A 72,089-nucleotide genomic window follows, 5' to 3' on the forward strand; every position below is an offset into this window, starting at 1 on the left:
ATCATTAGGCTCAATGGGTAGTGATCAACAGCTCAACATCTAGTTGGCAGCCAGTATGAAGAAGAGTGCCCTAGGAGTCGTCCTGGGGCCGGTTTTGCTCAACATATTAATTAATGATTTGGATGGGAATGGCAAACCATGGCCACTGGGAGCTGCATGGGTCCGTGCTGGCAGACGGATGGTCTGAATGCCGAAGTTTGCTGACCCCAATATGGATGATGGGATGGATTGCACCCTCAGCAAGTTAATGGGTGACACTAAGTTGGGGGAATAGGTAGATATGCTGGAGGGTAGGGAAAGGGTCCAGAGTGACCTAGACAAATTGGAGTGTTGGCCAAAAGAAATGTGATGAGGTTCAACAAGGATAAATGCAGAGTCTTGCCCTTAAGATGGAACAATCCCATGCACTGTTACAGGCTGGTGACCGACTGGCTAAGTGGCAGTTCTGCAGAAAAGGAACTGGGATTACAGGGGATGAGAAGCTGGATATGAGTCAACAGTGTGTCCTTGTTGCCAAGAAGGCTAACAGCATATTGGGCTGCATTAGAGGAACATTGCCAGCAGATTAAGGAAAGTGATTATTCCCCTCTATTTGGCACTGGTGAGGCCACATCTGGAGTACTGCATCCAGTTTTGGGCTCCCCGCTACAGAAGGGTTGTGGAGAAATTGGAGAGAGTCCAGCAGAGGGCAACGGAAATGATTAGAGGGCTGGGGCACATAACTTGTGAGGTGAGGCTGAGGGAACTGGACTTATTTAGTCTGCAGAAGAGAAGAGTGACGGGGGATTTGACAGCAGCCTTCAGCTATCTGAACAGATGTCCCATAGAGAATGGAGCTAGGCTGTTCTCAGTGGTGGCAGATGACAGAACAAGGAGCAAAGGTCTCAAGTTGCAGTGGGGGAGGTCTAGGTTGGATATTAAGAAAAAATATTTCACTAGGGTGATGAAGAACTAGAATGGCTTACCTAGGAAGGTGGTGGAATATCTATCCTTAGAGGTTTTTAAGGCCCGGCTTGACAAAACCCTGGCTGGGATGATTTAGTTGGGGTTGGTCCTGCTTTGAGCAGGGGGTTGGATTAGATGAGCTCCTGAGGTCTCTTCCAACCCTAATCTTCTCTGATACTCTGATTCTATGCCTGCACCGCTCCCCTATGGGGTCTGTACCCTTTGACCAGTGATTTAGTGGACAGTGTTCTTAAAACAAATATGTTTACGAGCAAACAGAACAAAGCATTAGAGAAATGTATTTAAAAGCAACAAACAGCCTAAATGCATATTTGGACTTATCTAATCCTACTCTATACTACAAGCTAATCAGATATGCTTCCCTCTTGATCTACAGGACAAACATAGACTGACTTACATTCTTTTAAGACAGCCTGGAGCTCTTATAACCCAGCCTTCTCAAAGTTTGCCTTTCAGAGATTGTTCCCCAGTGTGTTCCCCACTCTCAGGGAAACTCCCTTTCTCAAAGCCGCCAGGTCTTGTGCCAGCCCGCTGGCAGCTAGTCTTCACCGACTGAAAGATGCTAGAGCATCTCTCTGCACTCTCAAATATACTAGGCTAAACCTTTGATGTTCACCTGAAAGCAGAGTCCTCCCATCCCGCTTCGAGTTATCCCTCCCTGTTAGTTTCCTTCTGAAGTCTCCACAAGCTCTTCATTAGCATTTGACTCAATATGGTATTAGTCTTCTATTGTCAGACACACAATACACAATGGTCCAGGAAGGAGACAATGTTTCCCACTCCTGTCTGGAGAAGTTTGTCTCAAGACATTCTACCTTTGAGTAACCTTTTTCTCTGAGTGACTGTAGCGGGGTGGTCACCTGTTCCTGCCTTAAAAGGCTTAAAACAGCTTGGGGAGAGGGCTGTGGCAGGGAAGGAAAAGTGGGACTGGTTGGCCTCAGCTGGGGCCAAGCCCCGATCAGGCTGAGGCTGGCTTAATAAGAGTCCAGCTGTCCCTTATAAGAGGGCTGGGGTTAGAAGCCAGACACAAACTCTCTATAGCTTTTGAGAGGGAAAGACCTGGCTGCCTGGGAGCTGAGCAGGGTATCTGAGGTGGAGCAGTGCTGGGGAAGGGCAGAGGGATCTGGGAAGCCCCAGACTAGCAAAATGCCAGGCTGCAGGCCTTGTTAAGGGCCCACAAGGGGTTCTAGTGAGGTGCCTGAAGTGAAGCAGTGCTGGGGAAGGGCGGAGAGAGCTGAGGAGCTCCAGCCTACCAAAGTCCCAGCTGCAGGCTGAGTTAAGGGCCCACAAAAGTACTGGGGCTGCAGAGGGGCAGCCCAGATATAGGCAGAGATAGCTGGTCCAACCCCCTCTTGCCGATGATGAGTGGTTTACAGACTGCCTTCTGCTCCAGTGAGCAGGGGCTAGATGGTGACTGGCAATAGCCCTCGACTGAGGCAAGGTGGGGATAAGGGTTGGGAGTTTCCCTGGGTGGGGAGACTGTGAGACTGTGAGGGTATTGCCAGGGGGAAGCACCCCAAAGACTAGGGGCACCGTGTCCTGGGAGGGATACAGGGGCCAGTGGCAGCAGGAAATTGGCCTGCAGAGGGCGCTCCAGGGGCTGGAAACGCTAATTCCCTGAGACAACCAGCAGGAGGCACCGCAACAATGGGTCATGCACTGTGAAAGTGACCCTATGACTTTATGTTCTTTGAGTGACCTGAGAGAACAAACATTTCAGCACATATACATAAGTCCTCATATATTTTCTGTACTTACATCTCACAATGCTTATGATGACAATGTGACACAGGCTTCCATTAGAGACCTTATATGACATTCTTTTGGTCTGCCTAGGGAGTCTCTATATTCCTATGTATCCCCGTGCTCTCTGCCAGTTGGCACTGAAGTCTGGATCACAATGGGTAACTGCACACTTACCTTTGCCTTTCATGTGCAAATATCCATGTTATAGACACAAATACAGATTTTTACAAGTGCAACGGCTCATGTGCATTTTTGTGGAAGCAACTTTGTAGCTGAAAATGTAGTTTGCTATGTCACTTTTTTATTCATTTGCAAGAAAATTAAATGCTTAATTACAGAAGTAAGGGTAAGATGTTTCTGTGAGATAGTATGCTAGCTTTTTCATCTCCATTCTTACATTGGTTTAGGTCAGATTCTGAATTCATTGGTTTTATTCCATTCCCCATTTGGGCTTGTCATAAAATTGCAACCCAATTTTGTACTAAAGATTCAGAACAAGAATAGCAGAAGTATTTCTGGTCTGATCTAGGTTGTACTGTGCTGTGTGAAGGATTTATACAGTGCCATCCTACTCTATTCCTTGTCGAGGTTAATACTTTTAAAACTTCATTTTGTAAAGCCCTAAAATTCACTTCCAATTCTTTTAATGTTAAAACTTCAAAGAAATAAGGACATTTTCTCCCAGATTAAAATAACTCATTGATACTAGAGTTCTGAACTGCAACAGATTTGTATCTCTTTGCATATCCATTCAGAAGTGATATTGCCAAAGTCTCTCTGTGGATTTTCAGAGAGAACTCATTCAACTGGAGTCCAAATGAAACTTGAAGGGCACATTCATTCAGTTTGGATTGACAGAACTTTATGGACTCTTTTATTGTTTGCACACAAGTGCACTTATAGCACCTCGATGAAAAAGCTTTATTAGCGACAAAATTGAAGCAGAACATTGATCCTCTAATTCAAAAAAGAAGTACAAATGATTTTTTTCTACACTACTATTCATGGTATGCCAAATTTATAGCACTGCTGGTTTTCTTCTGTATAATGTTATTACTGAGTCTTTCAGATAATGTCCCTTTATATATATGAATGATTTATAACACATTTAGTTTGAGAAGACTGGCACAATTTGGTATTCCTCCCAATAAGGCCTAGGGCCTACTGTGCTAGGTGCTGTACATATAGGCAGTAAGACAACCAGCAGGAGGCTGCATCAAATAGATTCTATTGCATTTGATTTGATTTGATTCTATAGATGGTCTTGTACTGCACTCATCACTATAGTATCTGAGTATCTCCCAGGGTACATCTATGCTGCACCTGAGAGTGTTATTCCAGCTTAAGTAGATGGATCGGCACTTGGTCTGCTCAAGCTAGAACACTAAAAATAGCAATGTAGCAATGTAGCAAAGGTTAGCCACCTGATTACAAGCCCACTTGGACCACCGGGTACATACTTGTGAAGCTAGCTCGAGCCATCACCTGAGCTACCCCGGCTACACAACTATTTTTACTATGCTAGCTTGAGCAGACATAGTACCAGTTTGTCTCTTGAAATGGGAAACACACCATCAGCTGCTTCCATGTAGATATACACTAAGACAGATAAAAGATGGGAAAAATAATATTATTGTCCCCATTTTACAAACGGAAGGCTGTCATGGTACAATTCCCCACTCTGAACCTTAGCATCCAAAAGATGGGATACAAGCATGAATTCCCCTTAGCTTGATTACCAGCTTAGGACCTGTAGCGCTGCCACCAACCAGGAATTCCAGTGCCTGGTACACTCTGGTCCCCCCAAAACCTTGCCCGGGGAACCCCAAGACCCAGATCCTCTGGATCTTAACACAAGGAAAGAAAACCCTTTCCCCTACTATTGCCTCTTCCAGGCTTCCCCTCCCTGGGTTACCCTGGAAGATCACTGTGATTCAAAACTCCTTGAATCTTTAAACAGAGAGGACAATTCACCTTCCTCCCTCCTTCTCTTTCCCCCTCCCAGACTCTTCCTGAGAGAGAAAGTAATTCTGACACAGAGAGAAATTAGCCTCTCTCTCCCCCTTCCCTCCTTTCTCCCCACCAATTCCCTGGTGAATCCAGACCCAGTCCCCTGGGGTCTCACCAGAAATAAAAAACAATCAGGTTCTTAAACAAGAAACTCTTAATTCAAGAGAGAAAAACAGTAAAAATGATCTTGTAAATTTAAGATGAATGGAATAGGTACAGGGTCTTTCATCTATAGACACTGGGAACACCCTCCCAGCCTAAGTATACAAGTACAAATTAAAATCTTTTCAGCAAAATACCAATTTGAACTCCTTTCAGCAAAATACACATTTGAACTCCTTTCAGCCAAATGCACATTTGCAAATAAAGAAAACAACCATAAGCCTAACTCGCTTTATCTACCTAGTACTCACTAGTCTGAACTTATAAGAGCCTGTATTGGAGAGAGTGGAGAGAAACCTAGTTGCACGTCTGGTCCCTCTGAGCCTCCAGAGTGAACAACAACCATATTCTAACAGCACACACAGAAACTTCCCTCCCTCAAGATTTGAAAGTATCCTGTCCTCTGATTGGTCCTCTGGTCAGGTGACAGCCAGGCTTACTGAACTTGTTAACCCTTTATAGTCAAAGAGATATAAAGTACTTCTGTGCTATTAACTTTTCTTATCTTTTTATGACAAAGGCACAGAAGGATTAAGGGCCAAATGTGTGATGGCATTTACATGCATAATGATTCACCTAAGCAACTGTGGGATTTACAACTGCACCTCAGCAGATTAGGCACCTAAATCTCATTGACTTAAGGGAGTCACTGGCCAACGGCACATGGGAAGACTGTGGAACTGAATTCATATCTCCCAAGTCTCAGTCCAGTGCCTTAGTCACAAGACCATCCCTCTTTTTGGAGGGAACCTATCATTCTGTCCATAATACAGGACAGTGGTCTTGGAATCAGTGTCCTTCTAGTTGTTTCAGTCTAAGAACTCTCATTTAAAAAGTAACTTTATTCCCAAATGAAATAAAGATGCAAAATGATACTTGATATGTCGTGTCTTCAGTGTTAGCTATAAATTTGCAAATATGTCTTGTCTGCTGATATTTGAATAATTAAAATCAAATGACGTGTACCTGACTATAAAAACATTTGAATAAATTACTTCCCCAGTAGGAAAGAAATATGGTTGGGTGTGAAAGAGCTATGTGAGTGAGATATGGGGTTATCTGAAGACAGGATAATAGCAGCAGTAGAGTATAAGGAAGTAAAGAATCTCTTTGAAATCATTATTTGTATGTTATGCTGAACAGGATTGCACCTAAATTAAGTAAGACTGCAGCTCTCAGTGATTTGTCGCTCCTACACTGTTGTGATTTTTCTTGTTGAAAAGTTATAAAAAATAACAAAGAAAATAAAAGGAATAGTTGAAGCAGAGACCGTAGGATCTGGCGCATATAATACTCATAATCTGTAACAGCTGATTACTGGATTCTCAAATGGTATTGGTGGCAGTTCACATCCAGGCAGGGCAGGCTCCAGCTTTTTTGCCGCCCCAAGTGGCAAAGGAAAAAAAAGAAGGAAAACCCAATTGAACAGCCACCAAAGTGCCGAGGAAGTGGGAGTGAAGGACCCGCCACCGAAATGCCGCCGCAGACCTGGACGTGCTGCCCCAACAATATGGATGGACTGCCACCCCTTTCTATTGGCCACCCCAGGACCTGCTTCCTTCGCTGCTGGCTGGAGTTGGCCCTTCATCTAGGGAGGTAATGGCTACATCAGAGGCAGAGCTGACCAACCACAGAATAGAGCTCATGCTGTTCTGCATGAACTGGTGAAGCAGAGAATGTTCTCCTCATGTGCTTGGGAGTTCCATTATGAAGTTCCTTCTGGGGCTGGGAAAAACCATAGTTTTATGTCCTGATCCTGAAATTTGATCTGCTAGTGTAGACCTGTGTGGATCTATTGACTTTGATGGGATTCCACACAGACATAAGGACTCACCCTAGCAGATTTAATTGCAGCATCAAGGCCTTTACCATTACCAAATTAACCAGAAGATGGGAAAAAAGCACATTTTTCTATCTTTCAAAAGAAAAATCGTATTTATATTTGTTAATGGTGGCTCAGTTTTTGTTTTGATTTTTGCAAATCCCTACGTGTTTATTATTTAGCAATCTACCATTTAAACATACTGTAGAAACCTCAAAGGAAATGTCTGATCATAATATTTAGAGGGTCTCATGAATTTTTTTTTTCAAATTAGTCAGAAAAATAGTTAATAAAATTGTCAGCCACTAGAAAAACATAAACTGTTGATCAATAGTCAACATGGTTTCTGTAAAGGGAAATTGTGTCTTACTAATCTATTAGAGTTCTTTGAAGGGGTCAACAAACGTGGACAAGGGGCATCCAGTGGACGTAGTGTACTTAGATTTCCAGAAAGCCTTTGACAAGGTCCCTCACCAAAGGCTCCTATGTAAATTAAGCTGTCATGGGATAAAAGGGAAGGTCCTTTCATGGATTGAGAACTGGCTAAAAGACAGGGAACAAAGGGTAGGAATTAATGGTAAATTCTCAGAATGGAGAGGGGTAACTAGTGGTGTTCCCCAAGGGTCAGTCCTAGGACCAATCCTATTCAATTTATTCATAAATGATCTGGAGAAAGGGGTAAACAGTGAGGTGGCAAAGTTTGCAGATGATACTAAACTACTCAAGATGGTTAAGACCAAAGCAGATTGTGAAGAACTTCAAAAAGATCTCAGCAAACTAAGTGATTGGGCAACAAAATGGCAAATGAAATTTAATGTGGATAAATGTAAAGTAATGCACATTGGAAAAAATAACCCCAACTATACATACAATATGATGGGGGCTAATTTAGCTACAACAAGTCAGGAAAAAGATCTTGGCATCATAGTGGATAGTTCTCTGAAGATGTCCACGCAGTGTGCAGAGGCGGTTAAAAAAGCAAACAAGATGTTAGGAATCATTAAAAAGGGGATAGAGAATAAGACTGAGAATATATTATTGCCCTTATATAAATCCATGGTATGCCCACATCTCAAATACTGTGTACAGATGTGGTCTCCTCACCTCAAAAAAGATATTCTAGCACTAGAAAAGGTTCAGAAAAGGGCAACTAAAATGATTAGAGAGAGGGTCCCATACGAGGAAAGATTAAAGAGGCTAGGCCTCTTCAGCTTGGAAAAGAGGAGACTAAGGGGGGATATGATAGAGGTATATAAAATCATGAGTGATGTTGAGAAAGTGGATAAGGAAAAGTTATTTACTTACTCCCATAATACAAGAACTAGGGGTCACCAAATGAAATTAATAGGTAGCAGGTTTAAAACAAATAAAAGGAAGTTCTTCACACAGCACACAGTCAACGTATGGAACTCCTTACCTGAGGAGGTTGTGAAGGCTGGGACTATAACAATGTTTAAAAGGGAACTGGATAAATTCATGGTGGCTAAGTCCATAAATGGCTATTAGCCAGGAAGGGTAAAGAATGGTGTCCATAGCCTCTGTTCATCAGAGGATGGAGATGGATGGCAGGAGTGAGATCACTTGATCATTGCCCGTTAGGTTCACTCCCTCTGGGGCACTTGGCATTGGCCACTGTCAGTAGATAGATACTGGGCTACATGGACCTTTGGTCTGACCCGGTACGGCCGTTCTTATGTTCTTATGATAATGTAATGCACAAAGATTTGCCCTCAACTCCCAACATAATTAGGAATGTTCAGATCAGATCACTTGATTGCTTGAAGAATACTACTTCTCATCTCTGCTTATGGCCAGATCCAATACCCATTGAAGTCAATGGAAGGCTTTCCATCTATGAGATCAGACTTCCATTGATTTCTACAGGCATTGGCTCATACCCTAAGTGAGATATGCCCACATAGCTGGAGCTTCCAATGAACCATAAGATAGTTCCATTGCATTTCACATGTGTAGGAAGGGGGCTGGTAGTGGGGCTCTAAAATACATTGATATCCCTAGCCGGTCCCTTTCAACCTTTCAGTGATTACAAAATGTCCTGGTTTCTGTTTGAGAATAACTTAGCTGCTGTTTGCTGTAATTGTTGTTCCCAAACAGCTCATAAAAGCTATTCATAATATCAATAAAACAAAAACAAACACAAACCCTGGCAGAATGAGGAGTGTCTTTAAATGTGTCTTCACTAAAACTGGGCTTAAATGGTAACCAGGAATCTGACCCTTTGTGAATCCTGTGGACTGGTTTGGATTAGAATCCAATAAGCCAAACTTGCACGTGCAGTCAGATCAAAACTAGGAGGGGCCTATTTTCTAGTACTAGTTGTATGCATCTGAAATGCCATCAGAACAGCTGTTATAACTGTAAGCAGGGTCTGAATGAACTCTCCCCTTATGTGATAAATTGGAGGAAAAGACTTCAGGAGCAGACCATATTTCCATAGACATGACTACTCTGCCTAGGTGGTTTGGGGTTACAAATCATTCTAGTATTTGAATTCAGGGGTAATGAAATGTTCTTATCCTTGTACAAGGATACAAGTAAAGGACAGAAGAACTGTGCTTAGCATGCCCTGATTGAGGGGGTCACCCTAATCTGCACCTCACTTGCTAAGCAGGGGTAGGGATGCCAAATTGCAGTGAAGAGGAGAGCGGGTGGGTACAGACATTCCTATCTGGTGCTGCTGACTCTGCCTATTTGACTTGTCCCCTCCAGCATTTAATGACAGAGCTAATTGTACTCAATTGGGAGTCCTTGTTTCTGGTTAGTGATTCCTACAGCTGATGTCACAGGTGAGATGGTCTAGGAGCAAAGTATTGCATGGGGACAATGAAAGATGACCCGAAACTGTGTGGGCCATGAGGTTCCCCACTACCCGTGGAAATCACTGAGAGCTGCTTTAAGGGTGAAACCTCAGAATGTGATGTCATGGGAGCAGCAAGCAGTGGTGGCTAGTGGCAACAGAGAATCAGCGACAGTTTCAAGTTTGGGAGCTGATCCCTCCCTACTTCTCTTCTAGCTAATTACCTCTCTGGATGATCCATTTAGGTGATAAAAGAAACATGCTTTCATACTTAATGGTGCCTAAAATAAGAGAAATACATGTAACAGCCACTTAACAGTTTAGAGATCAGACACTATTTTCCCTTGTAGAGACTCTGCCATCCAATATGGAAGTGAGAAAAATCTATACGTTGTTCTTTACAGTTAATTAAGCATCTACAAGTTTTCTTTTTTCTCAAGGAAATCAATATTATTGCTCTATAAAAAGCTGCTCAATGGTGTAGGTTTATTTTTGAATCCCCATGAACAAAATATGACTATGGTATTTTATTGTTTATTCTGTTTTGTTTTCCATTGTCTGTTTTAAGTCCTCCAGGCTTCAGAATAGTTTTCTGAAGCAACAATTAACAGTCAATTTAAACACAAATATCAATTCTCTCTAGTCTCGGCTAGAATCATTGATTTAATTTCCTAATGACAGAAGAATTAAGTAATAGGCTCTGAGCAGGAATGCAGGCAACCATGTGAAGCCATGTGCCAAATTGATATTTCAGCAACTCTGATAACTTATTAGGCCAACGGCCATGGAACGTCATGGAGTTGAGTGATAAATCTCCAGTCAGTTGCCTTCATATTTCTTCTTTCAAATAATTTATGTCTCATAAAATTAATTGCCATTTTTGTTGTCTCGTCATCGCTCTTTTTAAAATGACAGTTAATTAAAAGGATCACAATGATATTAAATACCATGAAAAAGAAATCTTTTTTTTTAACAGCATGCAATAAATACACGTAGATATTCAAAACAGTAAAATACATGTCAGTACCGACAGACAGCCCAAGGCTTATGCATCATTCAGTTTACATATACACTTGAAGCTAGGGGTGTGACTTCCAGCTTATGTAAACATATGCATGCCATCTCTCATCAAGCTAGTATGCTAAAAACAGTAATGTAGCCATTTTAGCATGGGCAACAGCAAATGGGAGCATGGGCTAGCTTCCCTGAATATAGGGAGTTCTGGCATGTTTGTACTCAGGGCATCTAGACAGTGCCACTGCTCACCACTTCCCATGCTACTGCTTTTAGCACACTAGCTTGATGAGAACTAATACAAGTATGTCTACATGAGCTGGGAATCACACCCCTAACTCTAAGTCTAGATATAGCTTTAACTTCAATTCAGTTCCTGAAAGCACATCTTAAGTAGTGCATAGGTCTATGGACAGGGGTTGATTTCAGTCAAGAGAAGTAAATTGGGTATCTTTGGAATGTAGACCTAAAAGGACAAAATGTTAATAGGAGAGAATAGAGCTGTGTGAATATTTTTTTTTCTGTTGGCTGGCAATTCTGGGGGGAAATGGTGAGGGAGGAATCAAACAAAAATTAATGTTTTTCAGAAATTTTGGTGAATTGAAAAGTTGAAAAAATATATTTTGGCATCAAATGATATATTCTGTTTTGATTTTGACCATTTTTCATTTTTTTTAATTTGTAAAAAAATGGTAAAGGAAATTTAGAACCTTAAAAAGTTGTTTTCAACCATATAATCAAAATATTTTGTTTAAAAAATGTTTGAACAAAACATTTTGATTTCTTCAATTTTTTTAAATGAAGCAATTGAGCAAACCAGACACAGATTTGTGAAATATCTTGATATTGCCATATCTGCTTTTTTCTCTGAAAAAAAGTTTCTGTGAAAAATTCTGACAAATTCTAATTTGATGACTGAATATTGCCTCTATGCTAGGTTGCCTGGAATCTTTTGAAATATAAAATATTCATGAATCTTCAGTAAAATATACATATTAATATGTTCTTTAAAGTGTCAGACAGTTTTTAGCAAAAAATATATTAGTTGATGATTTATGTATGTTAAGGAAAGATTATTTTAACATATTCAGCTGATCAAAGTAACAACCATGTGTTAAATTTCTGGGATGAAATCCTGATCAATTAAAATCAATTGAAGTTTGCCATTGATTTCCATAGGACCAAGATTTCATCCCAGGATTCAGCATGATTTTTAAGTCTGAAACAATTTCATGATAAACTAGAAGTGGGCAAGTAATGGATTTTACTGCTTGCTAGCAATTAGGTGGGTGGGCGGGGGGGTGTTGTTTCACATTGACTCAAATGGAATTTTTTTCTAATTTTTTAGCAAATCAAAAATTAAAGAAAAAAATAGTTTTGGATTGAATGAAATTTTCATTCAAACTAGAAAGGACATGTTTTATTTAGATTTCAATCATTTTCTCACATTTTAGATTGTTTTGTTTGTTTAGTCAATTAAAGTTTGAAATGAAAAGTCGTCTTGAACTAAAAAAACAGAAACATTTCATTTAGAAAATGTTAATACAAAACAGTTCAAATTTTTCAGAACTTTTTTTTGTTTTTCTAACAGAAACAATTCAGAGAAATTAACATAAATTCACATTTTTTTCTATTGCCAAATTGCATTTTTCACTGAAAAAAATGTAGTGTAAAAATGTTATCAATAATAACATTTTGCTTCTTTCTGAAAATTTCACTGGTTGCATGCAGTTTGTCAGTCAATGTTAATGTATCTTACTTATCTCTGTATAATTCATGTAGATTCCTAAAAGTCCCATCACCACAGTATATAGGTACAGATGAAGGTTTAAGGATTGCAGCAAGGATTATTTCAAACCCTAGATACTTGTCCATCCTACCCTTGCTCTAGATCTAGAGTTTGATTGCAGTGTTCCAGAAAAATTCTTCTGTGATTTTTTTCCCTACTTTGTTATGTGGGTCCTGTGTTTCAGAAGTCATACGTTTTGCAGAGTGCTCTGAATGTCACAAGACTTGGTTTGTTTGTTTGTTTGTTCTTGGTCTTAGCTGATGGGGCATTCCATAAATAGGGCCCTCAGCTAATAAGGCTGTGCAATGAACTCCTCATTTTTTGGGCCTGGGCTCTAGCAGTAGTAGTTCACTAGTTGATCATCACATCTAAAACAGAAGGAAAATCATTTTCTGAGATAGTGAAGGCTTAGCTCATTTACGGCTTAAAGTCCAGGACCAGCACACTGAAATAGATTTATTAATGAAACAGGAAGCCCATGCAGTTTGCACAGAATCACTGTTGTCCAAAATATGTATTTATTTTATTTATTTAGAGTGGGATTTTCCAAAGAGCCCAAGGAGTAAAATGTGTAACTCCCATTTAAAATCAAAGTAAATTAGATGCCTGATTCCCTTAGATGGTTTGGAAAATCACACTCTGCGGTCCCCAGAATATGTTGGACACTGCATAAAATATAAACAAGACACATCCCTGCCCTGAAGAGTTTAAAATGTAAGTGTTCAATTGTAGCTTTGCCACAAGCTCTGGGCAATGGGAATCCACAGTTCCTGTGTTGTTCCAAGAACAGACCAATGGCCAGGTTGTGACTCAGAGAGTTTACATCTCACAAATGTATGAACGTAGCACAAAAAAAAAAAGAGCAAAAACTTAAGTTTTTCTTACATCATGATGAATCTGTATGAGATCAGGGTCCAATAAAAATTCATTTGCATAGTTAAGAAAAAGTTAACCTTGTAAAATAATTATAAGCTTCTATAATAACAAAAGAGAAGAAAGGGAAGGATAATATCTTACTGATTATGGCAAGCACATTTTATTGAACTTTCTTCAAAGAGAAAGGAATGCAATTAAAGCCGACGTTATCTGTATCAAATAAAATACAATTTCCCCCAGGTGCCTGTGGTTGAGACCCAGCTTGTCATTTCACCCAAAATAATTAAGGAAGTTTGTGACATTAATGACTTCCTCAAATATTTAAAATTGCTAGGCCAGGATGGTTTCCCATCTGAATATTATGAAACTTTACAATTTACTAAAGAAAGACCTTGTACCAACTGATCATATATAGCTTAAGAGTGAGGTGATTCTAAATAAAAAGAGAGAGATTAAAAAATGATCTAAAGAACTGGAAACTTAACCTCACCAAAGGTCAAATTCTACCCTCACGTACCTGCACTCTGCAAATATATTTATGGACAGATTTTAGGCCTTGATGTAGATTGTACAATTTTAGCAACAATATTATTAAAGCTGTAGCTTCTACAAAAACTCTGTTCAGCGAGTTCAAGGTCATGTACAAGTTTTATTATACTGCATGGAGAATAGGCCTTTGTGAAAGTTCTCAAGAGAATTTGAAGTAATTCCCTCTAAGAGGAAATAAGCTTCCTGCAAGAGAGTGGTAATTTAAGACTTCACTGAAGTAATATATTAACATATACCATCTTAGTTGCATTAATGAAGATCAGTTAAGAGTGTGATATTGTAGGGGGAGCTGGTAATGATCCAAGTTACCCAACACTTTTGCCATTACCACTCACCATTTCTTAGTTTTGCCAGGCTTAACAATTTCTTTTTCTGACTTCTTCAGAAAAAACTCTTCTGCAGGGACTTAAAATTAAGCAGGGGACAATGAGAGAGGCTCCTTTCTGAAAATCCCCATGAAAATCCAGCCACATTTGGCCATGTTTGAGATACAGGAAATCACCATTTTAACATAAACAGTGAACATATTAGAGGCTTGATCCCCAAAATTCTGAACATTCCATCTGCCCTGCATATGATCCTTGGGCTCACTGACCCTCCTTTATTCTGAACAAGCCACACAGAACAGACTCTCCAGATGAGAGAGAAAAAAATGAATCCTAATTTCTTTCTTGCTTCCCCCAATAAAAATAGCTTGTTGCCTAAGAAAAGGTGCACTTGGCTAGGAGCCAGAAAATCATGAATTCAAGTTTCACCTCTTCTAGTGACTGGTGTTAATAATTCTAGGCGCTTTGCAAAACTCATTCACCTACCTCAGGAAGTAGACGAATAAAAACCCCTCTCTCCCTTTCACTGAAGAAATAAATTACTATTTGTCTACATTGCTGCATAAGCCCAGGATCTGTGGAACTCCAGTCTACAGACCTGATGTTTCTAAGCCTGTGCTTTAGTATTCACACTGATTACACTGCTCTACAGCCAAAATGCTTCTGAAATAAATGTAGTCCAACTTTACTAATTCTGGGTCTGAGAATGAAAATGATGCTTAAAATTATTGATTGGCTCTAGTTTTTAGGATATGCTATTGGGTCAGTATATACGACCCTTGACTTGGGAATGATGGAGGATAAGTGAGTTATAAAGGGAAGGGATCTCCATTTAAACCAGAAATTACTAAAATACATCTTTGACTGGATCTATGAATAAATCTATGACTGGGTTTGGACAGTACTTGCTTTTTAGGTAAAACAATGAATGATCAATCTGAAGCTGGTATTGCGTCATATATGATATGAATTGCATCATGTTATTCCTAGAAGTCATGGATGATGCAATCACAAGGAAGCTTACATCACTCTGCTGAACAAATTGCCCTATATCAGCTCTAGAAATCATACAGTGTCGTGCTCTCTTATTTGTCAGTGTTTGATTCTGCAAAGGGACACATTTCTGTTTAGCCAAAGTGAGCAGAGATGCCTCGTACTTGTGTGAAGAGCACAGATAACTTCTGCTATGTTTGTGGTGAAGTGACTTTTGCATCACAAAAGCGCAGTATAACCACTATGGTTAAGAAAGCCTATCATCTTTATTTTGGCTGCAAAATTGGAGATCAGGACAAGAGGTGGGCCCCACACATATGATGCAACACTTGTGCAACAAATCTTGGCCAGTGGTTGAACAGGAAAAGGAAATCTATGCCTTTTGCAGTGCCAATGATTTGGAGAGAGCCAACAGATCATACCAGCAATTGTTAGTTCTGCATGGTGCCTCCAGTTGGGAAAGGTGTGTCAAAGAAGAAAAAGTGGACTGTGCATTATCCAAACATTCCATCAGCTATACGCCCAGTATCCCACAGAGAAGGTCTGCCGGTTCCTGATGCACCAGAATGATTCTCACTTGAGTCAGACGAGGAAGAGGAAGAGAATGAAACTTCTGGTCCTGAACCATCAATGTCACAGGACCCACATTTTCTCCCATCCTCCTCCTCTGAACCACACCTCATAACACAAGGTGAACTGAATGACCTTGTCAGGGATTTGGAACTACCCAAGAGTAAGGCAGAGCTGTTGGGCTCCAGACTACAGCAGTGGAATCTCCTGGCAGGCTATCAAGGCAAATGGAGCCCATCAATGCTTGTGGACTATTGCTGGACAGTGACAAGAGATGCTCCATTTAATGAATACAAGAGACAAGCCAAGAGGCAATGAGTAGACACTGAATAGAACTAAACTATGTACATAATAGTTTTTTGCCTTTTGTTTCATAATAAATTTTATTTATATAACCCTTTTGCTGATTTTTAAAGTGTTACATAAACAGGACAGGTGAAATATTATCATGTAACGCAACCATAAACACATTAAAAGACCTAGGTTTACAATTTATGATTAAAACTCTACTATCTACATAATATACATAGACATAAAATGTAAAAACTTAAATATCTTAGAAACAGTAGCCAATCAGTTGTTTTAATTGTCATATTTGAATTCAGCACATCAAAATACACATCAAAATACATAATAAATATCACATTTTATCTCTGAAGCAGACGACTTCTCAAAAATTGTAGACCAGTGTTAGTGACCCAGTGTTAGTGACCCTGCATTTACAGTTTGTGGACCTCTCCTAGGTTTCCTAGCATTCTGTCCACCTGTAGCCCCTTCGCACTTTGTGATGCACAGTGGGGAAAAAGTAACTGTCATACTGCACAACTTTACCAGAAGTTGTCTTACCTCACCAACACATCCTGCTGAGCCATCATTTGGGTCTGTATAGTCCCAGAAACCAGAGCCAGCAACATGGATGAGGCACCATTTGAAGAACTTGTCCTGCTTGTGCTTTCATTCTTGTTTCAGGAAACAAGCAGGGCATCCATGAGATGCTGGTAGACATTTCAGCAGCATTTTCTGACCTACCAATGGAACCTTTCAGCTGAGGAAGAGAACAATACAGACATGGCAGACTCCAACTGGCTGATGCTGCTTTTAACTCTCTGTGTAACTACTCATGCCCCCTATATGGGCCAGCTGTTCTGGAGCAGTGCCACAAGCACAGACTGGTGGGATCACATTTTCATATGGATCTGGGATGACCAGCTGTGTGCCCAGAACTTTGCCTGAAAAAAGCAATGTTCCTGGATCTTTGTGTGCAGCTTGCCCTGAACTCCAGTGTCAGGATATGCATGAGGGAGGCCATGCTGCTCCGAAAGTAGGTTGCTATAGCCATGTGGCAGCTGGCTTCTCCTGACTGCTATAGGTCTGCTGATAATCAGTTTGGTGTTGACAAGTCAACTGTGAGAGCAGGTATTTCTGAGGCAATCAGGAGTGTCATTTACCAAACAATGATGGGCTTACACAATGTCCCTGAAATAATTGCCAGTTTTGAGAGAATGCACTGAGGCTATTGATGGGCCTCATGCCCATAGTTTGCCCTCCTCAAGGAACACCAGAATACATAAAATGCAAAGGATACTACTCCTTGGTTATTCAGGCCATTCTCAGAGGCTGATTCATGGATGTCATTGTGGGCTGTATTGGAAAAAGTGCCTGATGCCAGTGTTTTCAGTTGATCGGGAGTTTAATGTCATGGATATGCTGGAACACTATTCCCACCAAATGATATTGTCATAAATGCAGTAACTGTCCCCACTGTTGTTTAAGGGACCCCACTTGCCCTCTTTTGCCTTGAGTTATGAAGCCATACCCTGATCTCAGAGGCCTTGGGAAAAGGTTTATTTATACTCTCAGTAGAGGTAAAATGGTGGCTGAGTGTGCATTTGCAGATTGAAACTTTGCTGGCGCTGTCTACAGAACCATTTGGATTGCAGTGTTATCTGCACTATTGTGGCTTGTTGTGCTCTCCACAGTGTTTGTAAAGCACAAGCTGAGCCATTTGATCCAGAGTAGACTCAAGACAGTCATGGATTCCTGGAGCGATACAGACAGAGAAAGTGTATCTGTCCCACTGGAACAGCATGCACACATGCAACAGAAATCAGGAATGATTTGCGCACTTACATTATGGGCTTGCATGGGCCATAAATAAGGGTGAATAGTATATGTACAAATGATCTGTAGAATAATACTAATGGTGAGTGAAGTACTATCACAGTGTACTATGAGTGGGAAAGAGAGTAGTTGTTATGAATTTTAAATTATGAATGAGATGTGTGCTTATACTATATTGGGGGGAATGGTGGTTCTTAAACATTTTTACTTATGGATGAGGTGAATGTATTATGAGTTGGGGCAGTAGAGGGTGGTTCTTATGAATTTTTACTAATGGAGCTGAAAAGATATATTGAGACATTTTGCTGCACATGACTTCCCCCTTATTCCCTCATCATGTTTTTTATCTTTATTCTTTGAAATGTGCATGTTATGCAGTTCGTCTCTAATGATAACTATAAAGTTTAATAAATTCAAAGACTTTATTTGTTACCATGAATGTATTAGAAAATGATATTAAAAACTGATGGGCAGGCCAAGCTGCCATGAAATTATCAAAACAGAAATAAAATAAAAGTGTATAACACAAACTGTGAACAGTGCAAGATAGTGAAATCCACACAAGACAAATAACAGTGCATTTGAAATGCCCCTGCTTCTGAGTGTTCCCTGTTGTCCTTTGCCTTTTTAGAGCATTTTGAATGTACTTGGTGCTGCTGCATGGGAGTGGAGAACTGCACAGGATAATTGAGCATTCACTGCTTCTCTGGGCCACCCACCCCTGAAATTGTCCAGTGCATTCCTGGTCTGCAGGACATGGTAGCATGGAGATAATTCAAGACATGGTGCTGGTGCAGGAGGTGTGTATGGAGCTTGAACTTGCACTCTCGTGAACATGAGCACAAGCAGCCTCTCAAACAAGTCCTTTTGCTGTGCTTTATCTTCCTCCCTAGAATAACATTCCTGCTCCAGCAGCCAGGGACGGCCCTAAATCAAATGGCACCCCAGGCGATGATCACCTTTGGGTGATCACCCTTCCATTTGTTAAATTTTGAATACTTTATATTTTATTTCATTTGTAGTCCATTTCATGACTTTGATGCACGATTTGCATGTGTGATTTATTCCTGTCATATAAGAAAATAGATTTGCATGCCAGGATCGGTAAATCTGTATTTATTCATGCCATATATACGCAAATAAAATAATTAGCTTCCCCTAAGCTTATAGAAACTTTTTAATTTTAAGCATAACTGAAATGTACTAACATCAAGAAATTGAACAGTGTACCAATGTTGGGTGGACCAGTATTAAATAAAAGCAGCAAAGAGTCCTGTGGCACCTTATAGACTAACAGACTTATTGGAGCATGAGCTTTCGTGAGTGAATACTCACTTCGTCGGATGCATGTAGTGGAAATTTCCAGAGGCAAGTATAAATATGCAAGCAAGAATCAGGCTAGAGATAATGAGGTTAGTTCAATCAGGGAGAATGAGGCCATCTTCTAGCAGTTCAGGTGTGAACACCAAGGGAAGAGAAACTGCTTTTGTAGTTGGCTAGCCATTCACAGTCTTTGTTTAATCCTGAGCTGATGGTGTCAAATTTGCAGATGAACTGAAGCTCAGCAATTTCTCTTTGAAGTCTGGTCCTGAAGTTTTTTTGCTGCAGGATGATTACCTTTATATCTGCTATTGTTTGTCCAGGGAGATTGAAGTATTCTGCTACAGGTTTTTGTATATTGCCATTCCTAATATCTGACTTGTGTCCATTTATCCTTTTACGTAGGGACTGTCCATTTGGCCAATGTATATAGCAGAGGGGCATTGCTGGCATATGACGGCGTATATTACATTGGTGTACATGCAGGTGAATGAACTGGTTATGGTGTGACTGATCTGGTTAGGTCCTGTGATGGTGATGCTGGTGTAGATATGTGGGCAGAGTTGGCATCAAGGGTTGTTGTATGGATTGGTTCCTGAGTGAGAGTTACTATGATGCGGTGTGTAGTTACTGGTGAGAATATGATTCAGGTTGGCAGGTTGTCTGGGGCGAGGACTGGCCTGCCACCCCAGGCTTGTTTGTTTAGAGAGCCTCTACATCCATGGTGGCTTCTGGAAGGCCACCAATGCATTATAGTTTTCTCAGGAAATCAATGGTGTCACAGAGATAGCTGGGAGTCCTGGTGGCATAGGGTGTGAGTAGACCACCAGCACTCCCAGCTATCTCCGTGACACCACTGATTTCCTGAGAAAACTACAAGCATTGGTGACCTTCCAGAAAACACCATCCTAGCCACCGTGGATGTAGAGGTTCTCTACACAAACATCACACACACATATAGAATACAAGCTATTAGGAACAGTATCCCTGATGATCTATGATTCTATGATCTATGATGCCATAGCACAACTGGTTGCTGAGCTCTGTGACTTTATCCACACACACAACTATTTCAAATTTGATGACAATATATACCTCTAGACCAGTGGCACCGCTATGAGCACCTGCATGGCCCCACAATATGCCAACATTTTTATGGCTGACCTGGAACATCGCTTCCTCAGCTCTCGTCCACTCACGCCCCTTCTCTACCTACGCTACATTGATGACATCTTCATCATCTGGACCCATAGGAAGGAGACTCAGGAAAAATTCCACCACGATTTCAACAGCTTCCACCCCACCATCAACATCAGCCTGGACCAATCTACATGGGAGGTCCACTTCCTAGATACTACAGTGCAAATAAGTGACGGTCATGTTAACGCCATCCCATACCAAAAACTCACTGACTGCTATGCCTACCTTCATGCCTCCAGCTTCCATCCTGGACACATCACATGATCCATTGTCTACAGCCAAGCACTGAGGTACAACCACATCTGCTCCAACCCCTCAGGCACAGACCAACACCTACAAAATCTTCACTAAGCATTCTCAAAACTCTGATATCCGCATGAGGAAATAAGGAAACAGATCAACAGAGCCAGACATGTACCCAGAAGCCTCCTACTGCAAGACAAGCTCAAGAAAGAAACCAGCAAGACTCCATTGGTCATCACATACAGTCCCCAGCTAAAACCTCTCCAACACATCATCAGGGATCTACAATCCATCCTGGACAATGATCCCTCATTTTCACAGGCCTTGGGTGGCAGACCAGTCTTCGCTCACAGACAATTTGCCAACTTGAAGCATATTCTCACCAGTAACTACACACCGCACCATAATAACTCTCACTCAGGCCTGGTCTACACTACGCATTTATATCGATTTTAGCAGCGTTAAACCGATTTAACGCTGCACCTGTCCATGCAACGAGGCCCTTTATATCGATCTAAAGGGCTCTTTAAACTAGTTTCTGTACTCCTCCCTGACGAGAGGAGTAGCGCTGAAATCGGTATTACCTCATATCGGATTAGGGTTAGTGTGGCCGCAAATCGAAGGTATTGGCCTCCAGGCGGTTTCCTACAGTGCACCATTGTGACCGCTCTGGACAGCAATCTGAACTTGGAGGCACTGGCCAGGTAGACAGGAAAAGCCCCACAAACTTTTGAATTGCATTTCCTGTTTGCCCAGCTTGGAGCTCTGATCAGCACGGGTGGCCATGCAGTCCCAAATCCAAAAAGAGCTCCAGCATGGACTGTAGGAGAGATACTGGATCTGATCGCTGTATGGGGAGACAAATCTGTTCTATCAGAGCTCCGTTACAGAAGATGAAATGCCAAAGCATTTGAAAAAAATCTCCAGACAGAGGCCGCAGCAGGGACTCAGCATAGTGCTGCGTGACAAGCGTAACCAAAAGCCAAAGAATCAGATGGATGCTCATGGAGGGAGGGAGGGGGTACTGAGGACTCCAGCTATCCCACAGTCCCTGCAGTCTCTGAAAAGTATTTGCATTATTGGCTGAGCTCCAAATGCCTGTAGGATCAAACACATTGTCCGGGGTGGCTCAGGGTATAGCTCGTCAATTTACACCCCCCCCATGAAAGAAAAGGGAAAAAAATCTTTTCTTGACTTTTTTATATGTCACCCTATGTCTACTGCATGCTGCTGGTAGATGCGATGCTGCAGCACTGAACAGCAGCACCCTCTCTCCTCCTCTCCCCTCCGGCAGACAGTAAAATATGACTCCTATCCATTGTCATCATCAGCCCGTGAGTGCTCTTGGCTGACCTCAGGTGAAGTCAGACGGGGTCGCCTGGGTAAAAATAGGAATGTCTTCTGGTCATTCCCAGTAGATGGTACAGAACGGCTGGTAACTATCTTCATCATAGCAACTGGGGGCTGAGCTCCATCAGCCCCTTCTTTTCATGTCTAAAGAAAAGATTCTGTACTGCCTGGACTATCATAGCAGCGGCATGCTGGGCTTCTCTCCCCCACAGCATTTAATGTCCTGCCTGTACTATCATAGCAGCTGGAGGCTGCCTCCTCTTCATTTTATCTCACTAACAAGTCAGCGTTTCTTATTCCTGCATTCTTTATTACTTCATCACACAAATGGGGGGACACTGCAACAGCAGCCCAGGACGGTTGTGGGACCAAGGAAGCAACAGGTGGGGTTGTTGCAGGGGCACCCCCTAGAATGGCATGCAGCTCATCATTTCTGCGGAATCTGACACGGAGCGGCTGTGCTCTCTAATACATTGGTTCTCTAGCACACTTGCCCCATATTCTAGGCAGGACTGACTCTATTTTTAGATACAATATAAAGGAGAAAATGACCAGGGGATCATTCCCATTTTTGTCTTTGCGCCCCTGGCCGACCTCAGCGAGGAGCACCCATGATAGCAGCAGACGGTACAGAATGACTGATAACCGTCATCTCATTGCCAATTTACGATGGCATGGCAGACACTACAGAACAACTGATAACCGTCTCTGCTATCTTGCAAAGGCAAATGAATGCTGCTGTGTAGCGCTGCAGTACCGCCTCTGTCAGCGGCATCCAGTACACATACGGTGACAGTGATAAAAGGCAAAACGGGCTCCATGGTTGCCATGCTATGGCATCTGCCTGACCAATCCAGGGAAAAAGGGCGCGAAATGATTGTCTGCCGTTGCTTTCAAGGAGGAAGGAATGTGTGACGACATTTACCCAGAATCACCCGTGACACTGTTTTTGCACCATCATGCATTGGGATCTCAACCCAGAATTCCAATGGGCGGGGAAGACTGCGGGAACTATGGGATAGCTATGGGATAACTAACCACGGTGCAACGCTCCAGAAATTGACTCTAGCCTTGGTACATGGACGCACAGTACTGAATTAATGTGCTAAGTGTGGCTGCGTCCACTTGACTTTATACGATCTGTTTTACAAAACTGGTTTATGTAAAATCGGAATAATTCCATAGTGTAGACGTACCCTCAGGAACCAATCCATGCAACAAACCTCGATGCCAGCTCTGGCCACATATCTACACCAGCGACACCATCATAGGACCTAACCAGATCACCCACACCATCACCGATTCATTCACCTGCACTTTCACCAATGTAATATACGCCATTGTATGCCAGCAATGCCCCTCTGCTATGTACATTGGCTAAACTGGACAGTCTCTACGTAAAAGGATAAATGGACACAAATCAGATATTAGAATTGGCAATATACAAAAACCTGTGGGAGAACAATTCAGTCTCCCTAGACACACAATAGAAGATTTAAAGGTAGCCATGCTGCAGCAAAAAAACTTCAGGACCAGACTTCAAAGAGAAATTGCTGAGCTTCAGTTCATCTGCAAATTTGACACCATCAGCTCAGGATTAAACAAAGACTGTGAATGGCTAGCCAACTACAAAAGCAGTTTCTCCTTCCTTGGTGTTCACACTTCAATTGCTAGAAGACGGCCTCATCCTCCCTGATTGAACTAACCTTGTTATCTCTAGCCTGATTCGTGCTTGCATATTTACACCTGCCTCTGGAAATTTTCACTACATGCATCCGACGAAGTGGGTATTCGCTCACGAAAGCTCATGCTCCAATAAGTCTGTTAGTCTATAAGGTGCCACAGGACTCTTCGCTGCTTTTACAGATCCAGACTAACACGGCTACCCCTCTGATACTTAACAGTATTAAATAGTATTTCAGTAGGTGACAACCTTAGAAAGGTAACCACAGTCTTTAGTTTAAAAGGTCAGTTTTCTTGCCTTTGTCCTTGCAAACTGAAGCATAGTGCCAGAGAGATCAAAAGACTGGCCAATGGCTATTTAAGTGGTAAAATTGAAAGTGACGTCAATCTCTTGTCAGCTGTTGTCAATTGAAGTATGTTTTAATGAGCTTGAGTTTTGAAAAACTACACTCACTTTTCACAACTGTGACAGGCAGTGTGAGCAGAATCCTCAAAGCTATCAACACATTAGTAAAAGTGTCCTTCAGGTCTGCATCATGAATGAATTGGAGCACTTGGAGTGGAGAGTGCTTGCTGTGTTGCAAAATGTGACAGATGATGTCCAGTTCATCATACAGGTCTTTATCATTGATATCTGAACATTCCCCATGTATCAGTGTCCAGTGAAGGTCCGTACAATTGTTCGAGTGTTTTCCTTTCCACTGACAGCTTTCTAATGTCATACAAAAAATCCCAGGTGCTTCATTTGTCCAAACCTTTCTTTGATGGACATTCGAGCAGTGTCAATGAGCGAGCAAAAAAACTCCCTTTTGATTTTTTCTTCTGAGCTTCCCATTGCTTCCTCCTTGCCCTCGTAACAAAACTCTCTTCTTCCAGTCAATGTGGTTTTCTTGAAGACAGGCTCAACTCCTAAGTTTTTCACCATTTCTTTGGCAGCAGTGATGGCATATTCAAATCCATCATCTCTTAGGAGAAATCAAGTCAGCTTCTCCTCAAAGTAGTAGCAGTCACAATGTTCATTGACTGAGTTTATAATGCCTTGCTTACAGCATTTGTATGGAACAGAATATATCCTGCCAACCAACAACTGAGACCAGAATTTGAAGTAAGTGAATTTTGTTTGCTAGGCTCTGTGCCTCATATCAGATTCCAGACTAGGCTTTACTTGATTGTGCCAATTCCATCAAGGTGCTGAAAACCTCAATCACTTGGGACCTCACTGCCTCTCCCAGTGAGTGTCACTTAGAGGCTTCAGGGTCAGATTGTAAAGTTCTCTGTGAGGATATTCCACTTGATAGTTGATGCTGAAAACAGAATGTATATCCTTTTCACACTCCAAAGAGAGATACTGAATCTAAAGAAGATGACACTGCATCTGATACAACTAGATTGAGGGAATGGCAGCCACAAGACACAAAGAAAGCTCTTGGATTCAGCACAAGGATCCTTGCCTGGACACCACAGTTTCTTTCCTTCATGTTCCAGCCATTTTCATAGCCTTGGCCTTGTCAGTCTTGAAGCTTTAGAACATAAGAATATAAGAATGGCCATACTGAGTCAGACTAAAGGTCCATCTAGACTAGTATCCTGTATTCTGACAGTGGCCAATGCCAGGTGCCCCAGAGGGAATGAACGGAACAGGTAATCATCAAGTGATTCATCCTGTGTTGCCTATTCCCAGCTTCTGGCAAACAGAGGCTAGAGACACCATCCCTGCCCATCCTGGCTAATAGACATTGATGGATCTATCCTCCATGAACATATCTAGTTGTTGTTCTTTTGAACCCTGTTGTAGTCTTGGCCTTCACAACATCCTCTGACAAAATGTTCCACAGGTTGATTGTGTTGTATGAAGAAATACTTCCTTTTGTTTGTATTAAACCGGCTGCCTATTAATGCCATTTGGTAACCTCTTCTTCTTGTGTTATAAGAAAGAGTAAATAACACTTCCTTATTTACTTTCCCTACACCAGCCATGATTTTATAGACCTCTATCATATCCCCCTTTAGTCATCTTTTTTCCAAACTGTAAATTCCCAATCTTATTAATCTCTCCTCATACAGAAGCTGTTCCATACCCCCAATAATTTTTGTTGCCCTTATCTGAGCCTTTTCCAGTTCCAATGTATCTTTTTTGAGATGGTGTGACCACATCTGGATGCAGTATTTAAGATATGTGTATACCATAGATTTATACAGAGGCAATATGATATTTTCTCTCATCAATCCCTTTGTTAATTATTCTCAGCATTCTGTTTGTTTTTGACTACCACTGCACATTGAGTGGATGTTTTCAGAGAACTATCCACAATGATTCTAAGATCTCTTTCTTGAGTGGTAACAGCTAATTTAGACTTCCTCATTTTATATGTATAGTTGGGTTTATGTTTTCCAATGTGCATTTGTCATGGTATAATTCCCTACTCTGAACCTTAGCATCCAAAAGATGGGGTACCAGCATGAATTCCTCTAAGCTCAATTACCAGCTTAGTACTTGTAGCGCTGCCACCAACCAGGAATTCCAGTGCCTGATACACTCTAGTCCCCTCAAAACCTTGCCCGGGAACCCCCAAGACCCAGACCCTCTGGATCTTAACACAAGGAAAGTAAACTCTTTCCCTCACCTTTGCCTCTCCCAGGCTTCCCCTCCCTGGGTTACCCTGGAAGATCACTGAGATTCAAACTCCTTGAATCTTAAAACAGAGACGAAAATTCACCTTCCCCTCTCCTTCTCTCTCCCCCTCCCAGACTCTCCCTGAGAGAAAAAGTAATCCTAACACAGAGAGAAAATTAACCTTTCTCTCCCCCTTCCCTCCTTTCTCCCCACCAATTCCTTGGTGAATCCAGACCCCATCCCCTGGGATCGCACACCAGAATAAAAAAAACCATCAGGTTCTTAAACAAGAAAAGCTTTTAATTAAAGAAAGAAAAAACAGTAAAAATTATCTTTATAAATTTAAGATGGAATATGTTACAGGGTCTTTCAGCTATACACACTGGGAATACCCTCCCAGCCTAAGTATACAAGTACAAATTAAAATCCTTTCAGCCAAATACACATTTGAACTCCTTCCAGCCAAATACACATTTGCAAATAAAGAAAACAAAAATAAGCCTAACTCGCCTTATCTACCTAGTACTTACTATTCTGAGCACATAAGAGCCTGTATCAGGGAGATTGGAGAAAAACCTGGTTGCACGTCTGGTCCCTCTGAGCCCCCGGAGTGAACAACAACCCAAAACTAACAGCACACACAAAAACTTCCCTCTCTCAAGATTTGAAAGTATCTTGTCCCCTCATTGGTCCTCTGGTCAGGTGAAAGCCAGGCTCACTGAACTTGTTAACCCTTTACAGGCAAAAGAGACATGAAGTACTCCTGTTCTATTAACCCTTAACTATCTTTTTATGACAGCATTACTTTGCATTTATCAGCATTGAATTTCATCTGTCATTTTGTTGCCCAGTTACCCAGTTTTGAGTAATCCCTTTGGAATTCATTGCAGTCTGCTTTGGATTTAACTATCTTGAGTAGTTTAGTATAATCTGCAAATTTTGCCACCTCCTGTTTACCCTTTTTTTCAGATCATTTATGAATTCATTGAACAATACTGATCCCAGTACAGACCCTTAGGGAACATCACTATTTAGCTCTCTCCATTCTGAAAATTCACCATTTTTTCTCATTCTTTATTTTATTCTCATTCAGAACATTCATAAACAGTTCTGTTATGCCTTTTGCAGAAGTTGTCCACAGACTGGAAACAGATAAAGGGTTCCTTTACTTGGATACAGCCATCCTTGTCATCAACAAATCTTACTGTAAACAACATCTTTTCACTGTGACTAATGTTGGGAGCGCAGTCCATTCTAACGATGTAGTACTTTGCTTTGCTGAGCTGCATCAATATGTTATCAAGCACTTTTCTTGCCATAAGGTCAATCAATTTGTTTTGAATTGTTTTGCTGCAGTAATGGTTCATAGCTTCTTTATAAACTACTTGACATAGGTGCTCACACATGCCACCATTATATTTCCCCCAAAGCTCTGCCAAACCAAGGAGATTACCATTATGTTCAGTGAACAGCATATCTGAAGAACCCCAGAAAGTCAAATTATTCTTTGCAAGGAAGAGGATATTGAGATCAGATGCTCAAGCTCATTCCTCCAGTGCTGGATTTCTACATTAATAATTTGCTGGTTTTCTGCCTCTGCAGTTATTCATCTTGAGCTGAGACTCGACCTCCATTCATTTGGAGCAGGCTATAAAATGGCAGGGTGACTTTTTATGTTGGTTCATAGCATCAGCTAAGTTATGCCAGTAATTGTACCCAAAAAGCACACGCAATGATTTGGTATTCTTGTCAAATATTTTGCAACAACAATAGAGCACTTCATCTTATCTTGAGTAAACTAGCTAATGCTGATTCAGTTTCTCACTGTTCTCAAGCACTTTTTTGCTGTGTGATTTTTTAGATGTGTTGCTTCTGCTTATTTACTGGAAATGTCATATTCTCAATTTTGCCTGGCCATTCAAAATTGTACAATAAATATTGGCAGAGTTTAGGATCGCCGGCCATAAAGCAGGATCTGATGTATTGATTTGTGGTCTGCAATTTTTCTCACTGCTGTTTCTGCCATCATGTGAGGCTGATTCTTTTTTATCATTTCTCTCTTTTTCATGTAAACCAGATTTTTCTTTATCATTACCCTCCTTTTTCTTTTGAGTCACATTCTTCTTTATCATCACTCTCCTTTACGCCATCAGGAACACTGGATGATTCTTCATCACTTTCTTCACATTTCCATTCCTTACCTCGAGGTAAGTCTCCTAAATCCTTAGTAATAGGACTTCTATTATTTACGATTCACTCCTCAATTTCTTCTGCACTGGGACAATCGCTATAGTCCAAAGCCCAGTTTATGTTGCTCTGTTTCAGATATTTTCCCATCAAATTTTCCCCTTGCTGCAAACTAGATTGCAACTGAGCTTTTCACTTCCTATACTGAGCTCCTGAAGGATTATTTGGGGGCATCTTTTATTTTCTATGAGGGAAAAGAGACAGTATTAGGGAGAGCAGAAGTCTATGTTCTGCATGGCAAAAGAAATAACAGTATTCCTATTATATTATTGCATAGGTGGGGGTTTGATAGATATCTCTGTCATCTCATTAAATATGTCCTTTATTAGATGCCACTTACATTCTTCAAGTCTTAGAACACAAGTATACTTTCACAATTATACAATAAAACCAAGTTTACAATATCACACCTGGGCTCTCATTTTGTTCCTATATCTCACTGACAGAATGGTGACACCAGCAGAAGTGTCTTTGGGATCTTAAGGATAAAAAAAAAGTGATACTTTGTGTAATTATGCTTCAATATATTCTGAAAATAAAAGTTTAGTTTTCAAATGCTGCTTGGGCACCACTGAGAGTTATGCAGAGTTTGAAGCTTTAACACATAATGGTAAGGTGAAGTTTACAAAAATAATTTAATGATACATCTTTAAACATTGCAGGCTATTTTAGCCTTATGGCCATAGGGGGAGAAGGGTTGAGCCACTTGGCATGGTTTACTACCTATGACCCACAATCCTTTTCCAAGCTACTGGGGACAAGCCAGCATCATCCTTTCCTTCTAAGGCATACTTCTGTAACACCATTAGTGAATACGTGCTATTACCCTTGGCTTGTAATAATAATTGCATTGGGTCATAAAAAGGAAATCTCTCCCATTCCTAATACCAAGAAACATGAAGGCAGAAAGTTAGTTTCCAGTGCTACTTCTGCCTCTTCTGTGTCTAGGGCTGGTTCCATTATGGGCTGCTTTGCTGGGGTGGGTCGTCAAATAGATCCCCTGAGTATGGACCCAGGATGTGCTGTAGCTTGTCCATGGGTTATGCCTCCTTGAAGACTGGTGTTAGCACCAGAATCATTTCAGTAGCCTGATACAGCAGCTTCCCCTCTGGGGATATCTTATATTCCCCTCTGGGACTATCTTAGATTCAAGGGTTATGAGGTCACTAGCCTCTGTGTGCTTAGTGCTCAGTACAGTTCCCAGCATCCAGTCAAATATCTCGTAAAAGAGGCAGGATAACGGGGAGTTCCCAGGTGTGCGGTTCTTATCTCTGGCTTTCTGATAGGTAGTCTTGAACTACTTGATCCACCAGATTTACCAAAATCTGATTGTGGTCCTGTGCCCAGGTAGCAGCATGTTTGGCAAAAGACTACTTCTCAAAGACCATAGCTAATGCGGGACAAGGGTCACTCTATTTGCAGTATAGTAGTCAGAATAAAATGGAATTGTCAAATGCCAAGCAACTATACTTGAACCAGGGGTGTTGCCTCCATTTACTGGGAGTCAGTGGCTAATCTTGGGATAGAAAGAAAAAGAAACCCTGGCCCATTAGACTGTGGGATATCATGGGCAAACTCTCAGTACACCAGCATGGAGATCTGGCCGAACTCCATCCACCCTGCCAAATGATACAGTTTGGACCTGCGTCCTGAGGGCCCTAGGATCCAGGTCCTGAGGGCTTACTGATCCGAGTCAGACAGGTTTGTGTATTGTTAGAAGGAGGGACTGGACTCAAACCAGTCTGAGCCCAGGTTTACATTGCAATGTGGATATACCCTTACAGATTGCCCAAGATTACTTGTGGCAGAATCTTGAATAGGGATACTCAAAGGCACTTAGGTGCTGCTCCATTCAGCATTACAATGCCAAACCTCTAGGTGCCCTGCCACCTAATGCAATCCCTAAGCTAATCATCCAGTCTCCCCAGACTGTGGATGGGGAAAGTTAGGCACTTAAGAAAGGGATCTTCAGAAGCCATCAGTTGAGCAGAGAACTGCCTGAGCTAGTCAGGAGTGAAAGGCTAAGGAGAAGAATGGAGAGAGTATTGGGGCTTTAACTCTTAAACAACTGACCTGGTACATGTGGCTGATGGCCAGAGATGGGCACCTCACTCTGCTCAAGAGCATCTCTTGGAGTTAGACTCCTAATCTATATCATCTGTTCAGGTAGACCATACCCTATCAGGTGATCTCTCTCTTTTTCTCATGCTTGATACCTCTCTCACACTCGCCCTATGTCATAAACAGATAGCTAAGGGTTAATGTTCTTTTACCTGTAAAGGGTTAACACAGGGAACCTGAAACACCTGACCAGAGGACCAATCAGGAAACAAGACTTTTTCAAATCTAGGTGGAGGGAAGTTTTGGGTGTGAGTTCTTTGTCCTTTGTCTTGTGTCTGTGCCCTCTCGGCTCTGAGAGTGATTTTTCTATCTCCTGCCTTTCTAATCTTCTGTTTCCAAGTTGTAAGTACAAGGATAGTAAGACAATAGGTTTATATTGTTTTCTTTTGTATTTACATGTGTGTAGTTGCTGGAATGTGTTAAATTGTATTCTTTTTGGATAAGGCTGTTTATTCATTTTTTTCCTTTAAGCAATTGACCCTGTACATTGTCACCTTAATACAGAGACTATATTTTATGTCCTTTTTCATTCTTTTTATATAAAGCTTTCTTTTTAAGACCTGTTGGAGTTTTTCTTTAGTGGGGACTCCAGGGAATTGAGTCTGCAGCTCACCAAGGAATTGGTGGGAGGAAGAAGTCAGGGGGGAAATCTCTTTGTGTTAGATTTACTAAGCCTGACTTTGCATACCCTCTGGGTGAGTGGGGGAGAGAGATTAGCTCTCTCGGTACTTGTGTTTCCAGGACTGGGAGCAGGAAATCTCCTAGGGTAGTCCAGGGAAGGGAGCCTGGGAAAAAGTAACAAAGAAACAAGGGGAGGGGGTTATTTTCCTTTGTTGTAAGACTCAAGGCATCTGAGTCTGGGGGTCCCCCAGGGAAGGTTTTGGGGAGACCACAGTGAGCTAGACACTATATAATTCTTAGCTGGTGGCAGTGGTACCAGGTCCAAGCTGGTAACTAAGCTTGGAGGTTCTCATGCTAACACCCATATTTTGGACACTAAGGTCCAGATCTGGGAAGAAATGTTATGACACTCTACATTTCCCTGAGTCCCTGGCCATTGTGTTTTGTTGGTGCTGTGCTGACTTCCCAGCCTCCTGCTGGGAACAGCCTGACAGGTATCAGGTCTTTAAGGTGCTCAGAGCACATCTACAAGGTAAGGCCTTAATGGTAACATAGGCATTCCCCTGCCTGGTTTAAGATTGCCACTTCAGAACCTTGGGTATATTTCCTTGAGCTAAAATTTTGGGCTCCCTGTTAGCTGTGGGGTGGCATCAGGACTTAGGCAGCTTTGTAAATGTCATATGGCAGAAACTTAGGTTCCCATAGGATTAGGTGGCAGCTGAAATATTTTTGGTATCTAACTGGAGAACATAGGTACCTAAGGAGGCAGCTAGACACAAAAATCCTTAGAAGGATCTGGGCCTTAGTGCCTTTGCGCCTCAAAGAAGACCCTACCAAATCACTATGCTTGGACATAATACTTTAAAATGAGGATGTTTTTCATAAGTATATATGACTTATTAGTGAATAAACTTAGCATGAGATGGAAAAAATAGACAGAAAATCTTAGCAGTTGGACTAGAATCACTTCTGTCCTTTTGTCATGGTATAATTCCCCACTCTGAACCTTAGCGTCCAAAAGATGGGGTACCAGCATGAATTCCTCTAAGCTCAATTACCAGCTCAGTACTTGTAGCGCTGCCATCAACCAGGAATTCCAGTGCCTGGTACACTCTGGTCCCCCCAAAACCTTGCCCGGGGAACCCCAAGACCCAGACCTTCTGGATCTTCACACAAGAAAAGTAAACCCTTTCCCCTCTTTGCCTCTCCCAGACATCCCCTCTCTGGGTTACCCTGGAGGATCACTGTGATTCAAACTCCTTGAATCTTAAAACAGAGAGGAAAATTCACCTTCCCCCCTCCTTCTCTCTCCCCCTCCCAGACTCTCCCTGAGAGAGAAAGTAATCCTAACACAGAGAGAAAATTAACCTTTCTCTCCCCCTTCCCTCCTTTCTCCCCACCAATTCCTTGGTGAATCCAGACCCCATCCCCTGGGATCGCACACCAGAATAAAAAAACCATCAGGTTCTTAAACAAGAAAAGCTTTTAATTAAAGAAAGAAAAAACAGTAAAAATTATCTTTATAAATTTAAGATGGAATATGTTACAGGGTCTTTCAGCTATACACACTGGGAATACCCTCCCAGCCTAAGTATACAAGTACAAATTAAAATCCTTTCAAGAAAATACACATTTGAACTCCTTCCAGCCAAATACACATTTGAACTCCTTCCAGCCAAATACACATTTGCAAATAAAGAAAACAAACATAAGCCTAACTCGCCTTATCTACCTAGTACTTACTATTCTGAGCACATAAGAGCCTGTATCAGGGAGATTGGAGAAAAACCTGGTTGTACGTCTGGTCCCTCTGAGCCCCCAGAGTGAACAACAACCAAAAACTAACAGCACACACAAAAACTTCCCTCCCTCAAGATTTGAAAGTATCCTGTCCCCTGATTGGTCCTCTGGTCAGGTGAAAGCCAGGCTCACTGAACTTGTTAACCCTTTACAGGCAAAAGAGACATGAAGTACTCCTGTTCTTTTAACCTTTAACTATCTGTTTATGACACCTTTGGTCTGTGAAAATAGATTCACCAAACATTGATGCAATTAGAGTTTTCCTTACAATACTTTTTCATTTTGTGATGTCTATGTCCTTGCTGAATGTAACCCTTCTGCTAGGCCAAGTTGATAGCAGCAAGGGCCGGGTTCAGTACATAGGGGTCCCCTCCTAACAATGTAACACAAAACCAGCTTGCGCCCCCACCCAGTGACCTGGGAAAATCTTACACTCACCCCTGGGCACCTCAAAGAGGCAATACTTCCCCTCTTGCAAGCACAAAGTCTCAGTGTAGCAGAAAATTTTTAATAACATGAGGTAGACCATATCAGCATTAAATTGGGAAAACACCACAACTAGGAAAGAGTCCTGTGGCACCTTATAGACTAACAGACGTTCTGGAACATGAGCTTTCATGGGTGAATACCCACTTCATCAGATGCATGTAGTGGAAATTTCCAGGGGCAGGTATATATATGCTAGCAAGCAAGCTAGAGATAATGAGGTAGTTCAATCAGGGGGGATGAGGCCCTGTTCTAGCAGTTGAGGTGTGAAAACCAAGGGAGGAGAAACTGGTTCTGTAATTGGCAAGCCATTCACAGTCCTTGTTTAATCCTGAGCTGACGGTGTCAAATTTGCAGATGAACTGAAGCTCAGCAGTTTCTCTTTGAAGTCTGGTCCTGAAGTTTTTTTGCTGCAGGATGGCCACCTTAAGGTCTGCTATAGTGTGGCCAGGGCGGTTGAAGTGTTCTCCTACAGGTTTTTGTATATTGCCATTCCTAATATCTGATTTGTGTCCATTTATCCTTTTCTGTAGCGACTGTCCAGTTTGGCTGATGTACATAGCAGAGGGGCATTGCTGGCATATGATGGCGTATATTACATTGGTGGACGTGCAGGTGAACGAACCGGTGATGGTGTGGCTGATCTGGTTAGGTCCTGTGATGGTGTCGCTGGTGTAGATATGTGGGCAGAGTTGGCATCGAGGTTTGTTGCATGGATTGGTTCCTGAGCTAGAGTTCCTATGGTGCGGTGTGCAGTTACTGATGAGAATATGTTTCAGGTTGGCAGGTTGCCTGTGGGCGAGGACTGGCCTGCCACTCAAGGCCTGTGAAAGTGTGGGATCATTGTCCAGGATGGGTTGTAGGTCCCGATGATGCGTTGGAGAGGTTTTAGCTGGGGACTGTATGTGATGGCCAGTGGAGTCCTGTTGGTTTCTTTCTTGGGTAGGAAGCTTCTCGGTACATTTCTGGCTCTGTTGATCTGTTTCCTCATTTCCTCATGCGGGTATTGTAGTTTTGAGAATGCTTGGTAGAGATTTTGCAGGTGCTGGTCTCTGTCTGAGGGGTTAGAGCAGATGCTGTTGTACCTCAGTGCTTGGCTGTAGACAATGTGTCGTGTGATGTGCCCGGGATGGAAGCTGGAGGCATGAAGGTAGGCATAGCGGTCGGTAGGTTTTCGGTATAGGGTGGTGTAATGTGACCATCACTTATTTGCACCATGGTGTCTAGGAAGTGGATCTCCCGTGTAGATTGGTCCAGGCTGAGGTTGATGGTGGGGTGGAAGCTGTTGAAATCATGGTGGAATTTTTTCCAGAGACTCCTTCTCATCCTAGCCACCATGGATGTAGAGGCTCTCTACACGAACATCACACACACATGTGGAATACAAGAAGTAAGGAACAGTATCCCTGATGATGCTACAGCACAACTGACTGCTAAGCTCTGTGCCTTTATCCTCACACACAACTATTTCAAATTTAATGACAATATATATCTCCAGATCAGTGGCACAGCTATGGGCACCCGCATGGCCACACAATATGCCAATATTTTTATGGCCGACCTGGAACAATGCTTCCTCAGCTCTCGTCCACTCACGCCCCTTCTCTACCTATGCTACATTGATGACATCTTCATCATCTGGACCCATGGGAAGGAGTCTCTGGAAAAATTCCATCACGATTTCAACAGCTTCCACCCCACCATCAACCTCAGCCTGGACCAACCTACACGGGAGGTCCACTTCCTAGACACCACGGTGTAAATAAGTGATGGTCACATTACCACCACCCAAAAGTCCAACAACCCAAAAGTCTCTGTCCCTGGTCAGTGCCGCCCCAGAGTTCAAAAGTTTATCTGCAGGGTTTTACCCTCCCCCCAGCCTCGGTAGAAATGGAGGTGGGGGCATGGGGTGTTAAAGGGAACCTTACGTAGTCGGAGGCTAACTACCCCACCTTGCCATGGGGTTCTGCTGCAGCCTTTACCACAAGCCATCTCATGAGACACTCCAACCATCCCACAAACTGCTCCGTTCCGCTCCGCTCCACTCCACCAGCCATCCGGTGGGCAGCTCCAGCTGTCCCACAAAGTGCTCCACTCTGCCAGCCACTTAGCAATGTATCTTCAGCCCCCCCATACACACACACTAGTTAACACAACACTCAGTGATCTCAACTCTTAGTAATTTTAGCTCTTTAGTGATTTCAACTTTTAATAGGGGAGCCCCAGTACCTGTACACCATTGGCCCAAAGTGAATTCAGCTCAGCAGCCTGTAACTAGACTCATAATGGAATCAAAATTAGCTCTGATATTCAACAGTGGAGAGAGGAGGAGGTACAATTGGTGTTTCAGGCCCTCAAAGGAGGCCTGCACCACCAAGCACAAACACTTGTGTCCCCCCCCCCCAACTTTTCTCAATTCACTGGGTTTTGGAACCCATGTCCCTTGTCTAGCAAGTGCTACTTAGTTGATGGTGAGTCCCTCTGTCATAAAACAGTTCCACTGGCCTTGATTCACATAATCAGGGTAACAACACTTTATTCTTCCTGCCCCAATAACAGAGAAACTGGGGATCCCACAGCAGCCAAAGTGACCATTTGGGTGGCTGTGGGCTCATGCTAGGTGGGGTGGATGTGCCTATGCAAACAAGATCAGCCCCTGAAGTTCTTTTGCACAATTCACCATCAGATGTCAGGGTAGAGCTCATCCTGATGCCGCTTACATGAATAAATAAATGACTAAATATGTATAACAATTGCACCCATTGCTTCAGTTTTCCTTTGTTTACACATAGCAAATCTTAATACAGCTTCTATTCCAAGACTTTTAGTCAGTCATCTCCCACATAGGGAAATCTAGAAAGAAGCGGTAACTGTAATACCAGGGGATTCCTTTTCACACTGTTATCTTTCATCTTCAGCTGACATTATACTCTGTTTATTATGATCTATGTCAGCTCTATAAGCATCGGCAGGGCCAATAGTCAAGGTAAGTCATACACTTCATTGCTTGACTCCTGTGTGCTAGATGTTATTTAATGTAATCGTGACACACACAGAGGAACTGTGCACTCTGTAAGTTGCTTATTATCTCTCAATGGTTAGCATTAACAGTGAATCATTGGCTTGCAGTGCTGAAAACTCACTGTTAGACATGGTAATGATATTAGGCTCTCAATGCTGTCAATGTGTTTTAACAATGTACTGTAATATTGTCAATCCATTAAAGTCATGCACACGTTTAAGTTCAGCCAGTGCACATATGCTCAAATTGCACTACTCTTACAAGACTAACTCTGCTTTAAAGTTCTTGGGAATAGTCTATCCATCGATTCACCAGGAGCTTTTAAGTTGTAATGGTATTTTGCCTGCTGTGTATTCTCCTCTAGATGCAGGAATGCAAAAAGCTCATTTTTATTGTTTGTTTGCTTTTGTTTTTAATTCCCCGCCAGTGGCTAAAACAGATACTTTTTATTATGGCACATCTTGTGTGCTATATATTATGTCTGCTGCCTGTGAACAGGCACAAGAGTAGATTTTAACCATTTAGTAGCATCCTTCATCTCATGGCTGGATTCCTTGTTTGGTGCAATTATCAGCTGGCTGGAAAAATTTGGAAGTTTCAAAATTACCAGTGACAGGTAACATTTATTGATTGACTAGTTGGTTTGAATTTGTGAAAACTATAATCTGAGTTCTGTAATCTGTGGTACCACCCCCTCACTGTGCCTGAAAGGGTTCTGAATGCCTATGGGTGCAATCAGCCTCACTCTGCTACACCTGCAATAAGTGTCAGACCTGATGGGAGGAGTTAAAAGGGCTGAACCTGACTCAGCTACAGACTGACCAGGAGGGAGAGTAGATCTCTGGCTCTCACCCAGTGAGAGAGGCTTGGCTGGAGTTCAGGAACTGAGATGGACTTGTCTCCCTGAAGGAAGGTAAGACTACAACAAGGAGTCCAAGGCAGTTGAGAAGGAGAAGCAAGAAGTGATTCTGCCCAGTGCTCTATGTGCTGGTGGCGGGGTCTGAAGAGAGCAGGAAGACTTTTGCTGAGCAGAGACTGCTGCTGTGGGGGGCGGGGATGAAGAAAACCTTCCCTCAGGCAAACCAAGTAGGTGGCAGAAGGTGCTCAGAAGTTCTCCAGTGAGATGTGGGAGATGCTTTGAGAAAGCAAAGCTGATCAACTGGGAGCCTAGGAAGAAGCTGAGGCAAAGGCTCCAAATAGTGCAAGATTGGAAGTGCCACTGCGTGAAAGGAACCTGTATGAGACATGTCATCTCCTGGTTACCTGCCTTAAAAACATAATTTTCACTGTAGACACAGAATTCCTTAAATATGGTCCATACATACATTTTATAATATTTATGATGGCCACTGCGCTACTGATTCTCAGTAGAGATCTCATGTGCCAGAGTTTGGTGAATTATTATGCATATTTCTGACCCAGGGAATCCCAGTAAAACTCTATGTACCCCCTGTGTTCTCTGTCAGTTGGCACCAAGAGGTTCCTGGGTAACACAAGAATGAAAACTAGTGACTTCAGTTTCAGACCTAGCTGAAGGACTGCTAGTTGTTGGATTACGGGTTTACCCAAGAAGGCATGGGACTATATATGGCCAAGTCTCAAGAAGAAGCAGACCACCCCGGCATTGGAATGGTTGTCAGTAGGAGGTGCCAATGGAGGAGACCATGCTATACTTCACTCAGCCACCTAGAGCCATTCCAGCTGGTGAGTCACATGCTTACAAGTGTCTATCCAGTTGCTTGTGCACCCTTGAAAATCTTTTTTAAAAAAACACACTAAAAATATAAACAGAACCATCAATTCAGCCATATGAAATCAAAGATATTATGGACAACATATAGTGATACACCATAATCTTAGGAACACCTCTGGCTTGCTGCTCTCTGCTCATAGGAAGATGTTCTGATAATAGCATAGAACTAAGAATCAGGCTATCTGGATTTTATTCTTACTGTGTGATCTGGGGAAGTCAATTAAGTCTCTGACCTCAGTTCCCCCTCTGTAAAATGGGAATAATAATGTTCTCTTTTTCACAAGTATGTGATAAAGCTTAATGTGTTAGCTTATGTAAAGGACTTTAGGGGTTCCTAGACAAAAGGAGCTATATAACTGCAGGGTAGAATTATTCTTATGTAAGTGGTTTGTATAATTCTCTATTTCTTTTTGTTAATGCTAATGGCCAGATATCACAGTAATAAGCAATTAGAACCATAATAACAGATAGCTATACAGAAGCAGTTATATGAGTCTGTGACCGGGAGTAATAGGGGTTGTTTGTAATGTGATAATGGTGTTGTTGTATGGGGGTTTGAACAGAAGAGAGAAATCTGCAGATTTACTTTTCCTGGATGAAGTCTAGGCTTGGGAGCCACCGGGACCATGCAAGGGAATGGCTCCGTAAAGATTGACATCAAGTCTCTCAGCAGCAAGTGAGACACAGTAATTAGGAAAATGGAAGTGTCCAATGGCAAGGACTTTTGGAAAATTTCCACAGTATATAAATTGCCTGATTGCAAAGCGAAGGGTCACTCAGTGACTGTTCAGCAGATGGAGCAGATGTTGCTACTAAACAGATACATGTTGCTGTCAGTGAGTGCCTTGTGGGAAAACATCTAGATGGATATTGATATATTATACTTTGCCTAAGTCGTACATCTTTGGCTATTTTTATTTTATTACATATTTTCTTTGTTTCCTATTATCAAATAATTATCAGTTTGGAAAATACATTGTTCCCTTTTCTGGAAGAGACAGAGAAGTAGCATGGAGTATCATGAACATGCTGATAACACCACAGCCTGTGACTTCTCCCTAATAGCCCCCAATGAATGCTGAACAAAAAGGGAAAACAAGATGAAAATCACCGAACTTCTAGGCTTTTAGACGTAAGTGCAATTCCTTTAACCTGCTTTCTTGGAACTGTCCAAATTGTAAGAATTAACCCCCCCATGTTTTCCTCTATCTACTGACCTAGGATTCACAGGCAAAATAAATGCCTCATGCTCAGCACTCCTGAAAGCCTCTGATAAGTCTGACATTATCATCCTGAACACCCCGTCATCCCAGGAGGAGATCATCTCTCTACCAGGACTACCAGTGCAGTTTCTGCATCCCCAGAGCGATGAGTCAAGGAGCTTGTCATAAACAGATGGTTAAGGTTTAATGCCTCTTCTACCTGTAAAGGGTTAAAAAGTTCACCTAGCCTAGCTAACACCTGACCAGAGGAACCAATGGGGAAATAAGATGTTTCAAAAGGAAGGAGGGAAGTTTTTCCTTTGTTGAGAGTTTCAGTTTCAGCCAGAGTGAAAAAGATCAAGGAATCAGCCTCTGATCAGAGTAGTAAGTTTTAGAAAGGAATAAATAGGTTTATGTTTATTTCTTTCTAGACTGTCTTATGCAAATTGAGGTAGAATCAAATTGGGTGTTTGAGTATTTTTTTTTTGTGTAACTAAATTTGTGCCCAGGGGAACATCCTCTGTGTTTTGAATCTGTTGTCTGTGAGAGTAGCTGGTATGCTAATCTCTCCCAGCGGGTTTTCTTTTACCTTTCTTTTCTTTAAATAAAAGCCTTTTTTCTTAATACCTGATTGATTTTTCCTTGTTTTTCAGATCCAAAGGGATTGGATCTGGACTCACCAGGGGTTGGTGGGGGGAAAGGAGGAGGGGTGGTTAATTTCTCCTTGTTTTAAGATCCAAGGGGTTTGGATCTGTGTTCACCAGGGAATTGGTGAAGTCCCTCAAGACTACCCAGGGAAAAGGGGGTATTTGTGGGGGGTGGCAGCGATACCAGATCTAAGCTAGTAATTAAGCTTAGAAGTGTCCATGCAGGTCCCCACATCTGTACCCTAAAGTTCAGAGTGGGGAAGGAACTTTGACAGAGCTCCAAGACAACCAGATATTCTGAGAGTTGTCTCACCACAAATGTCTGAATAATAACCAGGAATAGAATAGCCAGATTGTCATGGGTGGGTAATGATATTTTGAAAGACAATTATAACAGAAGCCTCTATGTGTTCTACTAAAGGAGATATTGACAATGGACTCCCTATTTCTTCACTGGCTTTCATCAGCCAAGATGGCTGGCTCAACTTGAGCAGAAAAAGCCTGCATCCACAAAAGCAGAGAGCTCAGTCCAGATTTGTTCTAATTTATCCCTTGCAATAGGAGGGACTTGCTCAGCCATTTAGCCAAGCTGTGGTATTAGAGTGTTCATGAAAATGAAACACAGAAAGGGTGTGAATAAAGTGGAAGCAAATTCACTAAAACATTTGAATGAATATTCATGGAAACTTTTAAGCTAGTATAAATGCATGAGTACTTGTTCTTTTTGCATTAACTAATGACAATAATTGCTTCTTGTTTTGTTCATAACATTCCTTTTGTATGTGCAGATTACTCTTGAGCACAGATTTACCAAGATAAATTATAGGGACAACATATTTTTTTCCTTCTTTACCTACAGCCAAGAGGGTATAAATAAGGACACTTTTAACTATTTAAGTGCATTGCAATAACTATTTTATATATATATATATAAAATTTGATGATTTGAAAAAACTGTACTACACGCAACCAAGTAATTCTGACAATATCTCTTGGGACATTTTTATAATGTTTGCAATATTTTGTGGCATATTGCTTAAATGCTAATTAATAGGCATGTGTTACTGCTAAGATCCATATGTCTTACTGCATGCTATCTAGACTGAGAGAATGGGATTTGTAAGAAGTAGATGCCAGCCATGTCCATCATTTCACTGACATGAATGAAGTGTCACAATCCCCTTTCTTGTTTTACATTAGAAATTTGCATTTTTATGTTCTTTACACCTCTCTGTGAAATAAACTAGAAGAGAACCACATCCAATATGCTCAGCAGAAAGGCTGAAATTAAAAATAAATAATATATGCAAAAATATTTTACTATATATTTTCTCCATGCTGTAAAGTGTTTATTTTTTGGAAAATTCAGACTGTTATGACAGAAAAATGGTATAATTTCCTTTTGAATAGCTGAATCCTATAGCAGTAAGATAAAATATCAGCTGCTAGTTTCTCCTTTGTGTTGTCAGGTATTTTTCCAAATCCTAATAATAAAAATCATTTTATTTTATTGTCCTGTAGCATCTAGAGGCCGCACCAGTTTCCATTGTGCTAGGCAGGGTAGAGGCAGATTAAAAGGAAAGTCTCAGCCTGGATTTGCAATTGAAGATCTTGATTCTGCAAACATTCTTATCTTTATTCATATCAGTAAAATTAGGCAAAAAACTGGATTGAGGCCTCCTTTAAAATAAGATGAATTAAGATGGAGTAAACAGTAAGAAGCAGGAGGGAGGATAAGGTAAACAGCAACAGGAGCATATGTTATCATAGGCCAATTATGTGCACAGCTAGAGGATTTCAAGGGATTTTTTGTTTGTTTGTATTTTCTTATAATTTATATATAACACGAACATGAGATGACTATGGAGAGTCATTGTCAGCCATTTACCTAGCCCTTATAAGTTGTCAATGTACTGTGTTTTAGTGGATGAGTTTGTATTAGGACCTTTACATTAACAGACGTGTGTGTGTGCGCGCGCATGTGTGTGTGTGAGAAAAACAAGCAAACCCACAGCTCATTAGTTCCATATTGGCTACACATCTAAGAAGGCTTTAGAAAATAACTTATTGAACTCAAGATCAGGATTAATTTACACTCCTGGGGACATACACTCCTCATGCTGTACATCAAGACTTCCAATAGATGTCAACATGAGGTGTACACATAGACTGGGGAAATAGTAATATTCTTGAAAGAGAGTAAGAGAATTAAGGAATTTGCAGAAAGCTGCATAGAACTAAATTGAGCTATGTGGAGTAAAACCAGGTGTTTTAACAGGCTTACCCCCAAAATTACTAAAAGAAATAGTATAGTCTAGAGCAGTGGTGGGCAACCTGCAGCCCACAGGCCACACGCAGCCCATCAGGGTGATCTGCTGGCAGGCCACCAGACCGTTTGTTTACATTTGCATGACCATCTGCAGCTCCCAGTGGCCACGGTTCACCGTTCTCAGCCAATGGGAGTTGCAGGAAGCAGTGACCAGGATTGTCCCTGATGGGCCGCATGCAGCCCGCGGCCGCAGGTTGCCCACCACAGGTCTAGAGAGACAAGAAATGGTAAGGCCCATATCTTAATTTTCTCTCACTGCCACTTCAGGGATGTGACTCCCACTACATTAGTGACATAGGGTTCTTCTCACCATGCTTAGGGGATACCACAATTAAAAACAAACAAAATAATCACAATTATTAACTATGACTATTTTTTAAAAGGAAGGTTGGTGCAGTGACTGTCTGCTGTATGTCTCTTTGTGGATACTTTTTAATGGGATTACACTTTAAGAATGGGTCCTTCTCTAGTGAGGACACTCTTGTCTAGGTAAGTTTTCAGACAATAGTAAGTTCTGTCTAGGTGTATCATAAATAGAAAAAACAATGTATAGATGGGTAAAGGAATTTTTTAGTTAAAGGTTGGTGAATCCTGTTTAGTTTAGCCACGGTGAACCAAACCATTTATAATGAGCAGAAGTAAGTGATCTTAACTCAGTTTCATGAAACAAAAGAAAAATTTTAACCTCGTTACTTAAAATAAGCCATTCAAGCAGTTGTCTGGAGATAGGCAAAATAATGACTATTAAGAATTTTAAATTAAAATTACATCCCACTATTTCTCTCTGTTTACCAAGGTTATTTCGTTTTCTTTCCAGGGCTACATTGTTCAAGCAATCTGGTGTTTAACAGGAGATGCTGATAATACCTTAAATTAAAAGAGCATTTCAATAACCAATTAAAATAATTACAAGAAAAATGTAAATGTAATCTCTTGGCAATGCTTTTGAAAACTCCATCTTCCCAATGATGCTGAACTTTCTGATGTTGTCATATTGCATAAGCAGTGCTCGTCTAGAAGGTTGGTGCTTCTTGGTGCTGTATTTTGGTTTCTTTGTTCATAGCTGTGTTGTTGCTGCTGTTTTCTTGTTAGTAAAGATGAGTTGAATGCTGAGATGAGTGTACAAGAGTGCATAAAGGTTTAGGGGTATAAATGTAAGAGTGTAATATGGATGAGTGTGAGAATATATAGAACTAGAGTAATAAAAGTTTGTTTCAGATCAGAGAAACATATACTCTTCTCTTTCCATAGTCTTACTGAAAATGGAAGACGAACCTCATTCAGGGGCATGGCTGGATTCAAATCTCAGCAACTGTCAGCTTTCATTGGCTCAGCACCTTTATGGAATGATCCTGGTAGCATCTTCATTTTATGAATATGGAATGTGACTTGATTTCATAAGCAAAAGCACCAATTTTAGGAAACTTTGGACCTATCTAGATGGTGAAGCAATAAACACCACAGGGGTCTGATTTCTAATGCTCACTAATGTGTTATACATTAATTGGTCCATGCAGGCCCTGCTGGTGCACACTAGAAGTTCCCTACTGAGTTTTAATTTATGCTCTTTGCAACTGTTCTACATTAAAACACACTAGGGAACCTTTAGTGTGCATGGGTCAATTAAAGCATAACATGTTAGTGTGCTTTGGAAATCACACTCCTGAAGTGTGCACAGTGTAGACAAGCCCTTTGTCACCCACCACCAAAGTGAAAACACTAAGACTCAACCTTCACTCTGGTGATGCTACCACTCACTATAACAAATGGTCAGCAAAAATAATGTGATTGATTCTTATTGATACTAAGGCCACTGTGCACTGATAGTGCAAATAGACTTTAAAGTGGCTATAAATGTGATTAGTCCACTTTAAGGCCCCTTTATACAGCTAGAGTGGTACAAAGGGGCCTTAGTATAAATAAGAATTCATGCCCATAATATTTAAAACTCCCAAGTCTTTTGTCCTCCCTAGTTGACATTTGACACAATACAAGAAAGTAACTCAACATGAAAAGTATGCCTGTTTCTACCCTATGTTAGCAAGCAGTTCCTATTGCTGATCATTCCAAATTTAAATTGCAATGGCCAGATTCTACTCTCACATCAATGTAAATCTGGAGTAATTTGCATCACTGTGGATTTTCTCTGGTGTAAATAAGATCAGAAAGAAAACATTATTTATTATTTGTACTGTTGTGCTGCCTAGGGGCTCCAGTCATGGATCAGGACCATGTTGTGCTAGGCACAGAACAAAGAGACAGACCTTGCCCTAAAGAGCTGACAATTTAAGTAAATTCTGCTGTACGTGTAAATTCAGAATAATCACACTGAAACCAATGAAATTGGATTGGTGTATTACTGATGTGAGGGCAGAATTAGGCTAAATTGCCCTAAAGTGTGTGTTCAGATCATCTTATAAATAGTATAGTACCCTTGTCTTCTATCTGTCTCACTCAGTCTGTCTGATGTTTGAGGGGAAAAAATACACCTAAATGTTGTGGCTAAATCTGTTTCACTTTTCTCTTCTTTTCCTCAGAGTCTCTCTAGTGTTCTGGCCTGGGCTTACACCCACACTCTCCCTCTTTGTCTTCTATTCAAAAAAAAAAAAATCACAACTATGACACAGTGATCTTGTTGTGAATGTCACAGTACTCTAGGATTTTAGCAGCTCTGCTGGCTCCCACATTTGGAACAGTCTAACATTTTTTGACAGCTTAGGAGCTCAGCAGCACAATTTCTGATTCTGCATCTCATCACAACCCTAATGGACAAACAGCAGAGAGCTTGTGAATTAAAGCTTGCAAGATTAGAGAGTTTGTGCACCAGATTTCAAATCTCTGGTGAACAGCTTGCTGCAGCTCTACAAATCATTCTGTCAAAACAAATTGTGCTGTTAAAATATACATTCAAAACAACGCTCCTAAATAGATAATATTGAGGTAATTGAAAAACCCAAAGTGCACTCAAATAATTGGACAAAATGAGTAGTGAGGGAACAAGAGGCTAAATGAAAATATAAGAGGAAATGTAAGCAAATAGTACTGTAAAAATAAATGCTATTTGCTTGATCATGAGTGGTAAGCAAATCATATATTTTGGGTCTTAAGCTGTCCCCCTACCTGGCAGCAAATCTGCAGTGTTATTCACTGCAAAGTGGTGGGAAACCATGGAAACTTTTAAAGGAGACTTGCATGCCTCACAGCTCACCCACTGAAAACTAATTTACTGCAAATGGCCACAAAACATCCAGCCAGTATCTTTGCATTTTATTAAGTGGCATTGTTGATTTCCACAGTAAGGTTATAATTGAAGGAGAAAACACAGGCCCGTGACAAATGTTAATCTTATAACACAATTGTTAGAAAATCAAATATATTACTCAGGGAGACAGCAAATGCAATTTTGCTTTGAGAGGATAAAGGCTCGCACCATGTGAGCTAATAATAATAATTACAAACATAATTATGGTCCATATGTTCCCCTTTATAGTAACAGTGTGGATCCTCAAACACATCACAAAACTGAGCTGCATACATTAATACATATGCAAACCTATGACACTAGATACAAATATTATATAATAAAAAAGAATTAATAAACTATCTTTCAAGATTTAACTGTGTGTATTAACTAGCAATGGATGTTTCTAGAAAGCCCCATCTAAGATATATATAGATTTATATTTTAAGGTCAGAATGAACTATAATGATCATCTAGAGCAGTGGTCTCAAACCTTTTTACGCCCAAGATCACTTTTTGAATCTAAAGGCAACCCGGGATCTACCCCACCCTTTCCCCAAGTCCCCACCCCTTCCCCAGGCCCTGCCCCACTCACTCACTCCATTCCTTCCTCCCTCCATCGCTTGCTCTCCCCAACCCTCACTGACTTTCACCAGGCTGGGGCAGGAGGTTGGGGTTTGGGAGTGGGGGAGGGCTCTGGAATGGGGCCAAGAGATTTGCAGTGTGGGAGAGAGCTCTAGGCTGAGCCTAGGGCAGGGTTTGGGGTGCAGGGAGGAGGTTAGGGGTGCAAGAGGGGTACAGGGTTCTGGCTCTGGGAGGGGGCTCAGGGTGGGGCTAGGGGTGCAGGAGGAAGTTCGGGGTGCAGGAGGGTGTATGGTGTGCTGGCTCTGGGAGGGAGCTCAGGGATGGGGGTTGGCGGCGGACACAGTGAGGCTAAGGCAGGCTCCCTGCCTATCCCAGCCCCACACTGCTCCCTGGGAGAGGAATGGGGGCATATGGCTCCATGTGCTGCCCCTCTCTGCAAGCACTACCCTCACAGTTCTCATTAAATGACACAAATTATTTTATTTTTAGCTGCGATGGTCAGCTCTCATGGGGAGTGTTTCCTTGTGTCAGGGGAGTAGACCCGTCTTTAAACCATGATTTGAGGACTTCAATAGCTCAGACACAGGTTTGATACAGGAGTGGGTGAGATTCTGTGTCCTGCATTGGCAGGAGGTCAGACTAGATGATCATAATGGTCCCTTCTGACCTTAAAGTCTATGATTCTATGAAGAGGATTTTTTTTTGGTAGGGGAGCCTAGGTCCTCCCACTCCAACAGGATTCAGTCTGCCTCTGTGAGTGCAACAAAATGATCTGACGTTGAAGAGCACCTTAGGACTGTCCTTCCTGGACCACTTTCTACCACCCATCTGTTGTCCACCATTCACAGTCTGTAACAGAAAGGTGTGAAGAGGGTCAGCTCTCTGCTTGGCTGGGAGATTTTCCATTGACTTCAAATGATCATACCCAATAGCAGAAAAAATGAATTTTAGTAGTTTCTTCTTTGGCATAAATACACAGATCACAATATAATGTGTCAGCCCTGTACTTTGTGTACATGTGTTACAATGTATACTTTTAGAACAGTATGGAAATAGAGCTTTTTTTCCCTCCTAGCAGATATTTTTAAAAGCATTCCGTAAGGGAAGAATCTAAATTCCTTACTGGTCTCACCTATATACTTCAGTCTTCACTTAAAATCAAATAAATAAATTAAATTACTTAAATCCTCTACTGACCTTTTATCCCCAGGATTCTTAATCAACTGTCTCAACTGATTAATAGGACTCTATGTTACCCTAAATTATACTGCTCAAACCTTCTCCTTTTTTCTTTCTTTTTAATTATCAATTAAACTCTGCAACATAATGGAATATCACCAATTTTTAGTCTCCAACCTCGAAGACAGGCTTAATAGAATGTAAACAACATGATTTCTCAAACTTCCGGGAGATTCATTTCAGCTGTTTTGCAGAATGCTGTTCACTAAAAATAAAGCAGCCAATCTGTGCACATTGTTCTGTCTGTGCTTTGGGATGCATGCATCATATCTCCTGCACCATCTGCAGCCTGCTCCCTGAAGGCCTGGTCCTGCAGTCTTTACTCAGGCAATACGCTCCTTTAAATCATAGGAAGATTTGCTGAGTAAGGACCACAGGATTGGGCCCTGAAATCCTCAGTCTGTATGGAAATTAAAGTTCATGTGAGGGGAGTGTGTATGCTTTAGATGTTGTATATAAACATAGTGGGTTAGATTCGTTCAAAGTCTCCACTGGCCTGTACTAGTACAGATTCTGGGAAAAGTTCTTAACCACAGAATGTCTTCAGTATTGATTCAGATTTACAATGTCTCTATCACCCACTTACCTCCAAGGGAGAGGGGAGGGGAGAAGGTGTTTATGACCCCTTCACAAAGGGTGGTTTGTAGAGCAGCTCAGACCCTTCCACTCCACCACATTCTGACCCAGGGCCCTACAAAGAGCAGCCACAGCAAGCACCCCAGAATGTTTTTGGGCTTCCTCCCTGGTCCACTTCCTACCACTTAAATTCCCAGTCCAAGGTATGGTCAAAAGCCACACAAATGATCCACCAGAAGTTAGAGGGAAGTGTTCCCTAGACCTAGGGAAGGGCTATCCCCTCATCTAGAGTTTAGGGTAGCAGCTGCTTACAGACCTCTCCTCTGAAGCCAGGGCTCTTATTGTGCCGCTACTCAGGAGCTCCCAAGCTAGGTCTGTCCTGTCTACCCCTCTTCTGAGCTGTCTGGGTCTCTTTTAAGCTCCATGTTCAATTAGAGCAGCTTCTGCAGGTGAGGCAAGGTGGAAACCCCTGGGCCCAGAGCTGCTCCTTAACTCCTTCTGTCCCACTATGGAGTTTGTACACACCATCACACTCCTGAATACTTCACAAGAAAGCAGGATATTTGTGGAGTGCTTGCAGTGCTGCAGACAACTCAGTTATTATAGTTTTTCATACTTCTACTCACGACAACAGGATCTCATCTCACAGAGTGCTATTTCTCTTGGTGCCGAGGGCAGCAATATGCTTGGTATCAAGCCAGGTAAGATCTAGGTCCTACAATTAAAAAGTCTTACTATTGGATCTCAGAGTACATCTTTCTCTCTTACGCTGTTACTGTGCAGAGAACATTCAATAAAGCATTTTATCTGAGGTTAATCACATCTCTTTCAAACCACCTTTTGGGTTGTTTGATTTTATTTAGTGCTGATGTTTGGGCTTCCATTGTGTAAAACGTGTTGATCTAGTACTATCTGCTATTGGAGCAATCCACAGAAGATGCAGAGGAAGAATAAAGAGTTTTTCTGGCAGTGCGAAGGTGAAAGAGCAGATAGCTCCTTGTAAAGAAAGCACAAGAATGAGTAAAATATTGAATAAGCAAAAAGGAGTGATAGAGGAAAGCAATCAAGAAACAAAAATAGGTAGCCATCTTACAGCAAAAAAAATTCAAGACCAAACTCCAAAGAGAAACTGATAAGCTTCAGTTCATTTGCAAATTTGACACCATCAGATCAGGATTAAACAAAGACAGTGATGGCTAGCCAACTACAAAAGCAGTTTCTCCTCCCTTCGTGTTCACACCTCAACTGCTAGAAGAGGGTCTCACCCTCCCTGATTGAACTAACTTTTTGTTATCTCCAGCATGATTCTTGCCTGCATATTTATACCTGCCTCTGGAAATTTCCATTACATGTCTAACAAAGTGGGTATTCACCCACGAAAGCTTATGCTCCAATACATCTATTAGTCTTTAATGTGCCACAGGACTCTTTGCTGCAATCAAGAAAGTAAACAAGGAAGTGATAACAGCAACAAAAATAAATAAAGGAATTCAAAACCACTCCAAAGGAACATGAATGAACATACAGATTGTCATAAACAGATAGCTAAGGGTTAATGTCTCTTTCACCTGAAGCACCTGACCAGAGGACCAATCAGGAAACCGGATTTTTTCAACTTTGGGTGGAGGGAATTTTGTGTCTGAGGTCTCTGTCTGTCTGCCTGCTTTCTCTGAGCTTTGGAGAACTAGTTTCTGCTTTCTAATCTTCTGTTTCTAAGTGTAAGGACAAAGAGATCAGATAGTAAGTTATATGGTTTCTTTTCTTTGGTATTTGCATGAATATAAGTGCTGGAGTGCTTTGATTTGTATTCTTTTTGAATAAGGCTGTGTATTCAATATTCTTTTAAGCAATCGACCCTGTATTTTGTCACCTTAATACAGAGAGACCATTTGTATGTATTTTTCTTTCTTTTTTATATAAAGCTTTCTTTTTGAGACCTGTTGGAGTTTTCTTTTCTGGGAAATTTCAGGGAAATTGAGTCTGTACTCACCAGGGAATTGGTGGGAGGAAGAAATCAGGGGGAGATCTGTGTGTGTTGGATTTGCTAGCCTGATTTTGCATTCCCTCTGGGTGAAGAGGAAAGTGCTTTTGTTTCCAGGACTGGGAACGGAGAGGGGGAGTCACTCCGTTTGGATTCACAGAGCTTGTGTCTGTGTATCTCTCCAGGAGCACCTGGAGGGGGGAAGGGGAAAAGGATTATTTCCCTTTGTTGTGAGACTCAAGGGATTTGGGTCTTGGGGTCCCCAGGGAAGGTTTTTCAGGGGGACCAGAGTGCCCCAAAACACTCTAATTTTTTGGGTGGTGGCAGCAAGTACCAGGTCCAAGCTGGTAACTAAGCTTGGAGGTTTTCATGCTAACCCCCATATTTTGGACGCTAAGGTCCAAATCTGGGACTAAGGTTTGACATGGTGTGCAGTGGTGAGATAGAATCCAGAAGCCAGTAGGAATATTATATTTTTCTTTTCTCTGCTAGGGACTTTTTAGCAGAGAGGGTTTGGTTTTCAAAGAAACCAGAGAGAATTTTTTTTTCTGCTCTCTCTGGCAGTTTGTGGCTTGCATATTAAGCAAGAAGCCATTAAGGAGCTGTTACAGGTCTTTTGTCATGCAATAGCACTCCCATTAGGAGGCAGATACCAGCACTATATACATGCAAATAAAGTGGTTTTTCTAGTTTACACTAGAGGGAGAAAAGAAAAAAAAAACGTTGTTGCTAGGCAGACCCCAGGAGGCAACAGAGCCTGCAGTTCAGAAGATAAACACCGGAGGGCACCCCAACACAAGAAAACAGGAACCATGACTTCTAAGGCAAAAATTGAGGCCGAAGGACAAATCAAAGAAGCTGAAGACAGGCGAGAGATGGAAAAACACAAACAGGAACTAGAAATAAAACAAAAAGAGATGGAGCTGAAAGAAAAGGAAGAAAGCATCAAACTGGCAGCCTACCAAAGAGTACAGGCAGCCAAAGAGGCAGCACACAAAAGAAAACTAGAAGAAGAAGAGGTGGCCCACCGAAGGAAACAAGCAGAAGAAGAGTTGGCCCACCGCCGAGACATGGAAAAACAACAAAAAGAAAATGAAGAGAAGGAAAAACAGAGAAAACATGAACTGGACTTGGCAAAAGCTGGGCTGCATGTGCCAGCCAACCCTAACAACCCAGCACCAATTATTGCTCCACAGCACAGGAAATTTCCCACCTACAAGGCAGGGGATGACACCGAGGCCTTCTTGGAAAATTTTGAAAGAGCCTGTCTTGGGTACAGCATCCCCGAAGACCAGTACATGGTAGAATTAAGGTCACAGCTCAGTGGACCTTTAGCAGAGGTGGCAGCTGAAATGCCTAAGCAGCAAATGAATGACTATAAACTTTTTCAAACCACGGCCAGATACAGAATTGGGATAACCCCAGATCATGCCCGTCGGCGCTTCAGAACCCAAAAGTGGAAACCAGATGTGTCATTTCCCAAACACGCCTACTACGTTGCAAAAAACTATGAGGCCTGGATAACAGGACACAATGTTCAAACCTTGGAAGAACTGCACCTCATCATACAAATGGAGCAGTTCTTGGATGGTGTTCCTGAAGACATCACACGGTACATACAAGATGGAAAACCCACAGATCTTGCTGAGGCGGGGGAGATTGGAGCCAAATGGATGGAAGTGGCGGAAAGCAAGAAAGCTACTGTCAAGGGGAACGAATACCCCAGGGGGCACACCGACCATAAACCCTACAACCGAGGACAGCCAAAGACCCCACATACCACCCAAGTAAAGCCACAGACGCCCTACTCTTCCACCTCACCAGTCTCCAGTAACTCACCTCGGCCCAGTGACCCATCAGATGGAAGATGCTTTAAGTGTAATGAACTGGGACATATCAAGGCCAACTGTCCAAAGAACACCATGCGAGTGCAATTCATTACCCCACCATCACACCAAAGATCCCCAGGCCCGGATGCCTCTCAAATACCCTTGGAGCGAAGGGAAAATTTGAGAGTGGGCGGAAAGAAGGTTACTGCATGGAGAGACACGGGGCACAAGTGTCAGCTATCCACCAATCCTTCGTTGACCCCAAATTCCAAAGTTACAATTTACCCCTTCATGTCACAAGCTGTAGACTTGCCTACAGCTGAACTGCCTGTCCAGTACAAAGGCTGGTCAGGAATGTGGACTTTTGCAGTCTATGACAATTACCCTATCCCCATGCTACTGGGGGAAGACTTGGCCAACCAGGTGAAGCGGGCCAAGAGAGTGGGAATGGTTACACGTAGCCAAACCAGGCAAGCTTCCAGACCCATTCCTGTTCCTGAGCCATCCACAGATACCCCGTCTGTGTTACCAGAGACCCAGACAGAGGTAGTGGAACCAGACTCCATGCCAACCACCGAAACAGCCACAACACCTCCAGTCCCAGGCCCGGAACTGGAACAGCAACCAGGACCAGCAAGTGCAACCACATCTTCAAACTCAAAGCCAGAGGGCGCCAGCGAGCAAAAACTGGCAGAAGCAATAGACAGCCATACCCAAAAGGCTCAGCCAGAGCCTGAAATAACCTCATGTGCACCAGCGGAGAGCGGTTCACCAGCAACGGAAACCACCCCATCACCTACATTGCTTCCAGAGGGACCACGCCCAGGTCCACAGTCTGAGGAAGAACTGGTGACCCCAGCCTCAAGAGAACAGTTCCAGACTGAGCAGGAAGCAGATGACAGCCTTCAGAAAGGCTGGGTGGTGGCACGGAGCACCCCACCGCCTCTCAGCTCTTCTAATCAATCCCGGTTTGTTATAGACCAAGGACTTTTATACAAGGAGATTCTTTCTGGTGGACACCGGGAAGAATGGCAGCCGCAAAAACAGTTGGTGGTTCCAACTAAGTACCGGGGGAAGCTCTTAAGCTTAGCCCATGATCATCCCAGTGGCCATGCTGGGGTGAACAGAACCAAGGACCGGTTGGGGAAGTCCTTCCACTGGGAGGGGATGGGCAAGGATGTTGCCAAGTATGTCCGGTCTTGTGAGGTATGCCAAAGAGTGGGTAAGCCTCAAGACCAGGTCAAGGCCCCTCTCCAGCCACTCCCCATAATTGAGGTCCCATTTCAGTGAGTAGCTGTGGATATTCTGGGCCCTTTCCCAAAAAAGACACCCAGAGGAAAGCAGTACGTACTGACTTTAGTGGACTTTGCTACCCGATGGCCGGAAGCAGTAGCTCTAGGCAACACCAGGGCTAACACTGTGTGCCTGGCCCTAACAGACATCTTTGCCAGGGTAAGTTGGCCCTCCGACATCCTTACAGATTCAGGGTCTAATTTCCTGGCAGGGACCATGGAAAAACTGTGGGAAACTCATGGGGTGAATCACTTGGTTGCCACCCCGTACCACCATCAAACCAATGGCCTGGTGGAAAGGTTCAATGGAACTTTGGGGGCCATGATACGAAAATTCATCAACGAATTCTCCAATAATTGGGACCTAGTGTTGCAGCAGTTGCTGTTTGCCTACAGGGCTGTACCACATCCCAGTTTAGGGTTTTCACCGTTTGAACTTGTGTATGGTCACGAGGTTAAGGGACCATTACAGTTGGTGAAGCAGCAATGGGAGGGGTTTACGCCTTCTCCAGGAACTAACATTCTGGACTTTGTAAGCAACCTACAAAGCACCCTCCGACACTCTTTAGCCCTTGCTAGAGAGAACCTAAAGGATGCTCAAGAAGAGCAAAAGGCCTGGTATGACAGACATGCCAGAGAACGTTCCTTCAAGGTAGGAGACCAGGTTATGGTCTTGAAGGCGCAACAGGCCCATAAGATGGAAGCATCATGGGAAGGGCCATTCACGGTCCAAGAGCACCTGGGAACTGAAAACTACCTCATAGCATTTCCCAATTCCTCACTAAAGCCTAAAGTGTACCATGTTAATTCTCTCAAGCCATTCTATTCCAGAGACTTACAGGTTTGTCAGTTTACAGTCCAGGGAGATGAGGCTGAGTGGCCTGACGGTGTCTACTACGACGGGAAAAAAGACGGTGGCTTGGAAGAGGTAAACCTCTCAACCACCCTGGAACGTCTGCAGCGGCGACAAATCAAGGAGCTGTGCACTAGCTTCGCTCCATTGTTCTCAGCCACCCCAGGATGGACTGAACGGGCATACCACTCCATTGATACAGGTAATGCTCACCCAATCAGAACCCCACCCTACCGGGTGTCTCCTCATGCCCAAGCTGCTATAGAACGGGAGATCCAGAACATGCTACAGATGGGTATAATCCGCTCATCTACCAGTGCATGGGCATCTCCAGTGGTTCTGGTACCCAAACCAGATGGGGAAATACGCTTTTGCGTGGACTACCGTAAGCTAAATGCGGTAACTCGTCCGGACAACTATCCAATGCCACGCACCGATGAGCTATTGGAGAAGTTGGGACGTGCCCAGTTCATCTCTACAATAGACTTAACCAAGGGGTACTGGCAAGTACCGCTAGATGAACCTGCCAAGGAGAGGTCAGCATTCGTCACCCATGCGGGGGTGTATGAATTCAATGTCCTTCCTTTCGGCCTTCAGAATGCACCCGCCACCTTCCAGAGGCTGGTAGATGGTCTACTAGCAGGACTGGGAGAATTTGCAGTTGCCTACCTTGATGATGTGGCCATTTTTTCAGACTCCTGGCCCGAACACCTACTACACCTGGAAAAGGTCTTTGAGCGCATCAGGCAGGCTGGACTAACTGTTAAGGCCAAAAAGTGTCAAATAGGCCAAAACAGAGTGACCTACCTGGGGCACCAGGTGGGTCGAGGAACCATAAACCCCCTACAGGCCAAGGTGGATGCTATCCAAAAGTGGCCTGTCCCAAGGTCAAAGAAACAGGTCCAATCCTTCTTAGGCTTGGCCGGATACTACAGGCGATTTGTACCACACTACAGCCAAATCGCTGCCCCACTGACCGACCTGACCAAAAACACCCAGCCAAATGCAGTTAAGCGGACTGATGAGTGTCAAGAGGCCTTTACCCAACTTAAGGCAACGCTCATGTCTGACCCTGTACTCAGGGCCCCGGACTTTGACAAGCCATTCCTAGTAACCACGGATGCATCTGAGCGTGGTATAGGAGCAGTGCTCATGCAGGAAGCAACAGATCACAACTTCCATCCTGTCGTGTTTCTCAGCAAGAAACTGTCTGAGAGGGAAAGTCACTGGTCAGTCAGTGAAAAGGAATGCTATGCCATTGTGTACGCCCTGGAAAAGCTACGCCCATATGTTTGGGGACGGCGGTTCCAACTACAAACTGACCATGCTGCACTAAAGTGGCTTCATACTGCCAAGGGGAACAACAAGAAACTTCTTCGTTGGAGTTTAGCTCTCCAAGATTTTGATTTTGAAATTCAACACATCACAGGAGCTTCTAACAAAGTTGCTGATGCACTCTCCCGTGAGAGTTTCCCAGAATTCAGTAGTTAAAAAGTGTTCTTAAAATGTAGAAGTCTGTTAGTTATATACTTAGTAGTATATGTAAAGGTGCATGTGTTGTAGTAATCTGTTTATTTTCAAGTTCTAGAAGGAAATCGCCGCCAGTGAGCTTCCCCACTGTCTGCAATTTGGGGGGCATGTCATAAACAGATAGCTAAGGGTTAATGTCTCTTTCACCTGAAGCACCTGACCAGAGGACCAATCAGGAAACCGGATTTTTTCAACTTTGGGTGGAGGGAATTTTGTGTCTGAGGTCTTTGTCTGTCTGCCTGCTTTCTCTGAGCTTTGGAGAACTAGTTTCTGCTTTCTAATCTTCTGTTTCTAAGTGTAAGGACAAAGAGATCAGATAGTAAGTTATATGGTTTCTTTTCTTTGGTATTTGCATGAATATAAGTGCTGGAGTGCTTTGATTTGTATTCTTTTTGAATAAGGCTGTGTATTCAATATTCTTTTAAGCAATCGACCCTGTATTTTGTCACCTTAATACAGAGAGACCATTTGTATGTATTTTTCTTTCTTTTTTATATAAAGCTTTCTTTTTGAGACCTGTTGGAGTTTTCTTTTCTGGGAAATTTCAGGGAAATTGAGTCTGTACTCACCAGGGAATTGGTGGGAGGAACAAATCAGGGGGAGATCTGTGTGTGTTGGATTTGCTAGCCTGATTTTGCATTCCCTCTGGGTGAAGAGGAAAGTGCTTTTGTTTCCAGGACTGGGAACGGAGAGGGGGAGTCACTCCGTTTGGATTCACAGAGCTTGTGTCTGTGTATCTCTCCAGGAGCACCTGGAGGGGGGAAGGGAAAAAGGATTATTTCCCTTTGTTGTGAGACTCAAGGGATTTGGGTCTTGGGGTCCCCAGGGAAGGTTTTTCAGGGGGACCAGAGTGCCCCAAAACACTCTAATTTTTTGGGTAGTGGCAGCAAGTACCAGGTCCAAGCTGGTAACTAAGCTTGGAGGTTTTCATGCTAACCCCCATATTTTGGACGCTAAGGTCCAAATCTGGGACTAGAGTTATGACACAGATACATACACATAAACACACACTCACACAGAAGCAAAAATAATGTCAAAAAGTAACATGGAAATGTGTATCACAATCAGTGAAACTGGAGTCAAAAGACCCAGGTTCCTTAGAGAGACTGTTATTGACAGGACATCAGTGGAAACAGGGAACACTGGGGACTTATCTCAGAAGCAACTCAGCCACTTGGGCACAGCAGTGCACAAGGTTTAATAAAGTTCTGTTTATTCAATTTAATCTGGATTCAGCATCACTTTGTGAATGAAACAAAGTGGCAGCATTAGAGCTGTGAGTTCTCTGATGTATGGCAACTGGTAGCTTGAAGCCCCCTGGAGCTATGGATTTTGCAGACAGAAACCTAGCCCAGTGATGGAACTGATGGACGGAGGAGTTAGAACTTTACACAGACCTGGCCGTGCAGGAGGATGACAACAACAGGAAAGTAAAACTGTTATTTGACTTCCTAGGGGAAAAAGGCAGAGAGATTGACAGCATTCTGAAACTCATCACTGTGTTTAGCCTCCTCACAGTTGTCCCAGAATTCCTGAAGACCTAGCAGAAGAAAACTGTAGAGCAACACAGTTTTTTGGCTAGACATCAGACCAAAGTGGAGGGGATAGTTACTGACTTATGCACATTGGCTACCATATGCAATTCTGGGGACTTGACAGACTCCCTAATGTGGGACAGAATAGTCAGCATCATTTAGGATCACCACCTGCAGGAGCAGCTGTTCTGGAAAGGTGATCTCACATTAAACAGATGATTAGACATGGGGAATGCAGTGAAAGCCACAAGAGAAAGGATTAAAGCCCTGAGGCACAACTGCACCATAAATATATGCTGTGAGACAACAGCAAAGGTAAGCATGCATGCAACCTCCATGCATGCAATACTGTTAATAGGGAAATGTCCCAATGTGATTTCAGTTGGACAGCAGAGCCTTCTGCAATGATTCCTTGGGGTCAATTGGACTTGAATACACCTATTACAGAGATCATGTGTAATCTAATAATGTACAATAAGAGCATAGGCAGCAAAGAATCCTGTGGCACCTTATAGACTAACAGACGTTTTGGAGCATGAGCTTTCATGGGTGAATACCCACTTCCTCAGATGCATGTAATGGAAATATCCAGGGGCAGGTATATATATGTGTGCTAGCAAGCAAGCTAGAGATAACGAGGGTCAGTTCAATCAGGGAGGATGAGGCCCTGTTCTAGCAGTTGAGGTGTGAAAACCAAGAGAGGAGAAACTGGTTCTGTAATTGGCAAGCCATTCACAGTCTTTGTTCAATCCTGAGCTGATGGTGTCAAATTTGCAGATGAACTGAAGCTCAGCAGTTTCTCTTTGAAGTCTGGTCCTGAAGTTTTTTTGCTGCAGGATGGCCACCTTAAGGTCTGCTATAGTGTGGCCAGGGAGGTTGAAGTGCTCTCCTACAGGTTTTTGTATATTGCCATTCCTAATGTCTGATTTGTGTCCATTTATCCTTTTCCGTAGAGACTGTCCAGTTTGGCCGATGTACATAGCAGAGGGGCATTGCTGGCATATGATGGCGTATATTACATTGGTGGATGTGCAGGTGAATGAACCAGTGATGGTGTGGCTGATCTGGTTAGGTCCTGTGATGGTGTCGCTATGGGCACCCGCATGGCCCCACAATATGCCAATATCTTCATGGCCGACCTGGAACAACGCTTCCTCAGCTCTCATCCACTCACACCCCTTCTCTATCTACGCTACATTGATGACATCTTCATCATCTGGACCCATGGGAAGGAGACTCTGGAAAAAATCCACCATGATTTCAACAGCTTCCACCCCACCATCAGCCTCAGCCTGGACCAATCTACACGGGAGGTCCACTTTCTTGACACCACGGTGCAAATAAGTGATGGTCACTTTAACACCATACTATATCGAAAACCCACCGACCGCTATGCCTACCTTCATGCCTCCAGCTTCCATCCCGGGCACATCACACGATCCATTGTCTACAGCCAAGCACTGCGGTACAACCGCATCTGCTCTAACCCCTCAGACAGAGACCAACACCTACAAAATCTCCACCAAGCATTCTCAAAACTACAATACCCGCACGAGGAAATAAGGAAACAGATCAACAGAGCCAGATGTGTACCCAGAAGCCTCCTACTGCAAGACAAACCCAAGAGAGAAACCAACAGGACTCCACTGGCCATCACATACAGCCCCCAGCTAAAACCCCTCCAATGCATCATCAAGGATCTACAACCCATCCTGGACAATGATCCCACACTTTCACAGGCCTTGGGTGGCAGGCCAATCCTTGCCCACAGACAACCTGCCAACCTGAAACATATTCTCACCAGTAACTGCACACCACACCATAATAACTCTTGCTCAGGAACCAATCCATGCAACAAACCTCGATGCCAACTCTGCCCACATATCTACACCAGCGACACCATCACAGGACCTAACCAGATCAGCCACACCATCACTGGTTCATTCACCTGCACATCCACCAATGTAATATATGTCATCATATGCCAGCAATGCCCCTCTGCTATGTACATCGGCCAAACTGGACAGTCTCTACGGAAAAGGATAAATGGACACAAATCAGACATTAGGAATGGCAATATACAAAAACCTGTAGGAGAGCACTTCAACCTCCCTGGCCACACTATAGCAGACCTTAAGGTGGCCATCCTGCAGCAAAAAAACTTCAGGACCAGACTTCAAAGAGAAACTGCTGAGCTTCAGTTCATCTGCAAATTTGACACCATCAGCTCAGGATTGAACAAAGACTGTGAATGGCTTGCCAATTACAGAACCAGTTTCTCCTCTCTTGGTTTTCACACCTCAACTGCTAGAACAGGGCCTCATCCTCCCTGATTGAACTGACCCTCGTTATCTCTAGCTTGCTTGCTAGCACACATATATATACCTGTCCCTGGATATTTCCATTACATGCATCTGAGGAAGTGGGTATTCACCCACGAAAGCTCATGCTCCAAAACTTCTGTTAGTCTATAAAGTGCCACAGGATTCTTTGCTGCTTTTACAGATCCAGACTAACACGGCTACCCTCTGATAATAAGAGCATAATGCAGCCTGTAGGAAAATGTGACCTCACAGCAACTAACCCTAAAAATAACAGACAGTACCAATTGAAGCTTGTGGTGGCAGATGGTAAGCACCACAGAAACCTTTTGGGGAATACAGCCTAGAAACCATGGATCTGATCAGGGTGCAGCAGCATCAGAATTGTATAGCTACAATGAAAGAAGCAAAAGGGGGAGTCCTGTGGACAATGGAGACGATTTTTTTAAAACATAAGATTTTTTTCAAAGGTGTTGGGAAAGCAAATCCCAATGATATCAAGGCAGTCAGAGACATGCCAGCTTCACTGAGCATGAAAGGATTACAGTGCTTCATGGGAATGATAAATTCTCAGTCCAGGTTCTGTCCACATCTGGCTGCAGTAGTCATTTATGCTAGCAGAGCCCTGTCAGAGGAACAGTGCAATCAGATCACAGATTCCTAGAAACAGTCATGCCAAAGGCCCTTCTTAGTGCTCCAAAAAGATTGCTGTGCATGATGATGCACCTCCAGTGCTACTAAGTAGATATCAGACATTGTGCAGGATGATTATTGGTGTTATCTGACACTATATCCATCATTAGTGTGTTAGGAAAAGAGGATCATGACACTGAATCCAGAGCAGCATGTTAATATATTTTTTTCAACAGCAAAGCTGATGGAAATCAGAAAGCCTACAGAAAAGGACATGAACTGCCCATTTGATCATGGGAAAAGGTGGGAGAAGAGTGCCTGATTACAGTGCATAACTGTTAACAGTTCTGGGATGCACAAGAAGCAAGTCAGTGATTGGCAAATTGAAGGTCCCCATTGTGAGATATTACCTTTCTGACATTGTATTCATGGAAAATGGACACCAGTTTGCCTCAGAAGAATTCAAGAAATTTGCATGGAAATAGAAGTATGACCACCACAGCAGACCTTCCCAGCAGACCCACAGATTAATAGTAAGTGGAATCAGCTGCGAAAGCAGCTAGGAGACTGTTATACAAGGCAGTTTGTTCTGGTTCAAACCCCTTTTTAGCATTTTTGACACAAAGACATACCCCATCACAGAGGTACCCAAACAGTGAAAGCAGTGAAAGCAGACACTGATGGGACAAAGGACCAAAACCCTGCTACCAGTGAAGGGAGACCTTTTTCAGTCAAAAAGATGGAGATACCACTGAGATCAGATGGCCAGCAACCAGAGAAAGCAAACACTAGAGTCTGTTAAGTCAACTGGCCCTGGAGACAGGCACTTCTTCAGCCATTATAGAGACACCAGAAGATGTGGAATAAAGGGGGGCAGTGGCACCCAACAACATAGGAGATGACTGTACAAGAGGGACAAGAGATTCAAAGGAACCAGAGAAATGAGCCACCAGACACAACACCCAGAAATAGACAGAATGCCACAGTATGCAGAGAGAACCATATGGAGGCCAACTAAAAGGGAGTGAAGGGACACAACAGAGGGGTAGTTTACTAGACTTGAAGACAGGCAACAGGAAGACAGAGATAGATCACTCCTGCTGTGGTCTTCTGTTGAGGAGACAAAACTATCTCAAATACTATGTAACCAGTGGTAAAGATGAGACTCCTATTCAGCTATGTGCTAGCAGCCTCCAGAGAAAGGGGCACAGGGTGGGGTTTTGGGTGTCAATTATTTGTTTTTAATGTTTATATTGAAATTTTTGTAAAACAGAGAAGATGTATCATGACCGGTGGAACTGAAGTCAGAAAGCCCATGTTCCTTGGAGGAACTGTTATCTATGGGATACTGGTGGAACAGAGAATGCCAGAGAGTTAGGCTGGAAGCAACTCAGCCATGGACAGAACAGTCTACACGGTTTAATAAAGTTAAATTGTTCAACTTTACCTGCATTTAGCATCATTCTTTGTGAATGAAACAGAAAGAAATCAGACACAGAAAGAAATTAAATGGAAATCTCAAGGACTCAAATGAATAAATAAAAATAATAATGTATTTCCAAAAAGGGACAAAAAGCATAATGCATATTTATAATGTGACTGTAGGCAGTGAAGGGAATAAATTTTTCACTTTGCCTGGGGCAGCAAAAGAGCTTGAGCTGAGCCTGCTGCTGAGCCTGCTGACACTTCCCAAGTCATTCTTTTCATTTTGTCTTTCATTGTGATGTACACTTGGTGTATTCATTCAGATCAGTGCATTCATTCAGATCACAATTTTGCTGACTCAGAATACAGCAATAGTGTGAGATGACAAATAGAAAGTTCCAACTCAGGAATTAAAGGAATTAAGACCTTTCGTTAGATACAATACCTCACATTGCTTCTTCTTGCACTCTTTCATTCTTTGGATAAAGATTCAGTAGATAGCAGTGCTGAAGGTGATTCAGTAGGGCGGGGTAGTGTTTCAAGAGAATTTGGGGTACCTCGTATGCTACTGCAGTTCAGTGAAAATGTGCCCTCATGTCTTAAATCAAGCCCAGGAAAAAAACTCTCCAAGAGCAGACAGGCAGTTCACACCTCATCAGGGATGTGTGGGACAAGCCCAGCTCAGCTTCACAGGAACAAAGGACACTGGTCTAGGCAACAACAAAGGATCTGTTGGACTCTTGAGTGAGTCACCCCCCTGCCTTTGGTCAGTTTGGGACTGCAATGAAGTAATGCTCACCTGACTCTGAAGCGCCGGGGGCAAAGCCAAGAGGAAAGAAAGAACACGATAAAAGGGAGACACTTTTCATGCTCTTCCTCTTTCATCCACCTACATCTACAGACACCACACCATGCGACTGAAGCACTGATCAAAGGGGAGAGCCTGGCTGGATAGCAACTAGCCATCCTGTGGTGAGAAGCATCTAAGTTTGTAAGGGCACTGAAAGTGTTAAGATCAGCTTAGAATGCATTTTGCTTTTATTTCATTTGACCAAATCTGACTTCTTGTGCTTTGACTTACAATCACTTAAAATCTATCTTTTGTAGTTAATACATTTGTTTGTTTAATCTACCTGAAGGAGTGTGTTTGGTGTGAAGTATCTCAGAGACTCCCCTTTGGATAACAAGCCTGGTACATATCAATTTCTTTCTTAAATTGATGAACTCATATAAGCTTGCAGCATCCAGTGGGCATAACTGGACACTGCAAGACAGGGTTTTCTAGGGTTGTGTCTGTAGACAGCAAATGTGAAAAATTAAGACAGGGGATGGGGGGTAATAGGAGCCTATATAAAAAAAAAGACCCCAAAATCAGGACTGTCCCTATAAAATCAGGACATCTGGTCACTCTAGAGCAAGGTCTGGCATGTGGCCCAAAATCTGAAGAGGAAAAGTGCTACAGAAGCATGAAGTGCTATTATTAATGATGTATTGAATATGGATTGGACAGAGGGCTGCATTCATAAAAGGATTTAGGAGGCTAACTGTCATTTAGCTGCCTAAATCCCAGAATCAGGCCCCAATGGGATTCACGGAACCCCTGCTCAGGAGTCCCTGATCCCTCTAGCTGCTTCAAATTGCTTGGTGCCTAAATTTTTGCAGTAAAACTTCCCTGGATGCCTATGTTTCTGCTTCCATGCATGTGCATTGCAACCTCATGTCAGGAGTCCTGACAACTAAGCGCCAGAGCAATGCACAAACTAGGAAAAGTTAGGCTCATCTAACACCATCTTCAGTCTCTCCTGTTGACCTTGTTCGACTGTAGATAAATAATTTAAAAAAATCATTGGAGTAGCAGAACTGGCTCCTTGGTCGCCTGCCTCTCGGGTGAGTACCCTAACCATCAGGCTACAGAATCCTTCCCATGTTTGCTGTCCCTCTGCTCCATTGAGTCTCTCATTATTTATCCACAGCTTCAACAGGAGAGACTGAGAGAGTCCTCACATCAGAATATTCCATAGCCCAGTGGCTAGGACCATTACAGGAGATGACGGCAGATCTGTATTCAAATTGCTTCTCCCTGCCAGGGGAGGAAGACTTGAACTGGAATCTCCCACATCCTCAGTGAGTATCCTTGGCTAAAAGCTATGAGGAAGATCCTCCACCTCTTCCATCCTGCCTCTCTTCCCCAGCTTCTTGCAAAACAGTATCATTGCCTATCTCCGAGAGAGAGGGTTTGCAGCAGAGAATCCCAAGCAGAGGGAGGTATCTCCCCCATCGAGCCTAGATTTAGGCTCTTATCTCTGAAAGAAAGGTAGGATTTAGTACACACCCAACAGCTTGGGATCTCATATTGTCTATCTTAGGTGAGGAGGCAGCAGGTTTAAAACAAACAAAAGGAAGTATTTCTTCACACAAAGCACAGTCAGCCTGTGGACTTTTTGCCAGAGGATGTTGTGAAGGCCAAAACTATAGCAAGGTTCAGAAAAGAGCTAGATGAGTTCATGGAGGATAGTTCCATCAATGGCTATTAACATCGGATGCAACTTCATGCTTTGAGTGTCCCAAGCCTCTGTTAGTCAGAAGTTGGTAATGTACAATAGAGGATGGATCACTTGATGATTGCCCTGTTCTGTTCATTCCCTTTGAAGCATCTGGCATTGGCTATTGCTGGAAGAGAGGATACTGGGCTAGATAATCCATTGGTCTGAAGCAGTATGGCCGTTCTGTTCTTAGTCTTCTACACTGTTGATTTTTGTGAATCCCTTTCTGAGGCTCTTATTTCTCCCCATTCATTGTATAAGGAATGTAGGCAATAAACTCAGGCTTTGTGAATATCAGTGATTTTCTAGGCCCTAAAAGTTAAGTGTGGTAATGCTGAGCATCACCACGCCTAATTTTCTTTGTTAATCTAGCCTAGAATGTCCTGGGCAGAGCCAGGCAAATACTGCAAAAAATATTTGTGACCATTTATTTTAAGTTTCAAATAATTTCATTTTGATAGTGTTCACTCACTATAAACAGTCTAGTGAACAGTGTCATTGGCAGGATGTTTGTTGAAACAGCAAATGGTTACTGAGTATATCAGAATATTAACCAAAACTAAATTTTGAAATTGAAACAAAAGTGAAAACCCCTTCACACCAAAATCCTGATTCTCAGAGTTGTGCTTATCCTATGAGTGAGCAGCAATATATCATGGACCTGTGTCCAATCAAAACTGCTTGATTTTCAAACTACAATTATAAAATATAGGAAGTAATATAAAGAGCAAGCTATACATGCACAATCTACAGGGTAAAGTATGTTTGCATAGAACATTCACTGAATAATTGTAAGCAGCAAACATATTTGTTGAAACAGAAGGAAAGGGATAAATTCTGTGAATAAATTGTTCACTTAGTCCATTCCTGGAGTAGTTATGGATGAAACAGACTATTAGTTGAGTACTGTTATGCAGTTACTCCGTAGAGCTCCTGGAATTCTATGCTGTGCTCTACTGTTACTATCTAATATCCCTCTTTAACATTATATTTTACAGGACCTGTACATATTGCAAATAAAACATACTATGCCCACTCATTTGCTTTCACAATAAGGAAATAACTCATGCCAGAGGCCCAAGCCTTCCCTGCTGCTCCAAAATCATACTAGTGTTTTTCACTAACATGAATAATAAGTATAAAAGCACTGGGAATATCAAAAATCTCAACACAATCCCTGAACAGACATCATGGTCTATATTATAAAGCAAACATCCTGAATATAACGGTTTCCACAACTGCTATTTTCAGTGCACTGTACATTTTGGGGAACATCCCGCAGATGCTTTTGTATTCATAAACATTTCCTCAAGCTTAGAATGAAGTTGTGTTCACCGTACTGTGTTCAACATTTTTTATTTCACTATAAAAAGAAAGATACTGGAAATTTTCACTTTATGCATTAAATTTTCTTCTGCTAAGCAATGTAACATTTCTCACCCTTCTTTGAGTGACAATGTAAAAGCAACAGATCCTTAGAAATATGTAAATGATTGGCATTAGCAAGGCTTTAGGATGTATTGCTAGTATTAAAAACTATTACGCTTTGCCTGCTTCCTTTGATATTCTTGAAATAGGTGGCATAAAAATTCCCCTGTAGAAAAATATGCACAGTGCCTAATAATGAAAATAAACATTTCCCTTTACGCGCTGTACAGTGCTTCATGGGCACTCACTGAGATTTATGCCAGATCCTGCCAGAACTCAATACTATAGTAACTGTGTAGTTAGGAAGGGGAGTTATCTAGTGGTTAGAACACAGCAATGGAAATCAGGAGTCCTCATCTGAATATCAGGTACAATAACACTCACCTAACTCAATATGCGATTTTCCAAAGTGTCTAAGGCAGTTAGGCCCCCATTGATGATTTTCAAGGAAGCAAATGGCAGTTGGGCACCTAACTGGAAGTCAATGTGAGTTAGGTACCTAAGTGCTGCTTGTGCTTTTGTAAATCTTTCCCCAAACTTCCAATGGCAGTCAATGAGAGTTATGTGCTTAACTCACGCGTGTATATTTGAAAATCCCACCCATCATTTATGACCAGATAGGCCCCAAACCAAGTCAAGCCAACAGAAAGGAATACAGAAGCTCGAATACCAAGGACAAGCTAATTAAAACTATCCTCTCTGTATCTCTATGTGAAAAGTTACAAGGGCAACTTGCTAATTGTACTAGCACATCATCAGACTAGCACATCCACAGAGGAGGTGATAAGAGTTGTTGTAAAAACAACTGTGCTCTGGAATTGGTCTTGCAGAAATCCCTTACACACTTTGTTTATTATCCTGCTTGTTTTCTACTATTGTATCAAAGAAGTTAAGTAGCTTGATAGAAGTCTGTCACATCTGGAGAATAGAATTGTAGAATAAGGATGTCAGGAAAAGGAGGTAGTAAAACATAAGTGCAAGATAGAGAATGAATGTGAATGAATGCATGGGATGCAAATAAATAATTAGCAAATCAAAGGTGCCAGTCTAAGAGTTATAACTGTGATATCCCATGGCCGAAGAATTTGTAGCATGGAGATAACTGGATGACCTCATAGGGCAAGCAGGAATCCACCCAAGTGCCCCCCGGATGGAGGGCTGAAGACTTGAAAAACAAGATAACACTCAGCCATCAGGGATGTGCCATCTGCTGATTGATTATCACTTCAAACAAACATCAGCATGATGAAGCGATTCTCATAGACTTGTATAAGGGCAAAATCCTATAAGAACAGAACCAAAAACCCAGGGACTTTGAGTCTGGTTCTGCAACCACCCTTCAGGAGCACCAGATGAGCATCTGACAAGGACTTGGCTCCACCTTCGTGTGCAGGCTACCTGGCCAGTACTTTGCCATGAGCAACCTCTAGGCTGGTAACGATAACAACTCTGCAGAACTTGTGTGAATGAGAGTGTGAATGAATAAGGAATAGAAGTGAAATAATATTGAACTGCATATCCTGATTTTTCTCTCTTTTGCTGTATTTACAATAAATGCTGTATTTACAATAAATGTGGCATTCTGCCTTATCCCTCTTATAAGAGCCTGTTGGTATTATTTTATTAGTGTAACACAAGAATCCAGTGGCCTGGAAATCTTGTTCTCTGACCTAAATACATTGTAAATGACCATTCATGGCAAAGCAATTGCCACTTGATGGATACTTTTATTGTAATGTTTAGCTTTGTAAATATTTGCAAAAGATACATTGAATTGTGATCCACAGAAAGAGGCAGAGGTGACACTTAAGACTTTAAAAATTACATTAGAGCCTATTTTAAAAGCTAATTTACAATTAGCTGTACAGAAAACAGCTGTCTTTGAAGGAGTAAAATTACTTTTATTAATTCTAGCAAATTCCCAGTTACATTTCCTCCCAAGGCTCCCAAGAGCAGAGGACATCAATAGTTAAATAAAAAGGCAATTGATGAGAGTGGGGTTTCCTCATGAAGCTCGTCCTCAGAGAAAACATTATGCTGCATGAATGTCTAATGGAAATATAGAGAAATGATCCATGAGAATTTTTAAAAGCTGTAAAATATATAAACTGAAAAACATATTCACAAATCTAAAGTCTGTGTGCTTGAGGAACGCAGCGTAATTATGACTAAAGCTTTGTTGTCTTTCATTCTGATTGGGAAAAGCCACACTAAATGACTGGCTTCTGCTATGTTTTGTTTTCACTTTTTAAAATCCAAATAGTGCTGACTTCACAGAAAGTTCTCTCAAGAGATTTCCCCCACTGTATATGTCTCAGACTACTAAAATGGATTGTGATTTATTGTATACTAAGCAGGCCTTCCCAAGTTCTGTTGTGTTCTCTCCGAGGTTAAACGGTATTCAGTATGGGCTTCTTTGAAAAACGTTTACTGTGGCAGCATAAATAAATAAAATAATTCTGCTATCCATTTGCTGTCAAGCATTAAAGCATAGAGACAGCAGTTTGGGGAGCCAGTTCCCACATGTTGGATAACAAAGCACAGGTGTGACTTGATAGTCTGAACACGTTTCTTAATTCTACTGCACAAAAATTGCTGTTGGTGTAAACAAAGAAAGCATGAATGTATTAAATCCATCATTTGTTAATTTACTACAGTAGAACTCTTCATGATTAACACTGCAGTGCTTGGCATTTGCATTTATGTCTGTGATTTTCAACTTAATTTTAACAGAAACCGCAATGAAAATAAAAAGTAGCAGTGCTCCAATATGTATTCCCAGCTCCTAGGCAAAGTTATTTAGTAAAAGTGATTTTAAATTTAGCCTTTTTATTCTTTCAAGAAACAGAATAAATTAATTAATTAATACAAAAGTACTGAGACAGATGGATTGAAAGATGACAGTGTTGCTCAAAAGATTTTACAAAATAAAACATTGACAGTACCTGGAGAAAAAAATGTTGCTAGCACAATTGTCATAACAATTTGAACCTGAATGGCTTTTGCTTGATTCATGTCATCCACTAAATCCCTTATGTTTTATTTAAAAAAATTCTTTCTGACACTGTTGACATATCATATCCTCTGAGTTTTGCCCACATGTTCAAAAATCGAGACAAGAAGTTCCCTGCATGAAATTTTAATGCATGTAAGTATTGTCTCTGACCTTAGTAGATCAAAGTGATTAGTGTCAAAGTTTTACTCCATTTTACATGTTTTTGGTGACATCTGTAAATTTTTCATGAACTCAATAAATTATCTGAATTCCAAGTAGATTATATACATAACTGTGGTGCAATGTGGAACAATTATTATTTCTGCACACTGATCATTTGCATTTAAATGAATGATTTAAAATGATTGGTTTAGTCACAATGTTTTGTCTGTATTTCTTAATAAAGACTATCAGGTCCTAATGACCCATATGGGATATGGAATACTGTGGATGGGTGGTACTAGTGGACTTAGAAGACCTGGCAATTACAGTTTAAGACTGTACATTGATTAATGTGGGCTTCTGGACAAGTATTCCTCCCTTTTGTTTTTCTGTAAAATTGCCAATATAGCTACATCCCAATATGTTAACCAGAGGGAATCAATTCCAGACCCATGCACTGAACAGGTCCTGAGCCAGTCAGCACCACCATACCTCTTCTCCTGAAGTGGAGTCTACACTTCTATTTTTTATTGCCATGTATGAGTCTCAGGGCATTTCCTGATCAGCACCTGAGGAGACAAGGAGGGGTCCAAGCCCCCTGGCCCACAAGAAATAGGATATAATGGGAGTTCATCAGCCTGTAAACAGTCCATTCAAGAATAATTAAAGTGGAGGATGGGAAGAACATTATTTGCTCCAAAAGTTGACATTTGGTTATATTTCACTCAATTGAAAGCAATAATTTAAGGAACTATATACATAGAAATATAGAAAATTAGAATTTAAAATCAACCCACAATTTGGAATATAGGACTTAATTTCATGTTGCAGGTGTTTTAGTATTTGCAGAATCATGCTAAGTGAATATCTATTCATCCAATGATTCATTTGGCGTATAATTCAGGAATTCTAAAAACATTCAGATTTGTCCTGTGAACAGCTGAAAATAGCACTTACATTCATGTATAGTAACTCCTCACTTAAACTCATCCTGGTTAACGTTGTTTTGTTGTTATGTTGCTGATCAATTAGGGAACATGCTCATTTAAAGTTGCGCAATGCTCCCTTATAATATTGTTTGGCAGGCACCTGCTTTATCCACTGTTGCAGGAAGAGCAGCCCGTTGGAGCTAGCTGGTGGGGGCTTGGAACCAGGGTGGACTGGCAGCCCATCCTATCATCTCCCCACTCCCCTAAGTTCCTTGGGAGGCAGTTGCCCAGCAGGCTACCAGTTGTTGGCAGTTCAGCTGTCCCTCCCCCCACTGCCATGTTCTGCTCCTGGTAGGGTGATCAGATGTCCTGATTTTATAGGAACAGTCCTGGTATTCAGGGCTTTTTCTTACATAGATGTCTATTACCCCCCACCTGCTGTCCCAATTTTTCCTACTTGCTATCTGGTCACCCTAGCTCCTGCCCTTTGCCTTGGAGCTGCTCCCGGGAGCCTCCTGCTTGCTGTGTGGGGTGGGGGGGAGAGGGAAGCTAATGTCAGGGTGTCCCCCTCCCCCCTACTCATGCCCCCCACTTACCGCTTCTCAATATAGAGCAGGGTGGGGACACAACAGGGCTCAGGATGGACAGAGCTTGCTGGCTGCAGCTGCTGTCTCAACTTCCTGATCAACTCAACTTCCTGATCATCTTTCTCTCTCTCCCACACACACACGGTTTGTGTCTCTGTCTCTATCTGCCATTCTGTCTTCCCTTCCTACATTCGTGCTGCACTGTAGAATGTGAGGCTAAATTAACCACAATGTGTTAAGCCTTGAGGGTTCAGCCAAATGCTAGTGCATCATTTAGTAGTAAGGCATTCCCTGGGAAATATCCCATCCTCTTCCACCTTCTAACTTCACCACCTCAACCAAGCTTCACAATCATCATTGCCGTGTATGGTATTAAATTGTTTGTTTAAAACTTATACTGTGTGTGTGTATATATATATAAAAATTATAGTTTTTTGTCTGATGAAAAAAAAGTCCCTGGAACCTAACACCCCCATTTACGTTAATTCTTATGGGGAAATTGGAACATTGTTTCATTTAAAGTCACATTTTTCAGGAACATGACTACAACGTTAAGCAAGGAGGTACTGTATCACAAGAAATTGTTAAAATGAGCAACCTGCATTTGCTTTTTTTTACTGGTGTGAGCAAAAGCATATGGAAACAACTCAGTGACTTAAGTTAAAACTGACCCAGGGAATCTTTAACTTGCAAGATTCTTATTTTGGCTGCACACTGATAGAGCAATGTCTAAATCTGCCTTCATTACTAATATTCAGCATACAGCACAAACACTGAATTAATATTTCAGTTCACTAAAGGAAAAATATATAATACCATACAGTGAGAAACAGAGCACATTTTCTCATAATTTTACATTTATCTCCAAATACTTAATCAGAGTACTTCATCCATCTCTACATGGGGGAGTATAGACATGAGTTTCTACCTTTTCGGCCAAAAGATGTGCAATGTGCTGTGTAATGGAAGAATTATGCACATACAGAAACACAGAGGTACCCTGCAAATTAAGAGTACAAGTAAAGCACCAAAGTGAGCATATTTAACTGAAAATAATCCATCCCATTTGCCTCCACCCTCTTCAGGTAAGAAAATCATGCTGCAAAAGTGTTAGAAAAGCCTGGCTTGGTGTACTCATTTTTCCAAGTGGTCTATTGTTGATCTATAGGTACTTGGAGGTTTATTTTCAGCAGTAATGGATCATGGTGGTCCATTTTCTTTAAGAGGAGAGTGAGTAAGGAACAGAGATGGAGGGACACCACAATCAGTAAATTATTTACTTCTTCATATAACACAAGAACCAGGGGTCACCCAATGAAATTAATAAGCAATAGGTTTAAAATAATCAAAAGAAAGTATTTCTACACACAGTGCAGAGTTAACCTGTGGAACTCATTGCCAGGGAATGTTGTCGAGGCCAAAATTATAATGGGTGCAAAGAGGAACTAGATAAGTTCATGGAGGATAAGTCCATCAATGGCCAAAACAGTGAGGGATGCAACCCCATGGTCTGGGAGTCCCTAGCCTCTGATTGACAGAAGCTGGAATTGGACCACACAGATGGATCACTTGATGATTACCTGTTCAGTTCATTTCTTCTGGAGCATCTGGCACTGGCCACTTTCAAAAGACAGGATACTGGGCTAGATGGACCATTGATCTGACCCAGTATGGTTGTTCTTATGTTCTTATCCACTGATAACCAATGGTTTCCAAAGAGTGATGTGTAAGAGAATTGCAGGAAAAGCATCTACAACTAGCCCTCAACACTGGATACAGTTAAGAGTGAAAACCAACCCAGCAATCATTAGACACCAGTGTGAAATCCTGGTTTCATATAAGGCAATAGCAAAATTTACACTTGCTTCAATGGACACAGTATTTCACCTCCATACTTCAATTTATTAAACCAGGCTAGTTACTGAAGGTACTTGTAATGTGTAATGAATAGCACTAAGCCTTCAAAAAACAGCTTTGCATTAGATAGCTTTTCAAAATAAACTGT

General features: G+C 42.0%; 1 long non-coding RNA gene across 1 annotated transcript; it reads right to left on the bottom strand.

The window, feature by feature from the left end:
• Positions 1–19,319: 19,319 nt before the first annotated feature.
• On the bottom strand, positions 19,320–33,941 carry LOC115647530. Its single transcript, XR_003999344.1, has 3 exons — positions 33,921–33,941; positions 30,053–30,061; positions 19,320–19,456 (listed from the first exon to the last, which is right to left on the bottom strand). It is a non-coding gene; the product is annotated as an uncharacterized LOC115647530 (long non-coding RNA).
• Between the last annotated feature and the right edge of the window lie 38,148 nt (positions 33,942–72,089).

This window comes from Gopherus evgoodei, chromosome 1, assembly GCF_007399415.2.
Source record: "Gopherus evgoodei ecotype Sinaloan lineage chromosome 1, rGopEvg1_v1.p, whole genome shotgun sequence".
In the NCBI taxonomy this organism is placed as follows: domain Eukaryota; kingdom Metazoa; phylum Chordata; order Testudines; family Testudinidae; genus Gopherus; species Gopherus evgoodei.